The sequence below is a fragment of the Macaca fascicularis genome, chromosome 4 (assembly GCF_037993035.2).
Source record: "Macaca fascicularis isolate 582-1 chromosome 4, T2T-MFA8v1.1".
NCBI lineage: Eukaryota > Metazoa > Chordata > Mammalia > Primates > Cercopithecidae > Macaca > Macaca fascicularis.
In genome coordinates, this window is record NC_088378.1 from 157918163 (window position 1) to 157990251 (window position 72089).

The 72089-nt window shown below is 45.3% G+C and overlaps 1 long non-coding RNA gene across 2 annotated transcripts; it reads left to right on the forward strand.

The window, feature by feature from the left end:
- Nucleotides 1–18975: 18975 nt before the first annotated feature.
- LOC123572895 (uncharacterized) lies at nucleotides 18976–49956 on the forward strand. Of its 2 annotated transcripts, XR_010586122.1 has the most exons (4): nucleotides 18976–19294; nucleotides 40549–40608; nucleotides 45649–45779; nucleotides 48568–49956. It is a non-coding gene; the product is annotated as an uncharacterized lncRNA (long non-coding RNA). The 2 variants fall into 2 exon arrangements; XR_010586121.1 differs by lacking the exon at nucleotides 45649–45779.
- The last annotated feature ends 22133 nt before the right edge of the window (nucleotides 49957–72089 follow it).

Here is a 72089-nt window from a genome sequence, read left to right on the forward strand (position 1 = left end):
GAGCCACCGTGTAACTTGAGTCAAACTTGACCATGCTCAAATGAGATGAAGGCCTTTGGTCACTGTCAGGCATCAGAGGGTACAGATTCCTCAGGCCTGACTTCCTTCTGGAAGCCTTTTTGAACATCTTGGCCCTTACTCTGTGATTTCCGTGAACTCTGCACACTTCCGGCAGAGGCAGGACAGCGTAGGGATGGAGAGTGTGGATTCTGGTGCCTGCATTTGAATTGTCGCCACTGACTGGCAGCCACTTCCTCAGCCTTGTCTGTAAAACGGGCATAATCGCGTACCCTCCTCATGGGGTTGTTATATAAATGAGGTGAGTTTGTGTGTGGAGAGATTAGAACCTTGCCTGAACCAGGTATGGCAGCGTGCACCTGTAGTCCCAGCTACTCCAGAGGCTGAGGCAGGAGGATCATTTGAGTCCAGGAGGTGGAGGCTGCACTGAGCTATGATCGTGCCATTGCACTCCAGCCTGGGCAATGCAGTGAGACCCTTTCTTTAAAAAAGAAAAAAGAGAAAAAAAGAATTTTGCCTGGCATAGAGGATATGCTATGTAATGTAAGAGTCAGTGACTGCTGGACCACATGAAAGTTTTGTTTTTGTAGGCAAAAATGATCTGATGCTGGCAGCTTCGCTTAGCTGAACCTGGTATTTACTGCACTGTGCTGCAACTCTTTGCTTCAGGAAGGCTCACCTCCCTGAGCTGGGGTTGCTGGGAGAGTCTGCTGGCTCTGTGGCAGTGTCTGTGTGTTTCTGCCTTACCCAAGTGACTTCTGTGATTTTGACTTTGGCCCGTTTGGCGATAGAGCAAGCAACGGTGTCATCACTATGTCATGCCCAGCATAATCTCATGCGCAGGGTGGTGGTAGGAGCAAGCAGGCCAGTTAAGGAGGCTCTGGCAGATTCTGCTGCTGTGGGGGAGAATGCCCTGGGTCATTTAGCCAACAGGGAGGTTGGCCCTGGCAGGAGGCCAGGTCACCACGCCAGGCTGTCACTCGAGTACATAATCCCCGCTCTGTGCTCCCTGTCAGCTGCCTGATGGTTGCTCACCGGGGGCAGACTCTTATCTGGGAGCAGTCATCCTGACCTTGCAGTTTGTCACCTCAAGCCTCATGACCAGAGTTGTGAAAATGTCACTCTGAGTCGGATATCCAGTACAGGCGTTCCTCTGGCTCATTGTGCTGCAGTCCAGGCCTATACCTCTTGGGCCAGGCAAACTGATGGACAGTCATTAAAAAAAAAAAAAAAGGAAAAAATAGAGTTTATTTTTATATTTATTTATCTTTATTTTTATTTTTTGAGATAGAGTCTCGTTCTGTTCCCTCGGCCAGAGTGTAGTGGCGCGATCTTGGCTCACTGCAACCTCTGACTCCCGCGTTCCAGCAATTCTACCACATTTTATTTATTTATTTATTTATTTATTTGAGACGGAGTTTCACTTTTGTTGCCCAGGCTGGAGTGCAATAGCGCTATCTCAGCTCACAGCAACCGCCACCTCCCGGGTTCAAGCGATTCTCCTGCCTCAGTCTCCCGAGTAGCTGGGATGACAGGCACATGCCACTGTGCCTGGCTAATTTGAATTTTTAGTAGAGACAGGGTTTCTCCATGTTGGTCAGGCTGATCTTGAACTCCCAACCTCAGGTGATCCGCCTGCCTTGGCCTCCCAAAGTGCTGGGACTACAGGCATGAGCCAACGTGCCTGGCCTCTACCACCATTTAAAGGATGATTTTTAATTTAATTTTTATTTTTAATTTTTGGAGACAGTGTCTCATTCTATTGCCCAGGCTGGAGTGCAGTGGCATGATCATGGCTCACTGCAGCCTCGACCTGCTGGGCTCGAGAGATCCTCTCACTTCAGCCTCCCGTGTAGCTGGGACCACAGGCATGCATCACTACACCTGGCTAAATTTTAGTTTTAAATTTTTTTGTAGAGATGGGTTCTTGCTGTGTTGCCCAGGCTGGTCTCGAACTCCTGGGCTCAAACGATCCACCCAACTTGGCCTCCCAAAATGTTGGGATTACAGGCGTGAGCCATCACGGCTGGCAAAATAGAGTTTAAATGAAAAACTTTTTGTTTTGCTCAAGAGAACACACACTGGATAGGCCTTTACTTACAGACACTGAGGAACTGCCAGTCATGACGTGAGCTTGTCAGGGCTAAGCAGAAGCCTGACACAGTAGTGCAGTGGGCTCTGCAACTCCCCTTGGCACCCACATATTCATCCCTAGAGAGCAAGAGCATCTTATTCATCTTTTGCATCTGCAGTGCCAAGTACTGTATTTGGTGTAAAATACGTAATTAATAAATATTTACTGACTGACCAAAGAGCAGGTACTCAGTAATTACTTGTTGGTTGTCACTTGTGACCTCTGGCATAATTACCTTCTCCCTTGACCTGGACCCTGGCAATTCTTGGGTGTGTGGCCATGGGAACCGAAGGGTAGCTGGGTTGTACTTTCTCTCAGTTCATGGGTCAACATTCTCCAAGCATGTGATGCTCAGAGACTTGACTTGGGGCTTCATGTCTCCTCTCCTGAGGCCACTATGGCAGCGGTACAGAGTTGAGATCCTTGGCTGTCAGGAAGGTAGGGGACTGGGAAAAATGAGAGAAGGGCCCGTCTCAGCCTGGCCTCCAGTCGCTGACGCCCTTCTCCTAACTTACTCCTTCCAATTCCATGTTTATAAGGAATGGAGCCATTCATTCTTCTAGCAGGTGTTTATTGAGCTGCTCATATGTGCCTGACTCTATATGGAGTTAAACAGAAATGCCCTGTGCTGGCTTGTGGCGGCCAAGCGTTCATAGCAACCTTGCTTTTTGATGCTTCAATGGTGGCTCTTCCTAGTTTAAAAAAAAAAAAGGAAAAAAAGAAAGAAATGCCCTCTGCTCTTAGAGCACTTATAGCCTAGAATGAATGAACTTTGGTTTTGAGAAGTTGAAAGAGCCCATATAGAGTAATGGGGATGGGTGTGGAGAGGTAGGGGAAGAAAGTGAATAAAAACTGTCCCCAACGACCCCCGACAAGGAGAATAGCAGCACATGCGTTAATCATTCTGTGCTTATCATCCTCAACTTCAACATTTCTAAACTTGTCTGTTTCTAGATTTTAGCTCTGGTAGATATTTGAAATAGTCAATATTTTTTGTTTGATTTAATAGTCAATATTTTTAGTTAAAAGCACTTTGTTTCTTTTCTTAAAAAAGTAGAGACGCACCAACATGGCACAAGTATACATATGTAACAAACCTGCACATTATGCACATGTACCCTAGAACTTAAAGTATAATAACAATAAAAAAAAAGAAAAAAAAATGGCAGAATAATAATTGGAGACATTTAAGAATGTATTCTTCTTCCCTGTAACAATGTATAATCCTGATGTGACAATGAGGCTACCTTTAAGCTAAACAATAATTAAAAAGAGGAATTATCAGAAAAAAAGAAAAAAAGTAGAGACGGTCTGGCGCAGTGGCTCACACCTATATTCCCAACATTTTATGGGGCCAAGGCGGGCGGATCACTTGAGGTCAGGAGTTCGAGACCAGCCTGGCCAACATGGTGAAACCCTGTCTCTCCTGAAAATACAAAAATTAGCTGGGCATGGTGGTGGGTGCCTGTAATCCCAGCTATTCAGGAGGCACGAGGCAAGAGAATCTCTCGAACCTAGGAGGCAGACATTGCAGTGAGCCGAGATTGTGCCACTGCACTCCAGCCTAGGTGACACAGTAAGACTCCATCTAAAAAATAAAAATAATAAAAGGAGAGACAGTGTTTCGCTATGTTTGCCTAGGCTGGTCTTGAACTCCTGAGCTCAAGCAATCCACCCACGTGGGCCTCCCAAAGTGCTGGGATTATAGACGTGAACCACTGCATTCAACCTGAAAGTGATATAGGGGTTAAGAAGTTAGTGAAGGTACAGAAGTCCTTGGTAAGGTTTCCCTTTTTAATGAAAAGCAGCCCCCAAATCATTTTCTAACAAACAGCAGCCTATAAAAATCGAGTTGCAGACACAGATGCTGGCAGTTGAGCCAATCATGCTCAAAATGATGGCGCCATCTTCCCTTCTGTCTCTGCCAGCCTTGTGCACAGTAAGGAGCAGATGAGATGGCGCTGGTCAAGTGGAAAGTTCATTTGCATAATAAGATTAGGGTGGGGCGGCCAGCCTTCCCTGTGCTATGTAAACGTCACACCTGATCGAACCAATCTGTGGGCCCTAAGGAAATCAGACACCGCCTCCTCAAGCCTGCCTATAAAATCTGGGGCATCTACCACTAGCTGGTCTTTCCCTTTCAGAAGCCCTTCTCTTTCACTAGAGAGAGAGCTGTTCTCCTTTCTCTTTATTTTGCCTATTAAACCTCCACTCCTAAACTCCTAAAGCATGTGCATGTCCTAAATTTTCTTGGTGCGAGATGACGAACCCTGGGTATTTACCCCAGAAAATGAAGCCACTTCAAAAGAACTTTGGGCCGGGTGCGGTGGGTCATACCTGTAATCCCAGCACTTCGTGGGGCTGAGGTGGGCAAAACACCTGAGGTCAAGAGTTCCAGACCAACCTGGCCAACATAGTGAAACCCCGTCTCTACTAAAAATACAAAAACTTAGCCGGGCATGGTGGCACATGCCTGTAGTCCCAGCTACTTGGGAGACTGAGGCTGAATCGCTTGAACCCAGGAGGTGGAGGTTGCAGTGAGCCAAGATCGTGCCACTGCACTTTGGAGCATATTTACCCCTCTACCAAAATTCATACATTGGAACTCTAGCTCTCAGTGTGACTGTGTTTGGAGATAGTGCCTTTAAGGAGGTAGTTAAAGTTAAATGAGATCACAAGGGTATGTTCTTAATCTGATAGGACTGATTGGTGTCCTTGTACGCTGGAAGAGAGGGGTATGCTGGCGTACGCCTGTAATCCCAGCACTTTAAAAGGCCAGGATGGGAAGGCTAGCTTGAGCTCAGGAGGTGGAGAACAGCCTGGGCAACATAGCAAGATCTCCATCTTTACAAAAAATTCGAAAGAAAAATTAGCCCAGTTAATTTTTCTCACAGCTACTTGCGAGACTGATTGAGGTGAGAGGATCGCTAGAGTTTCGGAGATTGAGGCAGCAGTGAGCTATGATTGTGCCATTGCACTCCAGCCTGTGTGACAGAGACCTTGTCTCCAAAACAAAAAGAAGAGGCAGGGATACCAGGAATTCCTGTGTGCACAGGAAGGGCCACGTGAAGACGTAGAGAGAAGGCCCCCATCTTGCAAGCCAGGAACAGGAGAGCTGGAAGAAAATACATTTCTGCTGTTTACACCATCCATGCTGTGGTGTGTTCTTATGGGAGCCAGAGCTGACTAATAAAAAATAGTTTTAATTTTTCCTTCAGTGAAGATCCAGAAATAAATAAATTCATAGGTGTCTTCTTCTGTACAAAATTCGTTGAGTTTCAAAAGGTATTTATTAATATCTTTTTTTTTTTTTTTTTTTTTTTTGAGACGGAGTCTCGCTCTGTCACCCAGGCTGGAGTGCAGTGGCCGGATCTCAGCTCACTGCAAGCTCCGCCTCCCGGGTTCACGCCATTCTCCTGCCTCAGCCTCCCGAGTAGCTGGGACTACAGGCGCCTGCCACCTCGCCCAGCTAAGTTTTTGTATTTTTAGTAGAGACGGGGTTTCACTGTGTTACCCAGGATGGTCTCGATCTCCTGACCTCGTGATCTGCCCGTCTCGGCCTCCCAAAGTGCTGGGATTACAGGCTTGAGCCACCGCGCCCGGCCCTTATTAATATCTTTAAGGCGACTCACTCAGCCTAAGTATTCAAGCAGCAGATGCAACTCGAAACCTTCCTAAGAAATGCTAACATTATCCCCTGGTTTCCCCAATCTCTGAGTCTTTCATAACAAATATGTTTGGAAGTAAAGATGCAATTCCTGCATCTTATATGTATTTGCAGTGGTAATTCATGCTGATCTAATGCATGAGCACAGATTTTATGTATCCACCGTGCTATGGGATTGGGGACGGACACAGGGGAGTTCTAGGTGAATAATGCCCCAGTACTCAGATAGCATCTGTTCCCCAAAGTCAGGCAGCCCAACCCTGCTGCAGGAATTGAGGGAGGCTCCCACACACTGCCTGGTTCTGACTAGCTTCTCTTAATTTAGTTCTCATAGGTATTGATACATATTTATATAATACTATGTATATTCAATCAGTATTTGTTGAATGGAATTATGTAAATGTGTGCTCACTCACAGTATAAAAATGATGCTGCCGCAAATGGCTCTGCAGTCACACTGTAGGTCTTATCTACACCCCTTCTAAGGAACAGGAAGCCATGAAGTATCTGTAGAATCACAGCTTTCATTTGTTGCTGGGGGAAAATATTTATAAGCAGAGATGTAGAATTTCATTTGTTTTGACATGTTGTGGGAGGTGTTCTCAGAAAGGTGTTTTGAAAAAGTGTAATGTCATCTCCCATGGATCTTATTTTGGGATCCCCAGAATGTGCAGGGAAAATGAACAGACTGTCTTTAACGACCTCTTTAACGGCTGGTGGAGCTTCCTTTGCTGCACAGAAAATGTTCAGTCATGTTCTTTCTCTCTCCCTTCTCACTTTTCCTTATCTTCTTTCTTTTCATCTCTACTTCCTCTTTCTTCTTATTCTCCTTTTCTTCTCTTCTGAACACTTTGACTTTTCTTTTGTAAAATAAAATAAAATAACCAAACTAGGTGAGTTGTTGGCCAAGTTCAAGGGCAAATGTGTAGTTGACATGAGAGAGTCACCTGTTTAATGATAACTGTTGGGAAAAACTGCCTCTCACTAGGTAAGCTACAAATTGGGAGAAACAATGACTGACAAATGGAAGCATGCATCTACACAACTTTCCCCTGAACTTTTTTTTTTTTTTTTTTTTGAGACAGAGTCTCGCTCTGTCCCGGAGGCTGGAGTGCAGTGGCGCGATCTCGGCTCACTGCAAGCTCCGCCTCCTAGGTTCATGCCATTCTCCTGCCTCAGCCTCCCAAGTAGCTGGGACTACAGGCACCCACCACCATGCCCGGCTAATTTTTCTATTTTTAGTAGAGATGGGGTTTCACCGTGTTAGTCAGGATGGTCTCAATCTCCTGATCTTGTGATCCTCCCAAAGTGCTGGGATTATAGGCGTGAGCTACCATGTGTCCAACCTTTCCCCTGAACTTTTAGGGGAAGATTTTGTTCCTTCTGCTGGCCTGGCTGGCCTATTCAGGCTGATGAGTAGAGCCTTGGCTGATTTAACCTAGCAAGGGGATAAACAACTTAAGCAGGAGAAAGGAGTAGCTCCAGGGACAAGTCCTGGGGCAGAGAACTGGGGGTGAAACCACCTCTGCAAAATTATGGCTGAGACAATGAAAGAGATCTAATTTAATCAATTCCATCTTGCCTCTAACCTCCAAGCTGTCCATGTTCATTCCTGGGTGTAGGCTGAACAAACTTTGGAAGAAACTTAGTTTATAGCTTATAGTGTTTTTTGTTTGTTTGAGACAGAGTCTCACTCTGTCGCCCAGGCTGGAGTGCAGTGGCGCGATCTCAGCTCACTGCAACCTCGGTCTCCCGGGTTCAAGCGATTCTCCTGCCTCAGCCTCTCGGGTAGCTGAGACTACAGGTGACTGCCACCATGCCCAGCTAACTTTTGTATTTTTAGTAGAGATGGGGTTTTACCATGTTGGCCAGGCTGGTCTCAAACTCCTTGACCTCAGGTGATCCACCCGCCTTGACCTCCCAAATTGTTGGGATTACAGGCGTGAGCCACCCCACCCAGCCTCTAGTTTATAGTTTTTTAAAACAAAGACAGGCCAGGCGCAGTGGCTCGCGCCTGTAATCCCAGCATTTGGGAGGCCAAGTCGGGCGTCACGAGGTCAGAAGATCAAGACCATCCTGCTAACAAGGTGAAACCCCGTCTCTAACCCGGCAAAAAACTAGCCGGGTGTGGTGGCAGGCGCCTGTGGTCCAAGCTACTCAGGAGGCTGAGGCAGGAGAATGGCGTGAACCTGGGAGACAGCTTGCGGTGAGCCGAGATCGTGCCACTGCACTCCAGCCGGGGTAACAGAGTGAGACTCCGTCTCAAACAAACAAACAAACAAACAAAGACAATAACAGCCCTTTCCCAAAGCAGACCTCCTTCTTGCCTGGGGACTAGATTGCCTTTGTAGGACTCACAGTAGCCACAAGATTAGAAATTATGGTTTAGGAGTCTTGCGGCTGGAGGCTACAAGATTCTGACCCTCCCTAAACTGCTCCTAAGATCAGTGCTTGAGATATTTTGGAGACCCTGCACTTGATGGATCAGCTGGCCCCACCCAGATCAATAAACTGGCTCATCTGATCTTGTGGCCTCCTCCCAGGAACCAACTCAGGGCAAGAGGACAGCTTCAATTCCCTCTGATTCCATCTCTGACCAATCAGCACTCTCGGCTCACTAACTTCCCCCAACCCACCAAGTTGTCCTTAAAATGCTCAGGGAGACTGTTTTGAGTAATAATAAAACTCCAGTCTCCCGCACAGCTGGCTCTGAATGAATTACTCTTTCTCTATTGCAGTTCCCCTGACTTGATAAGTTGGCTCTTCTAGGCAGTGGGGAAGGTGAACCCATTGAGCAGTTACAGGAGGGAAGGAGAAGGATTATTTTATTTTATTTTATTTCATTTCATTTCATTTCATTTCATTTCTTTCTTTTTTTTTTTTTTTTTTTGGGGGGGACGGAGTCTTGCTCTGTCGCCCAGGCTGGAGTGCAGTGGCCGGATCTCAGCTCACTGCAAGCTCCGCCTCCCGGGTTTACGCCATTCTCCTGCCTCAGCCTCCCGAGTAGCTGGGACTACAGGTGCCTGCCACCTCGCCCGGCTAGTTTTTGTGTGTGTGTGTGTGTTTTTTAGTAGAGACGGGGTTTCACTGTGTTAGCCAGGATGGTCTCGATCTCCTGACCTCGTGATCCGCCCGTCTCGGCCTCCCAAAATGCTGGGATTACAGGCTTGAGCCACCGCGCCCGGCCTCATTTCATTTTTTTGAGACAAGGTCTTGCTCTGTTGCCCTGGCTGGAGTGCAGTGGCACAATTATAGCTTCCTGTAGCCTCACCTCCCAGGCTCAAGTGATCCTCCCACCTCAGCCTCCTGAGTAGCTGGGACCACAGGCGTGTGCTGCCACACTCAGCTAATGTTTTAAATTTTTTGTAGGAACAGTTGTCTCACCATGTTGCCCAGGCTGGTCTCCAATGCCTGGGCTGCAGTGATCTGCCTGCTTTGACCTCCCAAAGTGCTGGGATGACAGGCGTGAGCCACCACGCATGGTGCAAATGAGGGTCTGGATGGTCTTTGCTCTATTTCTCTTCAATGTTTTCATTTCTTTTCTTTTTTAAGGAATTCGGGAGGTCAGACTGGAATTTCTTCTGATGAAGCTGTGTTTAGATACTCGGTGGAAATATGATAGGATTTTTTCCCCTCAATTCAGCTATGGTGCCTTACGCTATGCAAAATAAATGTAAATATACTTAATAGGGTGCCTTGGTCAATAAGGGCCTCAAGAGTTTTCAAGCCCCTGTGTTTACAGATGGATTCAGACTTCCATTGAAGTGGTGACAACAGTGTATTTTTGCTGCAGGGAGGCCCCATGGTCCCAACTCCCTCAATATCAGGATCTCACAGACCTGCAAATGTAAAGGTAAAGCAAAGAGATTTGGGCTATGTGGAAATTTGAGGTGTGTGGCTCAACTTTACACACAAATTGAACAGGACTCTCTTCTTGGTGGGCAGAGTTGCGTGTTTGAGATTAAGTTTCCATTTAAAGCAAAACAAAACAAATCAGGACACTTTTCTTTTTTTCTTCTCTGTGGGCCTCAAATGATATGAGGCCTGGACCCTTGATGGTTTCTTTTTTAGAGAGGCAGTCCCTGAAACAGGATGGTGAGCCAAGACCCTGAAACATGTTCAGAATTTTCTGGGCTGAGCTTCTTCGGTTATCCCCAAGCCTTCCGAAGGCCAAGTGATGAATGTGAAGGCCTGGCATCAGGCAGCACTGTGTGGGAAGGAGGGAGGCCTTGGCCCACTCTTGGGGCTGGTGGAGGTGGCCACGGTGGAGTAGGAGAAGCTGGTCTGAAGATGCCTATCATGGGTCTGAAGGGCAATGGGCTTGAGCCAGTTGCTGGTTTGTGGCAAGTGACAGCCAAGGCAGATTTATAGAGCTTCTCTGCACTCCCCGGGGTTCCTAGATGCTGGGAGAGGGGAACTTGGTAAATAATTGGACCTTGCATGGCCAAACAAGTTAGTTGGGTATGTGAAAGGAAGATAAAATCTTGGGACCCCAGACTCACTATGCCAAAGGGAAAGTTAAGCTTGGGAACTGAGTCATGCAAAAAATCACCTTCCTTTTTGTTCCCAAACAGTTATCTAGCTGCAATGATAGAAGGCCACCTATCCGCTCCCCATGAGGCCTTCCTCACAAATTGCTCAAAAGGAAATTCCTTGTGGACACCCAAATCTCTCAGAATGCATATTCCCCCAGTAAACTAACCCTGAAACAGAGTTCTGTTCTATTGAATCTCATCCTGACAATGTAAATAAATTAATAGCCTGTCTTCATGGGTATGGGACAAAAACAAGACTAGAAACCATCCCTCCACCTATCCTGAGACAAATGCATATTTGATTTCTCCCTCTGCTCTATGCTTACTTTGTTATTTATTATTTGTTTTGAAACAAGGTCTCACTCTGTTGCCCAGACTGGAGTACAGTGGTGTGATCATGGCTCACTGCAGCCTCAACTTCCTGGGCTCAAGTGATCCTCCCATCTCAGCCTCCCAAGAAGCTGGTCTATAGGTATGTGTACTACACCTGGCTAATTTTTTTTTTTTTTTTTTTTTGTAGAGTTGGGGTTTTGCCATGTTGCCCAGGCTGGTATGCTTACTTTATCTTATGTAAAATGAAGCATGACATGAATGCATAATTGACTCTCCTCACTCTTCTTTTTTTTCACATGTAAAATGTGGATTTTGAGAGCACCAATCAAAGCCTCACAAGATACAACCACCTCACCTCCTACCCTCCCCACTTTCTTTTTTCCCCTTTATTTTCCTCCTTCCCCTTCTGTCCACTCTTTCCCCTTTAAATACTGAAGTTTAAAAACTTTTTGGAAAAAGCACAGGCCTCACGTCCTACCATAACTTGCTTCTTTTCCCCAGGCACATCCTCAATGTTGGCAAAATAAACCTCTAAATGGATTGAGATCTGTCTCAGACACTTTTTGGTTTATAGGCAGTAGAGGGAAGTGGCATCCCAAAGGACTGAGAAATCTGAGACCTCCTGGTTATGAGAATGATCATCAGAGTAACAAGACTTCCCATCTAATGAATGCTTACTGTGTGTCTGGTACTTAATTGTGTCCAAATTAACTCATTTAATCCTTACAACCATGTTGTGAGGTATCATTTGCACTTTAGAGATGAGAACACTGAAGGTCAGAGAGATTGGGTAAATTGCTCAAAGTCATGCAGGTAGGAAACGCTGGAGCCAGAATGTGGACTCCATTGGTTTGATTCTGGAGCCCACAATCTTGGCCATACCATCATGACTGCCAGCCCAGGGGGTACAGGAGCCCCAGGAAACCAGCACTCACTGAGGGCAGGAATCCCATCTGCTGGCATCTTGCCTTTGATTCTTGCACAGTTCCAAGCACACAGGAGGAGCTTAATACATGTTTGTCGACTCTATCCCTTTGCTTGGGGGGGTTTATATTCTTGTTAGAGGGAAAATACTATCACGCCTGAGAGAGAAAACAATTTAGAACAAAACACCCAATGCCAAAAACCATGGGGGGGTGATAAGGGAGGAAAACACAATCATGTAGCAGACTGGATACTGTTAGCGCCTTCTCTTCCAGCAAGGAAACCATCAAAAATCAAATTAAGATCAGAAGGTTGCTTGATGAGTTTAGGACTCTGGGCAACGGAAATTGGATTTCCTAGAGGGTATATTTTTATCACATGGTGGCTGTCCCCGTGAAACATCCTCCTTCAGTGAGGAGTATGTTTGCCCAGTGGACTGGATGTTTACATTGGCCAGCCGTATTCTGCTCTGGTCAGTGCTGGAAAACACCCAGTGCTTTGCCCTCCAGCTTTCCAGACTCCATGGAAACTCCCCGCTCTCTGTTTGTGCTTGTCATTACAACATCCCTGGGTTCCACACTCTCCTCACATTACAATTTCCATGTCTCCAGTTTATTTTACATGGGTTAGAGTGCCTGCTCCTCAGGGCCGTGGGGCCACTTGTCACCTGATCACATTTTAGGGTTGCCTCTTCCAGTGAATGGGTACATGGTAGCCTTAAGGGTAGCCCATCTGTGCCTGCATTTTTGTCTTTTCCTAGAGCTCATATTAGGGCCTTTCTTTGAAACTTTGGCTGTCTGAATAGCTTAAAGTGCCTTCCTCCTATTTACCTGTTTATCTATCTTTCTCTTTTATTTATTTATTTATTTATTTTTGAGACAAGGTCTCACTCTGTCACCCAGGCTGGAATACAGTGGTATGACCATAATTCACTGCAGCCACAAATTTCTGGGCTCAAGTGATCCTCCTGCCTCAGCCTCCCAAGTAACTGGGACTACAGGCATGCGCCCCCACACTCAGCTAATTTTTAATTTTTTGCAGAGATGGAGTCTCACTATATTGCCCAGGCTGATCTGGAACTCCTGGGCTCCAGCAATCCTCCTGCCTTGGCCACCCAAAGTTCTGGGATTACAGGTATAAGCCACCACACCCGGCCTTATCTTTCTATCTAAAAATATATATATAAAATTAAACTTTTTATTTTGAGATCATTATAGATTCACATGGAGTTGTAAGAAATAAGACAGAGAAATCTCCTATACCTTTTGCCTAGTTTCCCTTAATAGTACACCCTGCAAAACTATACTAAAATATGATAACCATGATATCAACATTACCACAGTCAAGAAAGAAAACATTTATATCTCCAGAAGATCCTTCCTGTTGCCTTTGTGTAGCCACGCCTGCTTCTCTCTTGCCCTTATGTCTTCTTTAACCCCTGGCAACCACTAATCTGTTCTCCATCTCTATAATTTTGTCATTTCAAGAAGGTTATGTCAATGAAATCATACAGTATGTAATCTTTTGGGATTGACTTTTGTCACCCAGATTCTCTGGAGATCCATCCAGGGTGTTGGCTGTAGTGATAGTTCATTATTTCTATTGCTGAGTGACGTTGCATAATGTGGATCTAACAAAGCTGTTTTATAATCACTTACTTATCTTTTTTTTTTTTTTTTTTTTTTGAGACAGAGTCTCGCTTAGTCGCCCAGGCTGGAGTGCAATGGCGCTATCTCGGCTCACTGCAAGCTCCGCCTCCCGGGTTCACGCCATTCTCCTGCCTCAGCCTCCCGAGTAGCTGGGACTACAGGCGCCCGCCGCCTCGCCCGGCTAATTTTTTGCATTTTTAGTAGAGACGGGGTTTCACCGTGTTAGCCAGGATGGTCTCGATCTCCTGACCTCGTGATCCGCCCGCCTCGGCCTCCCAAAGTGCTGGGATTACAGGCGTGAGCCACCGCGCCCGGCCAATCACTTACTTATCAAAGGACATCGGGTTGTTTCCAGTTTTTGGCTACTACAAAGAAAGCTGCTATTGCCGGGCACAGTGGTTCACACCTGTAATCCCAGCTCTTTGGGAGAACGAGGTGAGATCATGCCACTGCACTCCAGCCTGGGCAACAGAGCAAGATTCTATCTCAAAAAAAAAAACCATGGCCTGGCATGGTGACTCATGTCTGTAATCCCAGCACTTTGGGAGGCCGAGGTAGGTGGATCATTTGAGGTCAGGAGTTTGAGACCAGTCTGGCCAATATGGTGAAACCCTGTCTCTACTAACAATACAAAAAATTAGCCAGGTATGGTGGCACATGCCTGTAGTTCCAGCTACTTGGGAGCCTGAGGCAGGAGAATAGCTTGAACCTGGGAGGCGGAGGTTGCAGTGAGCCGAGATCATACCATTGCACTCCAGCCTGGGTGACAGAGTGAGACTCTATCTCAAAACAAACAAACAAACAATAGAAAAATGTACTTAGTACACCAATAACATGATTAATTATTTGGATTTTTTTTTAATTTTTATTTTTTTGGGGGGCAGAATTTTGCTCTTGTTACCCAGGCTGGAGTGCAATGGCTCATTCTCGGCCCTCTGCCTCCCAAGTTCAAGCAATTTTCCTGCCTCAGCCTCCCAAGTAGCTGGGACTACAGGTGCCTGCCACCACCACACCCGGCTAATTTTTTGTATTTTCAGTAGAGATGGGGTTTCACCGTGTTAGCCAGGATGGTCTTGATCTGCTGACCTTGTGATCCGCCTGCCTCGGCCTCCCAAAGTCCTGGGATTACATGTGTGAGCCACCGCGCCCAGCCTGGGGGCCCCATAATTCTTTGTAGCGGGTTGTGGGGGGGCTATCCTGTTCATTGCAGAATGTTTAGAGGCATGCGTGGCCTCCATTTCCCACCTGTAGTGCTGCCTTCTACCCCCAGCTGTGACAATCAAAAATATCTCCAGACATTGCCAAATGTCCCCTGGGGGTAAAAATTGCCCCACTGGCCTCCAGTTATGTAAACTTTTCACATTTCTTTGAAATTAATACATGCTTGTGGGGAAAGTTTGGAAAATCGTTGTAATAGAGGTAAAAATACTATTTTAAACCACGACAGCTGCTTCCCCTCAGGGAGTGGCAGAATTCCTCTCTGGAGTAAGTAGCCTTTTGTTGGGTAAAATACCTTGACTGGCTGCTTCTTTGGTGAAATGCAAAGGGGAGGCTCTTCCCCAGGCCTGGTGGATGGAGGCCCTGAAACACTCTGCATTACAAATGAATAGGAATTTGTGGGTGGTGATGGAGGAAGGAGGGGAGAAGTGAGGTAAAGGAGGGGTTTGAGGGAATGGGAGGGGGCTGGCTGCAGGGTGACAGGTGGCAGCCTGGGGCTGTGCAGATGTGGGTGGGTGAGAAGGGTACTAGGGCGGGGGTGGCTGGAGGAATTTTAAGTGCTGTGATGAAATGGGCACCCTTCTCTGCCCTTCATCAAGTGCCACTCCTCCGCGAAGCCTGTGACACACAAAGTCCTGTGTCAATGGTTCATAAGAAATCGGGAAAGTGCAGGGAAAAGAACAGCTGAGGGAGACGAGTTGTCCGTGGGACTGAGGGTGGAGCGGGGGACAGGAAATGAGAGCCTCAGATGGAGAAGCCCAAGCCTCGAAGGGGGAGGATCCAAGACTTCATTCTGGAGGTGGGAGAGGGGGTCCGAGTGAAATTTATGTAACTCTCAAAGGAGGCAATGATTTAGGCTATTAATTCTGTATAGGAAAATTTGCAGTATTTCCTTCCATTATTTTTTTCCATGCATGTTTTTAATGCAGTTAATCTTGCTGTATATGGCCATTTTTTTTTGTCCGCTGCATCAGTCCCCTGAGGGGCGGGAGATATTTTCGGTCACTGCCAATGTCACCATTTTGTGCAGTGCCAGGTGGAGACAAAGTCGCTGGAATTACAGCCGGCTGGTACCTCTGGAGCAGCTGGGTCCCTGGAGGGCAAAGCTGTCTTGAACTGCTTGCAAAGGAGTGAGGGAAAATGTGTGTGTGTTGTGTGTTTGTGTGACAGGCACATGGGAGTGGGTGGGAAGTGGATAGTGTAACTTCTCCTACCTTTATTATTTCTTTTTTTTTCTTTTTTTTTTTTTTTTGAGACGGAGTCTCGCTCTGTCGCCCAGGCTGGAGTGCAGTGGCCGGATCTCGGCTCACTGCAAACTCCGCCTCCTGGGTTCACGCCATTCTCCTGCCTCAGCCTCCGGAGTAGCTGGGACTACAAGCGCCCGCCACCTCGCCCGGCTAGTTTTTTGTATTTTTTAGTAGAGATGGGGTTTCACCGTGTTAGCCAGGATGGTCTCGATCTCCTGACCTCGTGATCCACCCGTCTCGGCCTCCTAAAGTGCTGGGATTACAGGCTTGAGCCACCACGCCCGGCCAACCTTTATTATTTCATTATTTTTATTTTTATTTTTTTGAGACGGAGTTTTGCTCTTGTTGCCCAGGCTGGAGTACAATGGCACGATCTTGGCTCACTGGAACCTCCGCCTCCCAGGTTCAAGCGATTCTTCTGCCTCAGCCTCCCGAGTAGCTGGGACCATGCCCGGCTAATTTTTTAAAAATATATTTTTAAGGCCGGGTGCGGTGGCTCATGCCTGTAATCCCAGCACTTTGGGAGGCCAAAGCGGGTGGATCACCTGAGGTCAGGAGTTCGAGACCAGCCTGACCAACATGGAGAAACCCCGTCTCTACTAAAAATACAAAATTAGCTGGGCCTGGTGGCACATGCCTATAATCCCAGCTACTAGGGAGGCTGAGGCAGGAGAATTGCTTGGACCTGGGAGGCAGAGTTTGCGGTGAGCCGAGATCGTACCATTGCACTCCAGCCTGGGCAACAAGAGTGAAACTCCGCCACAAAAAAAAAAAAAAAAAAAATGTTTTTAGTAGAGACCGGGTTTCACCATGTTGGCCAGGCTGGTTTTGAACTCCTGACTTCTGATTCATCTGCCTTGGCATCTCAAAGTGCTGGCATTACAGGCGTGAGCCACCGCGCCCGGCCATTCTCCTTCCTTTATGATACTCTCTTCCGCAAACAGGGCTCTCAAAGGTCCCTCAGAGATTTAGTAAACAGGCCTTTTGGTTTTTCACTTTGCCTTTTTTGCTTGTAACTTAGACTAGAGTCCTTGCAAATTAGGTCCAAGGTTTATCTGCAAGTAGGGCACCATGAGGTTTTGTCCTAAGATGAAGTTCTGTTTTAGGATTAGTTCTCTCCCAGGGGCCTCTGCCAACTCTCCTGCAACTCACTTGCGGGGCTGCCTCCCAGCCCCTCCGGATGGACTGAAGCCTAGGAAGTACCCAGGTGAAATGCAGGGTTACGTTCAAGCCACAATGTTACCGGAAAGTTGTCCTCATTCAGACCCCAAGAGAGGGTTTTTGGATCTCACACAAGAAAGAACTCGGGGAATATCCATAGAGTAACGTGAAAGCAAGCTTATTAGGAACGTAAAGGAATAAAAGAATGGCTACTCCAGTGGCAGAGCAGTGGCATGGGCTGCTCAACTGAGTACACTTCTAGTTATTTCTTAATTATATGCTAAACAAGGGATGGATTATTCATGAAGTATCCAGGAAAGGGGTGGGCAATTCCCGGAACTTAGGGTTCCTCCCCTTTTTAGACCATATAGGATAATTTCCTGATGTTACCATGGCATTTGTAAACTGTCATGGTGCTGGTGGGAGTGTCTTTTAGCGTGCTAATACCTTATAATTAGCATATAATGAGCAGTGAGGATGACCAGAGGTCACTTTCGTCACCATCTTGGTTTGGGTGGGTTGTGGCCAGCTTCTTTACCGTCACCTGTTTTATCAGCAAGGTCTTTATGACCTATATCTTGTGTCGACCTCCTATCTCATCCTGTGACTAAGAATGCCTAACTTCGGCTGGACGCAGTGGCTCACGCCTGTAATCCCAGCACTTTGGGAGGCTGAGGCGGGCAGATCACCTGAGGGCAGGAGTTGGAGACCAGCCTGGCTAACATGGTGAAACCCCGTCCCTACTAAAAATACAAAAATTAGTCAGGTGTGGTGGCGGGCACCTATAATCCCAGCTACTCGGGAGGCTGAGGCAGGAGAATTGCTTGAACCTGGGAGGTGGAGGTTGCAGTGAGCCCAGATCACGTCATTGCACTCCAGCCTGGGCAACAAGAGTGAGACTGTCTCAAAAAAAAAAAAAAAGAAAGAAAGAAAAAAAAGAATGCCTAATCTCCCGGGAATGAAGCCCAGTAGGTCTCAGCCCCTATTCAACATGGAGTCACTCTGGTTCGAGCGCCTGTCACAATGACAACCCTTTGTCAACCTTCTACACCACCCCCTAACTCACACAGGTCAACACAAATACCGTTAGCCAGTGGAAAAGACAGTCCTTTTAAGATGAAACCGGAGAGCTAATAAGCCTGGAGGTAGTGGTGCCTCCAGGTAAAACTATGAGGGAGGATGCCACCATCTGGTTCACACAGTAGTTCATCACCCACCTTCTCCTTTCTTTCCTATTCTCTCTTCATGGACACAGCTCTGCCCATAGCTTGCCACATTTGTTTTTCAAAGGTGTGTGTGTATAAGGGGTTTGGTTAACTGAGGACACTTGAATACTACGATAAACAGAATTCTGTCCTATTCTCCCCCTCCCCTAGCCCCCATTCATAGGTTGAAGATTATAGGGGAGAAAAAATTTTCTCTGCCCTCTTATGTTCAGGATCTCTGGGCCTGCAAATTAAACTGACAGAAGACATATTAACAGCAGAGAAAAGGTATATGCTCACAAAAGAAGTAGATGGTTCTTTAAATGGTTAAAGTTAGAGGCTTATACATCTAACTTAGCAGGGGAAAGGGAGGAAGAGCAAAAGCTTTTATGTGAGGAACAAATAGGTTTCTTTAGGAAAGACAAATGGGTTTTTAGGAGAGCAAATGAGAGATAAAGTTTGTGATAATGATTGTTTATACAGGTATGAGCGATCTTTCCGTCTCCTTCAGGACCATAAAACCCCTGAAGAAGGGATTGGGGGTAGCTTTTATTCGTGTTCTCCCTTCTGGGAGTAGATATGACCTGAAGAGGGGATTTACAGCAGCTTTATTTCCTAGAAGTTGCTGTTTTTAGTTCGGTAAGGGAAGTTCTGAGAAAGCTTGTTTCTGCATCTGTGGATTCTCAGTTGCCATATGCCAATGTGGCATATTATGGGGTAGCATATTCTGATCTCCTTCAATCTCTAACCCCCACTGTGATTGTATTTGGAGCCGGGGCCTATAAGGAGGTAATTAAGGTTAAACGAAGTCACGAGGGCGGGGCTGTAATCTAATAGGAGTTGTATCCTTCTTTTTTCTTTTTTTTTTTCTGAAACATCGTCTTGCTCTGTCACTCAGGCTGGAGTGTAGTGGCGCGATCTCAGGTCACTGCAACCTCTACCTCCCGGGTTCAAGTGATTCTGCTGCCTCAGCCTCCCCAGTAGCTGGGATTACAGGCTCCCGCCATCATGCCCGGCTAACTTTTGTATTTTTTGTAGAGACGGGGTTTCACCATGTTGGCCTGGAACTTCTGACCTCAAGCGATCCTCCCGCCTTGGACTCCCAAAGTGGTGAGATTACAGTGTGAGCCACTGCACCCAGCCCACATTATAAAAAGGCCAACCCTGGTGAGGTACCGCAATTTCTGTGCTGAGTCAAAAAAGGTAAGAGAATTTTGCAAATCACCTATTTGCTGCTAAAAGATAAGAATTGCATCACGTGAAGTCTTACCCTCTGCTATCCTTTCTGCTAGAAACCAGCACGACGTTGTTCAGGGTAGAGTGTTACCTGCCAGTGAGTCTGAATCTGGGACTCTAGCCTTGGAACCTCCTGTTCCCCCTTCCAGCGGGCCCTGATAGAAGAGAGGGGCTCCAGGGACCCTAATCAGATGCATGCGATCATCTGGAAATGTTTAAAGTCCTAAGAACAGATAGAAACCATGTTGCTGATTGGTTCCTTATTTTGAGTTGGGCCTGCTTCATTGTTTAAGATTCCACTCTCATTTGTTGGGATTTTCTCTTCAGCATGGTAAAAAGCAAACTTATTCTGCCATATGAGAACAGGACCTTCTAAACTGGGCTTTGAAGTTTGCAGCTTTGTAACGAGTCAGCCATCTGAAAGCCTCTGCTTTCCAGCCGGCTCCAACCAACCCACAGCTACTGATTAGCATATCAAAGAGTGGGCATGTCCTGATGGGCTCCGGTAGTGGCACTAGCTCACTGGTTTTTGGTGGCCCATGTTTCGGACAGAAGGAGATCTAGTGCCTGATGCTGGGTGGTTACCATTTCACCTCTCATTCCATTTCCTCTCCTCTTCCGGCTGTGTGCTTAAAAACACATACCACACACATACATCCAAAACCCAGCCCTCGTTTTGAATGATAAAAAGGAATCAGAAATGAGGAACAAGGAAAGGAAACGAACGGGAGGCTTTTAAAGAGGGATAAAGCCCTATCTTCCTCTCTCATCCCTCTCTAAAATCCAAACAACTCCCACAGATAAATACACTAAGTATTCTAAAGTTATTTTAGTGTCTTGGTTTTGACTAATTGCTGGGTTAGAAAAGAACCTTCAAAAAGGTTGGCGGAAGCAATTTAGAGTAAATTTTACCATTGCCCTGGGGTGCTGATCCCAAATAATCGCAACCCTTAATAGCCAAGCTGAGCTGGAGACTGCCTGGTTATTTTTATCCTAACGAGAGACTCTGGCACTGCCAAGGAAATTGTCTCTCCGGGAGAGTACTGCCTCTGTGACTTGACCAGCAGCAGTAATAAGTTTGTGGGGCCCCCAAACGGGTGTGTAGAAACAGGTGACCTTGAATACAGATGAGGGGAAAGGAGAGAAAATGGACAGAAACCAAAGACTCCCAAGATAACACATCTTGGAAATAAACAAAAGTCTACAGAAATTAAATGAGGGATAAAAGACAGAAAGACTCCTCTAATGAACTGATTTTGAAAGAAAATCATTTGAATTCTTTTCATGTTAAAAGTATAAACAAGGTAGACCTGTCTTCTTGAAAACTGAATTATATGACTTTTATTTTTAAATCCCTAGTATATGTAAGGGAGAGGATAGCAATACATTAATTTCTCCCCAAAGTTTCAGCTGTTTATTGAGTTTAAAAAAAATCAGAGCCGGGTGTGGTGGCTCATGCCTATAATTCCAGCACTTTGGGAGGCCAAAGTGGGCGGATCACCTGAGGTCAAGAGTTCAAGACCAGCCTGGCCAACAAGGAGAAACCCCATCTCTACTAAAAATAAAAAATTAGCTGGGTGTGGTGGCGCATGCCTGTAATCCCAGCTACTTGAGAGGCTGAGGCAGGAGAATCTCTTGAACCCGGGAGGTGAAGGTTGTGGTGAGCCAAGATCGCACCACTGCACTCTGGCCTGGGTAACAAGAGCAAGACTCAAAAAAAAAAAAAAAAAAAAAAAAATTAGAAAGGAATTGCATCAACATAGTTAGATTTTTTTCCCCTCTGTTTTTCTTTTTAGAGACGGGGAGTCTTGCTATGTTGCCCAGGCTGGACTCATACTCCTGGGCTTAAGCTATCCTCCTGCCTCAGCCTCCATAGTAGCTGGGACTACAGGCTAGAGCCACGACGCCTGGCTTAATTAGTCAACATAGTAACAGTAGAAATATTTGGGTAGATTATGGATTATTTTATCTTGTTTTTTATACTTTTTTGGGTGTTTTTCAAATTTTTTTGTACAATAGGGATGTATCCATTTTATATAAAAAAGTAGCCTGCTATTAATAAAGATCATGGATTACATTTGGAACTGGATGGGGGGATGGCTGCCTTCCGCTGTTACATAAATTATGGACACCATAGAATTTAAGGTAGAAAGAACTTTGGCTGATTATTTCCCTCTCTCAATTCAAAGGTGAGAGAACTGAGGAACCACTGAGGAACCTTGGTTAAATCCAGGGTCACATCACTAGCTGTCAAAGGATCAGGGTCTAGTGCTCAGTAGCCACCAGACACACATGGCTATGGAGCATTTGAAACGCGCCTGCTCCTAACTGACGTGTGATGCAAGTGTAAAATATAAGTTGCATTTTGAAGAATCTTTTGCTCCATGTATGAGAAAATGTAAAATATCTCAGTAATTTCCACATTGATTACATGTTGAAATGATAGTATTTTGATATGCTGTTGCTCTTCATTCATTTTAGCGTGGTTATTAGAATATTTAAAATGACATATAGGGGCTGGGCACCGTGGCTCACGTCTGTAATCCCAGCACTTTGGGAGGCTGAGGCAGGAGGATCACCTGAGGTCAGGAGTTCAAGATAAGCTTGGCCAACATGGTGAAACCCCGTTTCTACTAAAAATACAAAAATTAGCCAGGCATGGTGGCACGGGTCTGTGATCCCAGCTACCCAGGAGGCTGAGGCAGAAAATCGCTTGAACCTGGGAAGTGGAGGTTGCACTGAGCTGAGATTGCACCATTGCACTCCAGCCTGGGCAACAAGAGTAAAACTTTGTCTCAAAAACAAAATGAAACAATTAAACAGGCTGGGCGAGGTGGCTCACTCTTGTAATCCCAGCACTTTGGGAGGCCCAGGTGGGTGGATCACCTGAGGTCAGGAGTTCGAGACCAGCCTGGCCAACATGATGAAACCCCGTCTCTACTAAAAATATATAAAAACTACCCAGGCGTGGTGGCAGACACCTGTAATCCCAGCTACTTGGGAGGCTGAGGCAGGAGAATTGCTTGAACCCAGGAGACAGAGGTTGCGGTGAGCCGACATGGTGCCACTGCACTCCAGCCTCAGCAACAGAGTGAGACTCCGTCTCAAAAAAAAAAAAAAAAAAAAAAAAAAAAAGAAAACATACGGGGCTCTCATTCTATAAGTCTGGTGCTTAAGTGTTTTTGCACCATTACATTTCAAGGTAAAATCACAATTACTTTTGCACCAAACTAGTATTTCTTTTGGACAACACTGGTGTAGAATACGGATCTGGATTCTCTGTCCAGTATTCTCTTCATACACTGCTTTGAAATATAGAATGTCAAAAGGTAAGGAAAAATTTCCTTCCCCTTTTCTAGAGTTAGGTAGTTAACCACAGTTCATATTATTATTGATTTGATAGTTTCTTGTTCTGTTGAAGATGTGTAGTTTGTATCTGCTACAGCTAATAGAGATTTGTTTATTGCATAATCACACATAGATTTTCGTGTCTAAGGTGTTTCCTTGCAGTTATTTTTGGCTGTTAGGCATCATTACCACTAGTGATCAAGCAGTTTTCCTTGTCTCCCCCTCAAAAAGACTCAGAACAATGACAAAACCCATGGACTCTAAAATCAAATTTTGGGAAGTGCCAGAAATTACTTTTTTTTTTTTTTTTTTTTTGAGACAGAGTCTCGCTCTGTCGCCCAGGCTGGAGTGCAGTGGCCGGATCTCAGCTCACTGCAAGCTCCGCCTCCCGGGTTTACGCCATTCTCCTGCCTCAGCCTCCCCAGTAGCTGGGACTACAGGTGCCCGCCACCTCGCCCGGCTAGTTTTTTTTGTATTTTTTAGTAGAGACGGGGTTTCACTGCATTAGCTAGGATGGTCTCGATCTCCTGACCTCGTGATCCGCCCGTCTCAGCCTCCCAAAGTGCTGGGATTACAGGCTTGAGCCACCGCGCCCGGCCACTTTTTTTTTTTTTTGAGATGGAGTCTCGCTCTGTCATCCAGGCTGGAGTGCAGTGGCACGATCTTGGCTCACTGCAAGCTCTGCCTCCCAGGCTCACGCCATTCTCCTGCCTCGGCCTCCCGAGTAGCTGGGACTACAGGTGCCCGCCACCACACCCGGCTAATTTTTCTGTACTTTTAGTAGAGATGGGGTTTCACTGTGTTAGCCAAGATGGTCTCGATCTCCTGACCTTGTGATCTGCCCGCCTCGGCCTCCCAAAGCGCTGGATTACAGGTGTGAGTCACTGCGCTTGGCCTTTTTTTTTTTTTGAAGACGGAGTCTCGCTCTGTTGCCCAGGCTGGAGTGCAGTGGCGCGATCTTGGCTCACTGCAACCTTTGCCTCCTGGGTTCAAGCATTTCTACTGTCTCAGCCTCCCAAGTAGCTGGGACTACAGGCGCCCGCCGCCAAGCCTGACTAATTTTTTTTTTGTGTGTGTATTTTTAGTAGAGATGGGGTTTCACCATGTTGGTCAGGCTTGTCTTGAACTCCTGACCTCAGGTGATCCGCCCACCTCGGCCTTCCAAAGTGCTGGGATTACAGGTGTGAGCCACCATGCCTGGCCTGTCTCTCTTATTTTTTGCCATACTCCATGTGCCTAGAGCAGTGCCTGGTTCATCAGTGGTATCTGCTATCGGTTTTGTAAATGCATGGATATGCTGTTACCTTTTAACACATACAGGAAGCACACAGAAAGAATTGTCTCAGGGCTGTTCTTTTTGGAGCAAAGGGAGACTGGGTGGGCTGCTGGGGTCCCAACAATCAGCTCTGGGACATTAGGTGATAGATGCCAAGTACTTCCCAAGTTGGTGGCACACTGTATCCAGAGTTGTTAGCCTGAGCTTTGAGTTGGTTTGGTGTCTTAGTCCCTTTATGCTACTATATCAAAATACTAAGGCCAGGTACTTTGTAAACAATAGAAATGTATTTCTTTCAGTTCTAGAGGTTGGGAAGTCCAAGATTGAGGCACCAACACTTGGTGTCTGGTGAGGGCTGGTCTCTGCCTTCAGGGTGGCCCCTTGTTGCTGCATCCTCCAAAGGGAACGGACGCTGTTCCCATCAGCCCTTTCAGAGAGTCACTAATCCCATTCATGAAGGCAGAGAGGGAATATTCCATACAGTATTCCATCGTATGGAATCACCTCCTAAAGGCTCCACCTCTTAATATTGTGCATTGCAGATTTAAGTTTCAACAGAAATTTTGGAGGGGACACAAACATTCAAACCATAGTGGGTGGTGATCTGGCCTGATTCACAGGGTTGAAAAGGGAGGAGAGAGGCAAAGCAAATGAATTGAGATCGTATCCTCCCTTTCTACCCATATCAATACGCTTTGGATGCTAGAAGTCTCTTTAATGTTTGTGATAATTCCCAAGCCATTCAGAAGAAGAGGGAAAAGAACATTACATTTACCAAGCATCTATTGTGTGTCAGGCATTTGCACTCACTATCATTTAATTCTCACAGAGATTAAATAAGGTAGCCATTTAAAAAATTGTAGTAAGAAGCAACATGAAATTTACCATCTTAACCATTTCTTTTTCTTTTTTTTCGAGACAGAGTCTCATTCTGTCACCCAGGCTGGAGTGCAGTGGAACCGTGTTGGCTCACTGCAACGTGCATCTCCTGGGTTCAAGCAATTCTCCGGCCTCAGCCTCCTGAGTAGCTGGGATTACAGACACCCACTACCACGCCGGCTAATTTTAAAAATAGTTTTAGTAGAGACAGGGTTTCACCATGTTGGCCAGGCTGGTCTTGAACTCCTGATCTCAGGTGATCCACCCACTTCGGCCTCCCAAAGTGCTGGTTTTACAGGCATGAGCCACCATGCCCGGCCTACTCATCTTAACCATTTTTCACTGTACAGTTCAGTAGTATTAAGTATATTCACATTATAGTGAAAAAGATCTACGGGACTTTTTCATCTTCCCAAAATGAAACTCGTTTTGTTTTTTTTAACTTGTATTTTAGGTTCGGGGGTACATGGGCAGTTTGTTATATAGGGAAACTCACGTCATGGGTGTTTGTTGTACAGATTATTTCATCATCCGGGTACTAGTCCTCATAGTTTTGTTTTAAATTTTTTTTCTGCTCCTCTGCCTCCTCCCACTCACCACCCTCAAGGAGACTCTAGTTTCTGTTGTGCCCTTCTTTGCATTCATGAGTTTTCTTCATTTAGCTCCCACTTACAAATGAGAATGTGTAATATTTGGTTTTCTGTTCCTATATTAGTTTGCAAAGAATAATAGCCTCCAACTTTACCTGTGTTCCCGCAAAAGACACTATCTTGTACTTTTCTTCTTTTTTTTTTTTAGACGGATTCTCACTGTGTCTCCCAGACTGGAGTGCGGTGGCACGATCTCGGCTCACTGCAAGCTCTGTCTCCCAGGTTCACGACATTCTCCTGCCTCAGCCTCCCGAGTAGCTGGGACTATAGGCGCCCGCCACCACGCCCGGCTAATTTTTTTTTGTATTTTTAGTAGAGACGGAGTTTCACTGTGTTAGCCAGGATGGTCTCGATCTCCTGACCTCGTGATCCACCCGCCTTGGACTCCCCAAGTGCTGGGATTACAGGTGTGAGCCACCACGCCCAGCCTATCTTGTACTTTTCTATGGCCGCACTCTTCCATTGAATAACTCTCCATTGGCTCCTCCCCTGGTTCCTGACAGCCACCATTCTACTTTCTCTCCCTATAAATTGAACTACCCTAGGGACCTCATGTAAGTGAAATCATACCGTATTTGTCCTCAGAGTTGATTCATGTTGGAGCGTGCGACAGGATTTCCTTCCTTTTTTAAGGCAGAATAATATTCGATGGTATGGATATAGTGCATTTTGTTATCTATTCAGTCACCGGTGAACACAGGAGTTGTTTCCATCTTTTGGCTGTTGTTAATGCTGCTGTTATGAACATAAATGGGTATGTAAGGACCTCTTTGAGACCCTACTTTCAATTCTTCTTCTTTTTTTCTTTTTGATACAGAGTCTCGCTCTCTCGCCCAGGCTGGAGTGCAGTGGCGCGATCTCAGCTCACTGCAACCTCCGCTTCTCAGGTTCAAGTAATTCTCCTGCCTCAGCCTCCTAAGTAGCTGGGATTATAGGTGCCCAGCACCATGCCTGGTGAATTTTTGTATTTTTAGTAGAGACAGGGTTTCACCATGTTGGCCAGGCCAGTCTTGAACTCCTGACCTTGTGATTTGCCCGCCTCGGCCTCCCAAAGTGCTGGGATTACAGGTGTGAGCTGCCACACCCGGCCTCAATTCCTTTTTTTTTTGAGACGGAGTCTCACTCTGTGGTCCAGGCTGGAGTGTGGTGGTGCGATCTTGGCTTACTGACAGCTCTGCCTCCTGGGTTCACACCATTTTTCTGCCTCAGCCTCCTGAGTAGCGGGGACTACAGGCACCCGCCACCACACCCGGCTAATTTTTTTTGTATTTTTAGTAGAGACGGGGTTTCACCATGTTAGCCAGGATGGTCTTGATCTCCTGACCTCGTGATCCTCCCGCCCCAGCCTCCCAAAGTGCTGGGATTATAAGCGTGAGCCACCACGCCCAGCCAATTCTTTTGGATATATAACCAGAAGTGGAATTGGTGGAGTAGGTAGGCATTTCTATTTCCACTTCATGAATGAAGAAACAGTGGTCTAGGGAACTCCTGTAATATGCCCATAGTCTGCAGAAAGCTGCAGAGTGAAAGCTCACCCTTGACTCTTGTCTTTGCCCATTTCCACCCCATTCTGAGGTCACAGCCTTCGCTGCATCCTTTAAGGGTAGACCTAGGTTTAACTTGGAAAGTTGGGGATTACATTTATGCATACTTGTGGCAGCAGCTGATTTTGCGGTTTACATAATTGGAAATGGGAGAAGGTTTAGAATTCTGTTTTGTCCCAGGCTCAAGTTGCATTAAGTGGTTGACAACCGTAAATTGGCTGAATTCTTTTCTGGACCCCAGATTCCAACACTGTTCTGCATTTTGTTTTAGTTTTGTGTTAATTAAGTGTTAACAGAAGTCTGGGGTGTATTGTTTTGGAATTAGCTGACCAAGGACCCATTTATAGTTTTTTAACCTTGGGCACCTCAATATTCAAAAGTAATTTTATTTTCTTTCAAAAGCAATTTTAACCTGAACTGTTCAACTGTTCTGTTTAACTATGAAGTTCTAATTTATGCCAATTATCATATTGCCAAATAGTTTTATATTCATATTAAAATTTCAAGTAGAATTTGGTGAGGAGTCTAATTTTTGTAGTGGCTCTGAGATTAAGATGTGTGAGGAGAAAAAAAGTGATTTTATTTGTTTTGTTTCTAACCCTAAGTGTTCTGTACTGTCCCTGAGTTGCCATTGGGATGTGTGGTGTTCATGGGGGAGGAAGCTGTGTGTGAAAGGAGAAGTCATGAGGAAGAGAAAGGAGGAAGGGTAGGGAAGGTAAAGGTCTGTAGAATGATTTTACATTCGATGAGATTGTCGAGATGATTTCAGACCTTTGTTTTGTTTTAATTTTTTTTCTTTACTTTTTTTTTTTTTTGAGACGGAGTCTCGCTCTGTCACCCAGGCTGGAGTGCAGTGGCTGGATCTCAGCTCACTGCAAGCTCCGCCTCCCGGGTTTACGCCATTCTCCTGCCTCAGCCTCCCGAGTAGCTAGGACTACAGGCGCCTGCCACCTCGCCCGGCTAGTTTTTGTATTTTTTAGTAGAGACGGAGTTTCACCGTGTTAGCCAGGATGATCTCGATCTCCTGACCTCGTGATCCGCCCGTCTCGGCCTCCCAAAGTGCTGGGATTACAGGCTTGAGCCACTGCGCCCGGCCTTTTCTTTTTATTTTAAACACTCTGTTGCCCAAGCTGGAGTGCAGTGGCGCGATCTTGGCTCACAGCAACCTCCGCCTCCTGGGTTCAAGCGATTCTCCTGCATCAGCCTCCCGATTTAGCTGGGGTTACAGGTGTGCACCACTATGCCCAGCTAATTCTTTGTATTTTTAGTAGAGATGGGGTTTCACTATGATGGCCAATCTGGTTTCAAACTCCTGACCTCAAGTGATCCGTCTGCCTCAGCCTCCCAATGTGCTAGGATTATAGGCGTGAGCTACTGCACCCAGCCTAATTTTTGTGTTTTTATTAGAGACGGGGTTTCACCATGTTGGCCAGGCTGGTCTAGAACTCCTGATCTCAAGTGATCCACCCACCTCGGCCTCCCAAAGTGCTGGGATTACCTGCATGAGCCACTGCACCTGGCCTCAGTCCTTCGTTTTATCCAATAGAAGGTCAAGAGCAGATAAACTGGGTATCTCATCCTGCCACACAGACGAGTGTGGTGGAATGCTGCTGGAATCCCTGAAGGTTCACTCACCCTCAGTCCAGAGGTCTCTCAATTTCCATATATGTGTTTGCATCTGCTCAGAAGTCATGTTAGGGCTCTGACAGGAAATGAAGGGCATATTCCAACTGGGTCATTTGAGGAGAGTTTATTAAGTTGGGGCAGGGCAGGGTGTTGGAAGTCCTGTGGAGAGCCAGGGTAGATCGTGGTGGGCAGTGTTACCACTGTGAGGGTGGATGGAGTGAGGAAGGGGAGAGACACTGGAGCCTGGAGAGAGCTAGACAGCTCTAGAGGGAGGAATGCCTGACAGGAGCCATGGACCCCATTTGAGAGGCTCAGCCAGCTCACAATGACTCAGTAGAACCCACACTCTGACCTGACTCTCCTCTCTCCCTCCATCATCTGCTGGGGCTCCCTGTTTGCCAAACCCTACCAGAACCCAGGGACAGCAGAGCTGTTTGATGTCATCCTTATAGATCAGCCTTTTGTGTAGAGAAGGGTGATCTAGGAGGACAAAACGGATGCCCAGCACAAAGGTTTAGAAATGCAGTTCAGGCTGGGCATGGTGGCTCGCACCTGTAATCCCAGCACCTTGGGAGGCTCCGGTGGGCAGATTACTTGAGGTCAGGAGTTCAAGACCATCCTGGCCAACATGGTGAAACACTGTCTCTACTAAAAATGCAAAAATTAGCTGGGGGTGGTGTGGGCATCTGTATTCCCAGATACTTGGGAGGAGGAGGTGGGATGATCCTTTGAACCCAGGAGGCAGAGGTTGCGGTGAGCCAAGATCATGCCACTGCACTCCAGCCTGGGTGACAGAGCAAGACCCCATCTCAAAAAAAAAAAAAAAAAAAAAAAAAGGCAATTCAAACCTCCTAAAGAAAAAAAATGTAGCTGTGTAGCTTCCATGATTCCCCAGACCCTGACTGAGTTTCTGTGGTATTTGGTTAGTGATTACTCTGTTTTTGTAGGAGCAGGCCCCTGAGTTTTGGTCTTTCTGCACTGAGCTGTGAACTTGTCATTGTCTCTTTCAGTGATTCCATGATCTGGTTGACTCTGGTGATTAGGTGGTGGCCTATGCCAATTATCACTGTGTATGTCTGGGAGGACAGAATAGCCCATATTGCAATCTGGCCATTTTCTCCATGCAATTACAGGCCTTGATTTTAATGAAACTGTTTGGGGTTTATTCTAATCAGCAAAATGAAATGTGGTGGTTACTGTAGAATTTCCTTTTGGTTGGGCACTGAAAGCATACATGAGCCTTTGGCTGCTCCTGGCTTTCATCTAAAGTCATGGGAGAATGTGGTTTCACATGGAACACGGTGGTTCCCTGCTATTCTGTTGTGAATGGAATATAGCTCTTACACGCATGACCATTATTTAATCGCAGGTGCAGAATATCTTGAGCATATCACAGCTGACTTATGTCTTCCTTTCCCCATCAGTCACACCATCCAGGAAATTGAGAATTATCCTGTTGTGAAGAAGGCTTGGACTGGCAACATGGCTTCATCCATAGAGCCATGCATATCCTTGGAGGGGGATACAGGGACTTAGTTTTGTGGTCTGAGGACATTCTTGGCCTGCTGATAAGTCATTTCTGAAATTTGTTGTGCAAGAGGAGTGGACTTTTAGCATTGAATAATAGTCTTTACATCAATTTCATGAACTTAAATAACGGGTAAATGATATACTTAGTCAGTAATCCATAGACCCAGTACCTTGGATTTTAAGACAGTCTACCTTACTTTACCTTCAACCACTTCTGTGATTTTTATAGCATTGTACTGGGGCTAAATGGAAGTGAATGGACAAATACTGTGAATTTCTTTCTTAATTAGTAAACTATTGTATATGTGGGCCCTGAGAAATAGGAGTTTCTGTAGTCAGATTGCCTGGGTTGAATCCAGGCTCTCCACTGGCTATTGGACCTCAGACAAGCTACTAAATTCTCAATTCTCTTATATGTAAGTCTCAACACTGTCTCTTTTTTGAGACAGGGTCTCACTCTGTTGCCCAGGCTGGAATGCAGAGAAAGGATCACAGCTCACTGTAGCCTCAGACTCCTGGGCTCAAACAACGCTCCTGTCTCAGCCTCCTGGGTAGCTGAGACCACAGGCAGACATCGCCACACTTGGCCAATCTTTTTTTGATTGTTTGTTTTTGTTTTTAGTAGAGACGAGGTCTCGCTATGTTGCCCAGCCTGGTCTCAAACACCTGGCCTCAAGTGATCCTCCCACCATGGCCCCCCAGAGTGTTGGGATTACAGGCATAAGCCACCATGCCTGGCCTCTATGTAAGATGAAGGAAGGTGTCTCGGTTATAATTAGGTTAAACAACATAGAACAAAACATCCCAAAGAATAGTGGTTTAGTCACATAAGTTAATTTTTCTCTTGTATGAAATAATTCTGGTGGTAGACAGCCAGGGGCTAGGTTGGCAGCTCCTTGATCATACCAGAGACCCAGGTTTCTTTTACCTCTGCTACCTTTAGTTTGTAATCTCCATCCACAAATTACAAGATGACAGTTGGAGCTCAAACCATCTCATCCATACTCCAGGCAGCAGAAAAATGGGAAAGGGCAAAGAGGGTATGCATGTCATCAATCTGTGTCTCTTCTCTTCTGGAGGTGTCACTCAACAACTTCTGTTTCCATCCTATTGGCCACTGCTAATCACCAGGTGAGCTGGTCAATTAGTGCTTTAGGGCTGGGCTCAGTGACTCACACCTGTAATCCCAGCACTTTGGGAGGCTAAGGTGGGTGGATCACCTGAGGTCAGGAGTTCGAGGCCAGCCTGACCAACATGATGAAACCCCATCTCGGCCGGGCGCGGTGGCTCAAGCCTGTAATCCCAGCACTTTGGGAGGCCGAGGCGGGTGGATCACGAGGTCAGGAGATCGAGACTATCCTGGCTAACATGGTGAAACCCCGTCTCTACTAAAAATACAAAAAACTAGCCGGGCGTGGTGGCGGGCGCCTGTAGTCTCAGCTACTTGGGAGGCTGAGGCGGGAGAATGGCGTGAACCCGGGAGGCGGAGCTTGCAGTGAGCCGAGATCACGCCACTGCACTCCAGCCTGGGAGACACAGCGAGACTCCGTCTCAAAAAAAAAAAAAAAAACAAACAAACAAACAAACAAAACAAAAAAAAAAAAAAAAAAAAAAAAAAAAGAAACCCCATCTCTATTAAAAATACAAAAATTAGCCAGGTGTGGTGGTGTGTATGTGGGATGTATCCCAGCTACTCGGGAGGCTGAAGCAGGAGAATCACTTGAGCCCGGGAGGCAGAGGTTGCGGTGAGCTGAGATTGCACCATTGCACTCCAGCCTGGGCAACAAGAGCGAAACTCCATCTCAAAATAAACAAATAGATAAATAAAAGATAAATAGTTAAATTAGTGCTTCAGTTGGGCGCCTTGAAGTTTCACATAAAATAGGGACTCTCTTCTAAGGAATAAGGAAAGAATGGATCTCCGGCAGACAACTTTCAGATTCTGCACAGGGGATGGAGACAGACTTTTGTGAGGTTGAGATGATAAATTCCCACCAAAGTGTCTAGCAAAATGGCTGGCACTAGGAAAGCACTCATTTCACACAATACACAATTATTATCTATTTATAAAGCAGTGAGACTTTTAAAAACATAGCTAAATTAAAGAGAACAACATTTATACATTTTGCCTTCAAAAGTAATCATCTTGAAAGGCAACATATCATTTCCTTTGCACGTATCCTAGCCAAAATGCCGAGAAGCGATATATCATTTTTTAAAATTTAACATGACTACATTCAGGAATACTTTCTTTTTTTTTTTTTTTTTTTTTTTTTTTTGAGACGGAGTCTCCCTCTGTCACCCAGGCTGGAGTGCAGTGGCCGGATCTCAGCTCACTGCAAGCTCCGCCTCCCGGGTTCACGCCATTCTCCTGCCTCAGCCTCCCGAGTAGCTGGGACTATAGGCGCCCGCCACCTCGCCCGGCTAGTTTTTTGTATTTTTTAGTAGAGACGGGGTTTCACCGTGTTAGCCAGGATGGTCTCGATCTCCTGACCTCGTGATCCGCCCGTCTCGGCCTCCCAAAGTGCTGGGATTACAGGCGTGAGCCACCGCGCCCGGCCCAGGAATACTTTCAGAACCAGTTTATTATTTACATAAGAACAACAGCTGGCTGGGTGCGGTGGCTCACCCCTGTAATCCCAGCACTTTGGGAGGCCGAGGCGGGCGGATCACAAGGTCAAGAGATCGAGACCATCCTGGCCAACATGGTGAAACCCCGTCTCTACTAAAAATACAAAAATTAGCCAGGCGTGGTGGCGTGCGTCTGTAGTCCCAGCCACTAGGGAGGCTGAGGCAGAATTGCTTGAATCCAGGAGGTAGAGGTTGCAGTGAGCCGAGATCGTGCCACTGAACTCCAGCCTGCCAATAGAGCGAGACTCCATCTCAACAACAACAACAAAAAAGAACAACAGCTTTATTGGTTTGTTTCCACTATCAGCTTCATCATCTGATGTATTCAATAAAAGTAGCCTTGAATGACACTCAAGGATGATGAGACTCGACCCTTGGGAATATGTTTTAAAATGTTCATAGGCTCTTAGGGAATTCGGGTTCAGTTATCTCCTATTTCTAGAAGTCAGACCTCCATACTTCCCATGCTGATGAGAGATATTTGCATAATCATAGCAGGGGAAAGTGTGTGTAAAACGTATTTGTAGCCAGGCACAGCATCTCAGGCCTGTAATCCCTTCACTCCGGGAGGCTGAGGTGGGAGGATCACTTGGGCCCAGGAATTCGAGACCAGCTGGGCAACATAGTGAGAATGCATCTTTACAAAATAAATAAATAAATAAATAAATAACTATCCAGACTTGGTGGTGCACACCTGTGATCCCAGCTACTTGGGAAGCTGAAGTGGGAGGATTGCTTGAGCATATGAGGTTGAGGCTGCAGTGAGCTATGATCTCACCACTGCACTCCAGCCTGGGTGACCGGGCAAGACTCTGTGTTAAAACAAAAGTATTAAAAAAATATTTGCCCTAACCATGAAGATTAGTGCATTTGAAAGTACTTAATATCCTTATTAACCTTTGGTCAGATATTCATGGTAATATAGGCTTATAGATAAGATTGAATAGCGATTCACTAGAATTGTACAGATACAGGTTGAGCATCTCTAATCTGAAAATCCAAAATCTGAGATGGTCCAAAATCTAAAACTTTTGTATGCCAACATGATGCCACAGGTGGAAAATTCCACATATTAATTGCTTAATATAAATTTTGTTTTATGCACAAAATTATTAAAAATATTGTGTAAAATTACCTTTAGGTTATGTGTACAAGGTGTATATGAAACATAAATAAATTTTGTGTTTAGACTTGGGTTACATTCCCAAGATATCTCATTATGTATATATAAATACCCCAAAATCTGAAAAAAATAAAAATCCAAAATCCTTCTGGTCCCAAGCATTTTGGGTAAGAGATACTCAACCTGTATTCCCATTTCTTATTGAAAGTGGTTGAACGTTTGTATAAGAAAACTTCAGCTTTTGTTGTTTTTTTTTTTTTTTTTTTGAGACGGAGTCTGGCTCTGTCGCCCAGGCTGGAGTGCAGTGGCGCGATCTCGGCTCACTGCAAGCTCCGCCTCCCAGGTTCACGCCATTCTCCTGCCTCAGCCTCCCGAGTAGCTGGGACTACAGGCGCCCACAACCGCGCCCGGCTAATTTTTTGTATTTTTAGTAGAGACGGGGTTTCACCGTGGTCTCGATCTCCTGACCTTGTGATCCGCCCGCCTCGGCCTCCCAAAGTGCTGGGATTACAGGCGTGAGCCACCGCGCCCGGCTTTTGTTTGTTTTTAACTTGTGGGTAGGACTGGTAAATATTTCTGTATGACAAAAGCTTTAGAAACACACAAGACTTATCTACATACTAAATCATGCAATTATTTTCTTTTTTATAAACTTTTTTTTTTTTTTTTTTTTTTTTTTTTGGAGATGGAGTCTTGCTCTGTAGCCCAGGCTGGAGTGCAGTGGCCGGATCTCAGCTCACTGCAAGCTCCGCCTCCCGGGTTTACGCCATTCTCCTGCCTCAGCCTGCCGAGTAGCTGGGACTACCGGCGCCCGCCACCTCGCCCGGCTAGTTTTTTGTATTTTTTAGTAAAGACCGGGTTTCACCGTGTTAGCCAGGATGGTCTTGATCTCCTGACCTCGTGATCCGCCCGTCTCGGCCTCCCAAAGTGCTGGGATTACAGGCTTGAGCCACCGCGCCCGGCCCATGCAATTATTTTCACAAGATAGATCCATTATATACATTCCATTTAAGACTAAAAACAGGTGATATGAGTTCTGGTTATTTATTGGTTAACTTGAGGGGATATGGTATGTTTCAAAGTCAACCCTGTTATACTGTTGACCCTGACATCATTACATGTAAGATGTAGAGGTAATCTCATCTATCAAGTTGTTTATTTTACAGATGAGGAAACTGAGATGCTGCATTTCAATGACTTGTCTGAGATCTCACAGCTAACATCTGACAGAGCAGGTATCATCAGGCAGCCCACCTGGGTCCTAATATCATGCCTGTTTGACACCCAGTTCCCTCCTATTCTCTCAGGGTTGGCATTGCTCTGTCAAGTTTTCCCCATTGGAGCAGGGAAGGTGAACACCGAATCTGAGGATTGGAAATCTTTGCCTCTTACGTGTAGTGAGACAATGACTACTCTTTGTTGGTCAATATCCACTCTTTCCTTCCTTATACAACTCCTAAATTTTTGCCAGGTATTTGGCTATACAACCAGACTACATTTTTGGTCTTGTTTGGGGCCAAGTGCCTGTTCTGACCAATGGGATGTGAGTGAAGGTGGGTGGATACAACTTCTGAGTCACACGTGAAGGATGGTAGAGCTGCCCCGCCAGCTTTGGTCAGTGCGCCTCTGGACTATTATATGTGACAGTATTTAAGTATTTAAGTCCCTGTGCTTCGGGGACTTAAATACTTCCCCTTATTAATAAGTTCCCCTTATTATAACAATTGTGACTGTACCCTAATACACTTGGTATCAATCAATTAGTTCTGTATCATAGCAGGAAGTAGACTTTCTCCTGTTAAGGCCTAAGGTGCAATTCATGAAGATGGATTTTGCTCAGGCTCAGATTTTAAACTTTGATATTTTTAAAATAAAAAAAAAATTTGGCCGGGTGCGGTGGCTCACGCCTGTAACCCCAGCACTTTGGGAGGCTGAGGCGGGCAGATTGCCTGAGGTCAGGAGTTCAAGACCAGCCTGGCCAACATGGTGAAACCCCTCTCTACTAAAAATACAAAAATTAGCCAGGCGTGGTGGCACATGCCTGTAATCTCAGATACTTGGGAGGCTGAGGCAGGAGAATGAGTTGAACCCGGGAGGCAGAGGTTGCGGTGAGCTGAGATCGTACCATTGCACTCCAGCCTGGACAACAAGAGCAAAGCTCTGTCACCAAAAAAAAAAAAAAAGAAAAGAAAAGAAAAAAATATAAAATTATATATATAACATATATATTTATATATATATATTTTAGAGATGGGATCTTGCTATGTTGCCCAGGCTGGACTTAAACTTCTAGATTCAAGCAATCCTCCTTCCTCAGTCTCCTGAGTTGCTGGGACAACAGGTACACACCACTGCACCTAGATTTTAAATGTATACCCTTGTTTTAAGTCAATGTAAGGACATGCTTATATGAGGCAAAGTAGTTTACTAGAAAGAATGTTGCCAGGCATGGTGACACACGTCTGTAATCCCAACACTTTGGGAGACAGAGGTGGGAGAATTGCCTGAGCCCAGGGGTTCAAGACCAACCTGGGCAACATAGTGAGACCTTGTTTCTACAAAAAATTTAAAAAGTAGTGGGGCATGGTGGTGCATGGCTATGGTCCCAGCTATTTGAGAGGCTGAGGTGGGAGGATTGCTTGAGTGTGGGAGGTTGGTTGAGGTTGCAGTGAGCTATGATAACACCACTGCCCTCCAGCCTGGGTGACAGAGCAAAAACAAAAACAAAAACAAAAAATGTTGACCCAGGGAGTTTGGTCAAGGGATTCTAGCATTAGTTTGCTACTAACTCCCAGAGCACCTCCACTGGGTGTTTGCTTCCTTAGTTATAAAATGGTAATTATATTGTTCATTTATCTCCCAGGGTATTATGTGTAATACTTCATAAAAAATGGTTGTAAAGCATTTGGCAAATGCAAGCTTTCTGCCTATTATGCTGAACTAATCCAGTAGCTTTCTTGGCACCCACAATCTCTAATGATTTATAGATGGGCCATTTTACTGAAGGGGGCTTGACTTTGGCATGATCTGCCTGAGCTGCTGGACTCTCCGTTGATTGTTAGAACTCAGTGGATATGTTACCCATTCCCTGGAACCCTCCCTAACAGCACCACAATGAAGAAGGCATCTCAGCGACGGAGGGGAGGGCTGGAGGCCCCTATTGACAATTCTCTTCTCCAGAACCGGTGTTTGCATCAATGTATTGGTGATTTCTTGAGCCTAGAAATGTTGAATAAACGAGTCTTGCTTCTGAAACCCTTCTCACATGATCAACATGTTTGCAAAAAACGAGTTAGAATCATGCTTTATGCATTGAAAAAAAAAAGCAACCTCGTGACTGGTATAATTCTCATGTTACATGGGTGTCACATACATATAATAGCTCATTGTGGCGGCTGAACAGGACTCCTGATATTTTGCCTTGGAGACCATTACTTAAGCAGGTGACTCTTGAGCCTTCTATTTCAGCACTTTGAGAAGTTTGCCAGAAGGTGCTAGCTTGTGCCAGGCAGCCCTTAACATTTCCCCCGGGGCAGCCTCCGCATTTCAGTTACATTACTTTTGACCACTAATCTTTCTTTTATCCTGAGCATCTCTGTAAGAGACAGATTTGGAACACTTTCATGACTAGACCCATTCTTCTAAGGAGCATAAATCTGTTAGAGTGTAGTAACTATGTGAGAACGCAGTCCAAGTACATTTTTCAAGAAAAGTATAAAAAATGGTATCAGGACAACGAGAGAACAGGATTATCATGCTAATAGTTCCATCTGGAAATGATTGGTTAGTATCAAAACCCCATTTACCAGAGTTCTTGTAATGTTGGCATTCAAGTGGAATGGGTTTGGGTGCAATTATAAGGTAGTTATCTTCCAATGTAATACACAGTTGAACCTTGAACAACACAGGTTTGAAATGCACAGGTCTGCTTATACATGGATTTGTTTTCAATAAAAGTTACCCTGCCTCTCCTACCTCCCCTCCCACCTCCTCTATCTCTTTTGCCTCTGCCACCCTGAGACATCAAGACCCTTCCTCTTCTCCTACTCAACATGAAGATGATGAGGAAGAAGACCTTCATGATGATCCAATTCCACTTAATGAACAGTAAATACATTTTCTCTTCCTTGTGATTTTCTTAATAACATTTTCTTTTCTCTAACTTACTTTATTGTACGAATACAGTGTATAATGCATACAACATGCAAAAATATATGTTAATTGGCTGTTTATGTTATTGGTAGGTAAGGCTTCCAGTCAACAGTAGGCTCTTAGTAGTTCAGTTTTTTGGAGAGTCAAAAGTTATGCATGGGCCGGGCGTGGTAGTTCACACCTGTAATCCCAGCACTTTGGGAGGCTGAGGTGGGTGGATCATGAGGTCAGGCGTTTGAGACCAGCCTGACCATTATGGTGAAACCCTGTCTCTACTAAAAATACAAATGTTAGCCGGATACAGTAGCGGGGGCCTGTAATCCCAGCTACTGGGGAGACTGAGGCAGGAGAATCGCTTGAACCCGGGAGGCGGAGGTTGCAGTGAGATGAGATCTCGTCACTGCACTCCAGTCTAGGGGACAAGAGCGAGACTCCGTCAAAAAAAAAAAAAAAAAAAAGTTATGCATGGGGCTGGGTGTCATGGCTTACACCTAGAATCTCAGCACACTGGGAGGCTGAGGTGGGCAGATGACTTGAGCTTAGGAGTTCGAGACCAGCCTGGAGAACATGGTTAAACTCCATCTCTACAAAAACATGCAAAAATTAGCGGGGCATTGTGGCGTGCGCATGTGGTCTCAGTTACTCGAGAGGCTGAGGTGGAAGGATGGTTTGAGCTCAGAAGACATAGGTTGCAGTGAGCCAAGATCATGCCACTGTACTCCAGCCTGGGCAATAGAGCCAGATCCTATCTCAAAGAAAAAAAGCCTTCCAAAACAAAGTTAGACATGGGTTTTTGAATGTGTGTGGGGTCAGTGCCCCTAACCTCTGTGTTGTTTTAGGGTCAGCTTTACTGTAGTCATTTCTGCATCACCAGTTTTAGCTGTTCTTTGAAATGGAGGAAGGAAGGAAGATAGGGTGGGAGGGAGAAAGAAAGGGAGTTAATGATGTGGAATAGAAGATGGGAAAGGGGGAAGGACCTGGAGCCCACACCTGCCATATGCTATGAATGTGGTATCATTGAATTCCCGTGAATCCTATGTCGTTTCATCCCCCAACATCCCTGTGTGGTTGGTGTTTTCCCAAATGTACAGAGGAGGAAGTCATGAGTTAGAGAGGCTGAGTAACATTCAGTTAGGAAAAGCTGGAGAGAAATTCTGAATCCACATTTACCGGACTCCAAAGTCCTTACTCCTGTCATGAGGCCATCTCGTCTTTTTGGTGAATAGGAAATGTACCAGAGAAAGGAAAAGGGTTCAGATATGTAGCCTAGGCTGGTCTCAAACTCCTGGGCTCAAGTGAGCCTCCCGCCTTGGCCTCCCAAAGTGCTGGGATTCCAGGCGTGAGCCACCATGCCTGACCCTCAGCCAGTGCAAACAGATTCCCCCGGAGTGTTGCTTGGAACATAATCAACTTACACAGGTAAAGAAGACAGAATGAGGAGCTACCTTGCAACATCCACATGGCTAGGAACTGCAGACAGTCACTAGGAGTTGAGAGCCATTCCTGCCAACGGCTTGAAGGAAAAAGGGGCCCTCAGTCCTACACTCACAAGGAAATGAATTCTGCCAACCTCAGCTTGGAAGAGTATCCAAGTCCCAGCTAAGAACGCGGCCCCAGTTGACACCTTGGTTTCAGCCCGTGAGACCCTGAACGCAGAATCTAGTCACTCTATGCCCGGATTTCTGACCTATGGAAACAATAAGATCATAAATGGGTATTGTTTTAGCCGGTGGCTCACACTTATAATCCCAGCACTTTGGGAGGCCAAGGCGGGCAGATTGTTTGAGCTCAGGAGTTCGAGACAAGGCTGGGCAACATGGCGAAATCCTATCGCTGCAAAAATTAGCCTGGCGTGGTGGCACATGCCTGTAGTCTCAGCTACTTGGGATGCTGAGGTGGGAGGATTGTTTGAGCCCAAGAGGCAGAGGTTGTAGTGAGCCAAGATCATGCCACTGCACTTTAGTTTGGGCAACAGAGCGAGACCCTGTCTCAAATAAATAAATAAAAATAAATAAATAAATAGCTATTGTTTTAAGCCACAGAGTGTGTGGTGATTTGTTACACAGAAATAGAAAACTAATACCCAGATATCCCATTTCCCTGGTTCCCTCCACAAGCCTATGAAGAAGGTAAGGCAAGTATTGTTTAGTCTTCATTGGATTTGGAGGAAATTGATACACAAAGAGAATATACATCTAGCTCAAGTTTATTTAGCTAATCAATCTTCGAGCTGGGAGGAGTTTGGTTCCTTTGACACTTCCAGAAATGCTTGTACATCCCAATGGTGTGCTCATGCTGTTTTGTTAGCAGATCAATGTCTGAGCATGTTTTGATCCAGTGGAAGAGTTGGTGATAAGGGGAGAATGTCACGGTGGGGGAGAACTCAGGAGAAGGGAAGGTGATGGGGGCTCCATCTACCTTTACATTTTTCTTAGCTAATACCCCTCTGCATCCCCCTTTAGGTCTGTACCTGCAGAGAGAGCCTGCTCCAGCCTCTTTGCTACAGCTTTGAGTCTTCTGCTGTAAGTTTTCATTCTTTATCTTTTTGTTTTAATGAAAAACTTATGGTTAATTGTTGTATTGCATTTGGGTTTGTGTGTGCATGCATACGATGTATATCCTGTTCTCCAGGGGGTTCCTGGAAAACCCTTTATGTCTCTGTCTATCTCAGACAGGACAAGAGGAAGAGGAGGGCTCGTACGCTGTGGCAGAGAGGGTTGGTTTGCTCCCAATGTATGTTTCCCTTGCTTCCATGTCATACAAGTGTTTATCTGTGCTCCTGGCTGCCCTGAATAAGAACTATATTTCCGGCTTTCTGGAAGCCAGGTGTTGTTATGTGACTAAGTTGTAGCCAGTAGCCTGTGGGGAGTAGTGAAGTGTACAACAACTGGGCAGAGCTATTAAAGGGAAATGCTGTGTTTTCCCCTCTGTGTTCCCCCTTCCTTGGCTGGAATTGCCATGTGGCAGTGCTCTACTTTTCTTTTTTCTTTTCTTTTTGGTTTTTGTCTCACTCTGTTGCCCAGGCTGGAGTGCAGTGGTGCAATCTCAGTTCACTGCAACCTCTGCCTCCTGGGCTCAAGCAATCTTTCCACCTCAGCCTCCAGAGTGGCTGGAACTACAGCTGCATGCCACCATGCCAAGCTAATTATTTATTTAAATTTTAAAATTTTTATTTATTTATTTATTTATTTTGAGATGGAGTCTCATTCTGTTGCCCAGGCTGGAGTGTAGTGGCATGATCTCGGCTCACTGCAACCTCTGCCTCCCGGGTTCAAGTGATTCTTCTGCCTCAGCCTCCTGAGTAGCTGAGATTACAGGTATGTACTGCCATACCCGGATAATTTTTGTATTTTTAATAGCAACGGGGTTTCACCATGTTGGCCAGGCTGGTCTCGAACTCCTGACCTCAGGTGATCTGCTCGCCTCGGCCTCCCAAAGTGTTGGAATTACAGGTGTGAGCCACTGTGCCCTGCCAGTCCTCTTTTTTTTTTTTTTTTTTTTTTTTTTGAGACAGAGTCTTGCTTTGTCACCCAGGCTGGAATCCCTGCTCTGTCACCCAATCTCAGCTCACTGCAACATCCGCCTCCCGGATTCACGCCATTCTCCTGCCTCAGCCTCCCAAGTAGCTCCGACTACAGGCGAATGCTGCCACACCTGGCTAATTTTTTGTATTTTTAGTAGAGACAGGGTTTCACCGTGTTAGCCAGGATGGTCTTGATATCCTGACCTGGTGATCTGCCTGCCTCTGCCTCCCAAAGTGCTGGGATTACAGGCGTGAGCCACCACGCCCAGCCTCCTCTCCTCTCCTCTCCTTTCCTTTTCTCCCCTCCCCTCCCCTCCCCTTCCCTTCCCTTCTCTTTTCTTTTTGTAGAGATAGGGTCTCGCTATGTTGCCCAGGCTGGTCTTGAACTCCTGGCCATAAGCAATCCTCCTGCCTTGGCCTCCCAAAGTGCTGGGATTTACTCTTTCTTCTGAATCCAGTTTCAGCGTTATCAAGTTTGGTTCCTCTGGTCATGTAGCATCCTCTTATGTGCAGCCTTGGGATCCCTTGCGCTGCCTCTGCAGATTCTGAGGACACTGTGTTGAGGTTTCTCCTGTCATGACACTTATCACTAGATTGAAATAGCCTGTTCCCTTGGTGCCTTCCCCACAGGGTTGTAAACTGGCTCAGGGCAGGGTCTGTTTCCCATCCTACCAGAGAGCCTGTTACATATTAAGTCCACAATACATATTTGTGCGACCGTCATACATATGAATGAAAGAGGGAGTGGAGGAATGCATAAAAATCACTGTAGACTGGAGAGTTGGATGTCAGCATATGTGGGACTCTGCAATGTGGGTGTCTGATATAAAATAAGGTTTTATTTGGGAGGAATTCACTAGACGTGTGAAATCAAACTCTTTATTCTTTGTACAAAGTACGCTTTCAAACTCATTGATGGGCATCTAACTTTCCATCCTGTTTTTCTCTTGTCCTCCTTGTCCATTTCCTTCTACCCTCATGAAAGCCCCCTCTCTCTATCCCTTTATTTTCAAGAAGCGATCATGGAGTAAATCCCATCCCACTGAGTCAAATTTAGGTCATCTTTTATTTGGTCAAAATATAGTCTTACTGGCAAGTGGTATCACTATTATTCAGGAACACACATATTGTTTTACTTACAGCTGTGTAGTATTTTATGTTCTCATATAAATGTTATGCCTGGATTATAGTGGAAGCAAACTGGACTCCATTTATTTGAAAACAATAATGGGAAATGGAGTTCATTCTATCCACCATCCTGACAGTTTCCCATTTCTCAAAGGAGTCCTTGCATGGGCTGTGCAGTGTTGCTTGGTAAACAGGCCCTCCGCTGACTTCTCTGAGACGGTTTTCCTAGCAGTCTGCAGGAAGCCCTCGGTTGGAGGAGTGAGGCAAAAATCTTCTGCCACATGACAGGGAGGGATGGAGAGCTGCTTGTTTGAGCTCCTTGCAGGGACAGAGGCCAACAAAGCTGTCAAGTTCTCTTGGGTAAAGATCTTGGAAGGTAGTTAGAAAAATGTGTACACTTCTGTGGGCAAGACACTCAGAACGGGCGAATCCAGCACTGCTGGTGGATTTGTGCGTCATTATCCTCGTCTGTCATCATTATCATTATCCTATTCTCAGGAAGGGTCCGCTTTGTTTAGGGGGTGTGTGCGTGTGTGTGTGTGTGTGTGTGTGTTATCACTCTGCTCAGTCTCCCCCTCACTAGCAAATAGAAAACAGAAGTCTGGCTCTAAAATCCAGGCTCTCTCTGCTCTACTTCTCAGCTCCTTTAAACATGTGATTGCTGACCCCACTTCCTACGTCTTTATGTATGTCACCTTGTACTTATACATGTATGTACACATGTATATAGATGGCTACTTTTATGGAGGTGTGTGCAGGAACATAGTTCTTGAAGTCTTTTCACAGAATCACACAGACAGGAATGGCCTTCCAGAACCTCCTTTTGGCTGAGTGCAGCGGCTCACTCCTGTAATCCAAGCACTTTGGGAGGCAGTGGTGGGTAGATCGCTTGAGCCCAGGAGTTCGAGACCAACCTGGGCAACATGGCAAAACCCCATCTCTACTAAAAACACAAAAATTAGACAGGCATGGTGGTGCCTGCCTATAGTCTCAGCTACTTGGGAAGTTGACATGGGAGGATCACTTGAGCCTGGGGAGGTTGAAGCTACAGTGAGTCATGATTGTACAACTGCACTCCAGCCTGGGTGACAGAGTAAGACCTTGTCTCAAAAAACAAAACACACACGCGCGCTCGCACACACACGCACTCACACACACACACACACCACGAATAGTACCTGAAACAGAGTCATAGGCCGGGCGCAGTGGCTCACGCCTGTAATCCCAGCACTTTGGGAGGCCAAGGCAGGTGGATCACGAGGTCAGGAGATCAAGACCATCCTGGCTAACACGGTGAAACCCCGTCTCTACTAAAAATACAAAAAATTAGCCAGGTGTAGTGGCGGGCACCTGTAGTCCCAGCTACTCGGGAGGCTGAGGCAGGAGAATGGCATGAACCCGGAAGGTGGAGCTTGCAGTGAACCGAGATCGCGCCACTGCACTCCAGCCTGGGCGACAGAGCAAGACACTGTCTCAGAAAAAAAAAAAAAAAAAAGAAACAGAGTCAGTTTTCAATGAATATTAGCTAATATTGTTATGAAAACAGGATCAGAATGTTCAATTTCTTACAGGTTATATATCTGTTTTTTTTTTTTTTTTTTTTTTTTTTGAGACGGGGTCTGGCTCTGTCGCCCAGGCTGGAGTGCAGTGGCCAGATCTCAGCTCATTGCAAGCTCCGCCTCCCAGGTTCACGCCATTCTCCTGCCTCAGCCTCCCGAGTAGCTGGGACTACAGGCGCCTGCCACCTCACCTGGCTAGTTTTTCGTATTTTTTAGTAGAGACGGGGTTTCACCGTGTTAGCCAGGATGGTCTCGATCTCCTGACCTTGTGATCCGCCCGTCTCGGCCTCCCAAAGGGCTGGGATTACAGGCTTGAGCCACCGCGCCCGGCTAGGTTATATATCTTTTTAATCACTTACTGAAAGAAGAATTGACTGTTCACAGTATAAATAAATACAAATACATATACATTTAAAATATATAAACTATTTTATTTATCAATAGACATTAAATGTTATAATTTATTAAAATCCTGATTTGGTTAAGTTAAAAAGGTTAAATAGCAAACCTCTAATAATTTTCCTTTTTTTTTTTTTTTTTTTTTTTCTGAGACCGAGTCTCACTCTATCACCCAGGCTGGAGTGCAGTAGTGCGATCTTGGCTCACCACAACCTCTGCCTCCCGGGTTCAAGCAAGTCTTGTGCTTCAGCCTCCTGAGTAGCTGGGATTACAGATGTGTGCCACCATGCCCAGCTAATTTTTGTATTTTTAGTAGAGATGGGGTTTCACCATGTTGGCCAGGCTGGTCTCGAATTCCTGACCTCAAGTGATCTGCCCGCCTTGGTCTCCCTCCCAAAGTGCTGCCACCACATCTGGCATAATTTTTATTACATTGTTATATGCAATAGTATTGTAAAGGAATCATGCTGGAATAATAGAACATAAATATATGCATTTATATACATATTTTATGAGATATGTTCATTTATATATCTACACATATATTCGAAGTTGTAAAAAAACACCCAATATAAAATTTACCCTCTTCAGCCAGGTGCGGTGGCTCACACCTATAATCCCAGCACTTTGGGAGGCTGAGGTGGGTGGATCACCTGAGGTCGGGAGTTGAAGACCCGTCTGACCAGCATGGAGAAACCCCATCTCTACTAAAAATACAAAATTAGCTGGGTGTGGTGGCGCATGACTATAGTTCCAGCTACTCGGGAGGCTGAGGCAGGAGAATCGCTTGAACTCAGGATGCGGAGGTTGTGGAGAGCCAAGATCGTGCCATTGCACTCTAGCCTGGGCTATAAGAGTGAAACTCCGTCTCAAAAAAAAAAAAAAAAAAATTTACCCTCTTCACCATTTTTAAGTTCACTAGTGCTAATTATATTCACATTCTCTTGTAATAGGTCTGTAGAACTTTTTTATCCTGCAAAATTGGAACTCTATATCCATTGAACAACTCTCCATTCCCTCTCCCACTACCCTGACCACCATCCTACTTTCTGTTTCCATGGTTTGACTACTCCAGGGACCTCATGTAAGTGGAATCATGCAATATTTGTCTTTTTGTTCTGAATTATTTCACCTAGGATAATGTCCTCAATGTTCATCCATGTTGTAGCCTAGGACAGGATTTCCTTCTTTTTAAGGCCGAATAATATTCCATTGTATGTATAGACCACATCTGCTTTATCTGTTCATCCATAGATGGACGTTTGGGCTACTTCTACCTCTTGGCTATTGTGAACAGTGCTGTTGTGAACATGGGTGTGCAAATATCTCTTCAAGATCCTGCTTCAATTGCTGGATTATATGATGATTCTATTTATTTATTTAGAGACAGGGGCTTGCTAATGTTGCCCAGGCTGGTCTTGAACCCTTGGCCTCAAGCTGTCCTTCCATTTCTGCCTCTGAAGTAGCTAGGACTATACGTATGTGCCATCATGCTTGGTTAATTTATAATTTTTTTTTTTTTTTTTTTTTTTTTGAGATAGGGTCTTAATCTGTCACCCAGGCTGGAGTACAGTGGTGCAATCATGGTTCACTATACTCTTGACCTCTTTTCTTGGTAAATTACCCAGTCTAAATAGTTCTTTGTAGCAACATGAGAATGGGCTAATAAAGGGGCACAGAATTCAACCTTAACAGTACATGTCAGGCACTACACTAGAAGTTAGACATCTTCACTCATTTACTCCTGACAGTGACCTTATGAGATCAGTAGTTATTATCCCAATTACATAGATGAAGACTTGGAGCTTTAGAAGAACTCAGTGACTTGCTAGGGTTTCCGACCGGGGATATCACCCTCCAGCCACTTGCCTTTGCAAATAACCAGGCACTCTGACACTTAGGGAAGAAGCTTTGCTTCTGGGGCAGGCTTGCATATTAGTGGTTTTTGTTGTTTTTTTTTTTTTTTTTTTTTAAGATGGAGTCTCGCTTTGTTGCCTAGGCTGGAGTGCGGTGGCGCGATCTCGGCTCACTGCAAGCTCTGCCTCCTGGGTTCACATCATTCTCCTGCCTCAGCCTCCGAATAGCTGGGACTACAGGCACGCACAACCACACCCGGCTAATTTTTTGTATTTTTAGTAGAGACCACCGTGTTAGCCAGGATGGTCTCGATCTCCTGACCTCGTGATCCACCCGCCTTGGCCTCCCAAAGTGCTGGGATTACAGGCGTGAGTCACTGCGCCCGGCGCATATTAGTGTTTTAAGAATGGTTTTTATTATGCTTCTGTTTGATCCAAAGATTTTCCAGATGGTCAGTTTACCTGGCCACAAAAGGAAGTTTCCCTTAGACTGAAGCAGGCCTGTCTGGTCAGATTTTGTTCCATTCTTCCTGGACATGAATACAATGTCTGGGAAGACATTTCCGAAGAAATTCTAGGTCTTTCTGTACTGCTGCTCCTAAGCCCAAAGCTTCTTTTAAAGAGTACAGAAAGATCTAGAATCCAGGACTTAGAGGAAAACCAGAGAAGACTGCAAATGTACATGGGTAGTGATTTCCTGGTTGCACAGATGTTATACATAGCCATACACAAGACCTGAGATGAATACATGGGTTATTGTCCTTCGTGGAGCAGAGTCTGTTTCTATCTCTGACCTTTCCTAATTCTTGCTTTCTTCAGACTGATCATTTTGGGGAAATGGAGGCAATTCCATGTTATTCTCCACCTTTGCCCTAAAATTGCTCTCAAGAAAACAAATGCCAGTGAAACCCAAGTATACATGTCTAACTCTTCTCAGGAATCTTTATCTCTTAGTAGAAGACAAAGACAAAGGAATTGAACTGGATCAATTCTTATTCCTTTTGTGGGGTCCCTGGAGCTCCTTTTTGCTCCTGGGGCAGCCTTCGAGGTCCCCTCTGCAGAATCCTTAGGGCTTTGGGCAGCCCAGTTACAAACCACTGGCCCGGGTCACCTTTCAATTTTCTTGAGGGAAGAAAGATCTCTAAGACACATGAAGAGAATAAAGTGAGGGACAGAATAGCACATGTGGTCTGGATTTCATTTCTCCATTATTTATGCATACACAAAAGAGAAAGAACTAGAGCAACCCACAAGGCCTGTGACGAGCATCTAGAAAGGCAGAAGGATTAGAGCGGGGAAATCAAGAGGACTTTCAAGACTGAGTTTTTCGAAATATTTTTGCCAAGCTGGGTGCTGTGGCTCACACCTGTTATCTTAGCACTTTGGGAGACTGAGGTGGGAAGATCACATGAGCCCAGAAGTTTGAGGTTGCAGTAACTGAGGATTTTTAAGAAAAAGAAAAAAAAGAATTGTGTGTTTGTGTGAGTGTGTGTGTGTGTGTTCATGCATTTAGATGTTACTTAATTAGAAAGAAATTTAGGGCTGGGCATGGTGGCTCATACCTGTAATCTCAGTCCTTGAGCCCAGGAGTTCGAGACCAGCCTGGTCAACATGGTGAAATCCCGTCTTTACTAAAAATACAAAAATTAGCCAGGTGTGGTGGTGCACGCCTGTAATTCTAGCTACTCGGTTGGCTGAGGCACAAGAATCGCTTGAACCCAGGAGGTGGAGGTTGCAGTGAGCCAAGATCACACCACTGCACTCCAGCCTGGGCAACAGAGTAAGACTGTCTCAAAAAAAAAAAAAAGGAAATGAAAAGAATGAATTAAAACCCCTATATAGGGCTATATGTCTGTAATGAATTTCAGTTGTCAGCTCACAACATATTAGCAGGGTATTTTTGTTTGGATCAAAAAATAATTTTTTTTTCTTTTTTATACACAGTCACACTCAGGTGTGGTATACCTTTAGTAGCTTTGAGATATTTGATCCATATTATTTGTGATTTATTTATAGGTAATGACATGGTGCGATTCTTCAAAGGATAAACTGATACAAGACTCAAGATGCCTTTGACAAAAAGCCCCCGTGCCTCTTCCTCCCTCTTCACCTAATCAATAAAAAGTCACTTTGGACCAAAGGCAGACCCTGACCCAAGGATGTTTGAGGAGCCTTTCCAATAGAAGGCATTCTTCTCACATTGAGAGAAGGTATTTTATTTTTTCTCTTGCCTAGCTGGGCAGCCTCCCAGAGCAAGGGTTTCCCTTAAGCCCAAAAGGAAACCAAGTAGACTTTTTTTTGTTTGTTTTAAAAAGAAGGGTTTAGAGCTGCCATAGCTTTCACCACCAGCTGCCTAACACAAGGTTTCTGTTTTGAAGAAGGGATGGAGGTGTGCAGGGCAAATAATTACACTCACTCTTGGTTCCCTGCCTCTTGATATAATGTATTAACAGTTAAGACCTGAAGTGATTAAGATTTGTTGTGATTCCAATAGTATCATGCCTCTGCCAAACTAGGACTGATTTTCCAAGTTGTGGTCCTCTTTCTCTGTGCCTTTTTTAAACTGCATACACACACACACACACACACACAAATATATATATATATGTTTGCAGCAAAACCGTGACAAGACACAGAATCATACCTGCAAACTAACAGAGATAGGGCAGGGAAGGAGGACTGCCTTGAGGACTCAAGAAAGTGTTCATTCATCCATTCACCTAGTAGTTCACTGAGTTTCTTTTTCCTTTCTTTCTTTCTTTTTTTTTTTTTTTTTGAGACGGGTCTTGCTCTGTTGCCCAGGCTGGAGTGCAGTGGTGTGATCTCATTTTACTGCAACCTCTGCCTCCCAGGTTCACGTGATTCTCCTACTTCAGCCTCCCAAGTAGTTGGGATTACAGGCGTCTGTCACCACACCTGGCTAATTTTTGTATTTTTAATAGAGATGGGGTTTCACCATGTTGGCCAGGCTGGTCTGAAACTCCTGACCTCAGGTGATCCGTCCACCTTGGCCTCCCAAAGTGCTGGGATTACAGGTGTGAGTCACCATGGCTGGCTCCATTGAGTTTCTATGTGCCAGCTATAGTAATAATTACTGGGGATGAAGAAGTGATTGAGACACGATTCATAGCTTAACCTAAACAGAGTCCACATTCTCAATAGGTGGATATTTTTGAAGAATCACAGACCACAGATTTTAGAGTCAAAAGAAAATGTAAAAATACTTCCCATTCACGTCTTAGTAACTGGGCTTGTTTCAGTTACAAAACTGAACACACCTACCTAGACAGTAGGAATATGTTCATCTATATCTGTTAGAAATTGACATATCAGCATGTATAGCTTGATAAATTATAAATTACCATTTTAAAAATTCTTGTGTCTTTTTTTCTTTCTTTCTTTTTTTTTTTTGGAGAGAGAGAGTCTTGCTCTTGTTGCCCAGGTTGGAGTGCAATGGCACGATCTCAGCTCACTGCAACCTCCACCTCCTGGGCTCAACCGATTCTCCTACCTTAGTCACCAGAGTAGGTGGGAATACAGGTGCATGCCACCACATCCAGCTAATTTTTGTATTTTTAGTAGAGATGGGGTTTCACCACGTTGGTCAGGCTGGTCTCGAACTCCTGACCTCAGGTGATCCACCTGTCTCAGCCTCCCAAAGTGCTGGGATTACAGGCATGAGCCACCGTGCCCAGCCTTTTTTTTCTGTTTTTAATGGCATGTTAATTTGCCTTTTCTCATCCAGTTAATTGTTGACAAGGGAACCTTCATTTATTTGAGTATGTAGAAAACAGCAAGAAAAAATGTGTGGGACTTTGGGACTGTCCTCTCGCCTAAAAGGCCCTGGGCCAGCTCTAAAGATCGTTCTTGGGACACTTGGGGAACCTTAAATATGGGCTGTGTAGCAGTGCTGTGTGGGTGCTAAGCTTCCCAACATGGTCACTGTGCTGTGGTCATGCAGGAGGACCTCCTTGTTCCTGGAAGGGCTCATGTTTTTGGGAGTGAAGTGTCATGTTGTAAGTTAGAAACTCTTCAATGACTCAGCTGAAAATAAACATTTAAAATAAACAGAAATAATTAAAATTATATGTATACATAGTCATGTGCTGCATAACAACGTTTTGATCAACTAGAGACCCCATATACAATGGTGGTCCCATAGGATTATAATGGAGCTGAAAAATTCCTCTTATCTAATGATGTGGTAGCTCTGGTAATGTCCTGGTGTAATGCATTGTCTTTCCATGTTTAGATACGCAAATACCTACCATTGTGTTCCAGTTGCCTACAGTATTCTGTACAGGAATGTGCTGTGCAGGTGTGTGGCCTGGGAGTAATAGGCTGCACCATCTCGCCTAGGTGTGCAGTAGGCTATGTCATCTACATTTGTGTAAGTACACCGAGATGTTCACCCAAGGACAAAATTGTCTAATGACACATTTCTCAGAATGTATTCCCATTTTAAAATCACACATGACTATACACAGACACACACACACACACACGTACACACAAACATATATATATACACACATACACGCACAATGTATCACGATTTGAATCTCCCCCACTGTCTACTTTTTGGGAAAGTCTGTAATTGTTCTTATGATTTATATTGCTTCTCTCTGGGGGAAAGATTATACTTCCCCTGTCCCACAACTGTCAAGCTTTGGTCCCCTGACTTCCTTTGCACAGTGAAATTTGCATGCAGTGGCACTCGCAGGTAGAAGCTGAATAGCCAGGCGTTGTTTTGGCCCCTCACTACAGAGTCCCAGTACCGCGCAGCACATGTCGGCACCACTACCCTGGGGTTTACATCTTGGGCCGGGTCTGGGATCCCCACCGTGTTACTAACCTCCAAATAATAATTTGGGCAAGAGTAATTGGATATTTTATCCAATTTTTAAAAAGACATACACACATTAGTCTGTTCTTTTGGCCTTTTCCCTTTGCCCCTGTCTTGCTCTGCTGCTCCTCTGGAGTCCTCTTTACCCCATTGAGTCATCTGACAATAAACTCTCTTGCTTCTGGCTGGGACATGCCAGTGTTTCTGCAGAACAATTAAGCATCATTTCAGGGTGAGCTAATTTCATGACAGCTTTCTGTGGTTGAGAACCATCCCCTGTAGGGGATCAGAGCCCAGGGGCTGCTTGGCTGAGGCATGGAAGCCGTCCCTGACAAGCATTCCTTTTGTTTCCATGCCCTTCTGTCTAGATATTTCTGTGTCTTCTGCTTTCCCTGTGATTGGGCATTTACATGCCTTTCCTCTCCTCCACATCTACTTCTTCCTTGTGCTGGTGCTTCACTGACTGGCTCCTATTTCAGACTCTTCTCCTCCAAATATCAGTTTGCTTATCTGTAAAACTGATATAGGAATGTTGCAGTAGGTAGTTAGGCAGACATGAGCAGGGCAGGAGAGGGCTCCCCCAAACAGGAACACTGGGAGACCATCAGGTGATGGTCAGGCGTTTGTTAAACTGTCTCTTTAAAATAATAATGGGGCTGGACGTGGTGGCTCACGCCTGTAATCCCAGAACTTTGGGAGGCTGAGGTGGACAGATCACAAGGTCAATAGATCAAGATCCTGGCCAACATGGCGAAACCCCAACTCTACTAAAAATACAAAAATTAGCTGGGTGTGGTGGTGCACGCCTGTAATCCCAGCTACTCAGGAGGGTGAGGCATGAGAATCACCTGGGAGGTGGAGGTTGCCGTTAGCCAAGGTTGCACCATCACACTCCAGCCTGGGCAACATGAGCAAAACTCTATCTCAAAATAACAATAATAATAATAATAATAATAATGATGGGTCACAGCCAGTGCCAAGGAAAGGCAGTCTCCCAATAGATAGGGAACACCTGAAACTTATTGGGAACAGCTTCCCAATAAGATCTCAGGAGATGGGTGAGTGGGCTCAAGCGTATGTACTAAGAGGCCAAGTAGCAGAGTTTAACTTACCATTTGAGCATCCCTAGTCGACTTCTGCAGTTGACAGCCCTCCCCCCGATAAGGTATATGACCTCCCTCTAGGAACGCTCGACTGGTAAGGGAAAGACACCTCAAGTGAACATGCGCACAATTCAATAAACACACTGCACATATGGCCCCTCCCAAGGGCTGGCAGGCCACTGTGCATCTGCACAGCCCACCCCAAGGGAAGAATCAGGGGAGAAGTAATGCCAACCCTGGAAGCATGCCAACATACAAAACCCCAAATCAGCCGGGCGCGGTGGCTCACGCCTGTAATCCCAGCACTTTGGGAGGCTGAGGCAGGTGGATCATGAGGTCAGGAGATCGAGACCATCCTGGCTAACACAGTGAAACCCCATCTCTACTAAAAATACAAAAAATTAGCCAGGCATGGTGGCGGGTGCCTGTAGTCCCAGCTACTGGGGAGGCTGAGGCAGGAGAACGGCATGAACCTGGGAGGCGGGGCTTGCAGCAAGCCGAGATTGCACCACTGACTGCACTCCAGCCCGGGCAACAAAGCAAGACTCCATCTCAAAAAAAAAAAAACCCAAGTCAAAGGGCAAACCATGCACTTGAATCTCTCAAGTCACCTGATTGGCCCTTTTCCAAGTGTACTTTACTTCCTTTTGTTCCTGCTCTAAAACTTTTTAATAAAGTTTCCCTCCTGCTCTAAAATTTGCCTCTGTCTTTCCCTCTGCCTTATGCCCCTTGGTCTAATTCTTTCTTCTGAGAAGGCAAGAATTGAGGTTGCTGGCTGGGTGCAGTGGCTCTCGCCTGTAATCCCAGCAGTTTGGGAGGCCGAGGCTGGTGGATCACCTGAGGTCAGGAGTTCAAGACCAGCCTGGTCAACACGGTGAAACTAAAAACACAAAAATTAGCCAGGCGTGGTGGTGCATGCCTGTAATCCAACTACTTGGGAGGCTGAGACAGGAGAATCGCTTTAACCTGGGGGACAGAGGTTGCAGTGAGCCAAGATCGCACCACTGCACTCTAGCCTGGGCAACAGAGCAAGACTCCATCTAAAAACAAACAAACAAACAGTTGAGGTTGCTGCATACTCATATGGATTCGAGGCTGTTAGAGGCTTTAACAGCAATTCCTATGTAGCAAGGCTGCCAGAAGTTTCAACCATAGGATAGAGGTAAAGCCCTCAGCACAGGGTCTGGCACAGAGCATTCTTAGCCTGATAGTGTTGCTGCTTCTTCCACCATTAGCTCGGCTGATAGGGATGGTGGCGAATGGGGATGGGGGGGTTTCTATAGTTGTGTCTTTGCTTGTTATAGATATACTTCTCTATTTGTTGTGGTGTCTAAAATTGCTTCTTCTTCTGGTTTTTTTTTTTTTTTTTTTTTTTTGGTTACCGTAGCAGGTGTTACATTTTAGCCCTGCCAGTTGGGATTCATTTCGCTCTTCTGTTCCTCTCCCAAGCCACTCAGCACCAACCTCCCCCATCTTTGGTTTTGTCTGTCCTCTAGGTTTTCATTGTCCTCCCCAAGGGCCGTGAACTCCTCTGCCATCTGCCCTCACCTGGCCCAGCTGCTTTTTAGGTCACCTAATCCTTTTACATTATCCCCTTTCCAGGTAATCAACAAATGGCTGTATTTTCCCACAGATGCAGCCTCCATTTCTTTAAAAATACTTGGCATCGATGTTTCAATACAACTTCAGCTCCTGAAGATGCCTCCTCCGAACTTCTCACACCCACTCCCTTTCAAGGGGGAAAGGGGATCTCTCTCACCAGCTCCTTGAGGGGCACACTCTCCTGAAGATGCCCCCACCGCAGTCCTGTGCAAGGATAGAATCTCCAAAGTTTGAATCTATCCATGCTTTGAATACAGAGGCAAGAAGCCCTCAGAAGTCCCAGGGGCAGCCTGAAGGACACTTCTGACCTGTTCTGAATTTTATCTGTAGTTTCCAAATGAGCTGGGGATATGTTCCTTTCTATCCACCTGATCGGAGGAACTCATCCGTAACCTGCTAACATTTCAAACTGACTTCAGGAACATTTTGTTCCCCTTTTCGAATACACTCCCCGTAGGATTTGAAATAAAGGATGACATTATAGAGCACGAAATAGTTATCTGTTCACCCTAGACCCCCTCCCCTAAAGTCTAGTCAAGAGACTTTCAAGGAAACAAACAAAAATCTCAGAAGGAAATATGGAAATAAAGAACACTGACTCTTTTGCTTTTTTGGCAGGAGTTCACACCAAGTGCTCAAATAACGCAATGTATGCTGCATTGGTGTTTTGAGGTGACCAGAGTGGACTAGTCAGGAATGAGGGTCAGCGATGAAGGCTTTTTCATTGTCACAGAAAGGCAGCTGAGCCGAGCCAGACCTTCCGTTTCTGCCTCTGCCCTTAACTAGTTGTTTGATGTTGGGCAAGTTACTAAACTGGTCTACGTTTTAGATTCCTGGGGATCATGAAACTTCTGTTACTGGGCTGTCCCACTGGAATGATGTCACACACAAGGAGCACTTGGGACCACGTGGGTACCTAGGGAGTGACCGCGATTGCTGCAGGAGTGAGAGTAGGCAAACTCTGAAGGTCAGGCAGAGCTCTATTTGGAGTTGTCTGGGCTTTTCTGGCTACGGATGGACTGTGTTCATATGATCAGTCCAGAACTGGGATAACCTGCTAATTTCAGGCAAGGTTATATGATTCTGCAGGGCAAAGCCCACATTAGTGCCTGTTTTATAGCCTGTGACTTTTAATGGCTCCTGCAGCTGACAGTCCTTCTCCCTGAAGCCAAAGTGAACTTGTTATCCTGCACTTTATTTTGTATTTAAATAATGCTTTGCATTTCCAAGGTGCTTAACAAGCATTAATTCATTCTTCTTCCTGCTAGGTCCTATTCTTTTCTACTGTTTATTTATTTACTGACTTATTTTGCAGACTGGGGAGTTTACTTGGGGGATTTGCCCAAAGTCATGCAGACCTAGTCAGGGTGTTGCAATTCTATTCATGTTCACACCTCCGTTCTGGGCTAAGTTCCCTTCTCACTGTCCAGGGGTCATCAGGTGAAATCAAAGGACTTTTGGGTCTTTGGCAAAGGATTCCCAAAGTTAAGTGTCTTTTAGGACTACTCTTTTTATTTTGGTCAAATTTTGGCGGGGGAGAGTATTTATGTATAGGCCTTCAAACTTTTACGATTTTGGAGCACCACATGATTCTAGGGGAGATATATCAACTAGCTGGCGGCCTCTGTCTCAGGTTACTGTGAGTCAGTTTGGCTCCAGTTCAAATGTTGATCCAGTCATTTGGGTAAAACAGCTGGATCAGATTTTTCTGTTGTCTTTTATAAAAAACTTGCGTTATAAGAAATCACTCTAATTTGTCCCTCTGAAACCAGAAATGATCTACTCACTGCTCCCCAAATGCTCACACCTCCTTTTTCCTTCTTCCAGGTCTGCAGCCACTCCTCAGACACTTGCTCAAGTTCAGAAAGTGTTAGGTATTTGGCTTATTTTTTATTTTTATTTTTATTTTTTGGAGGCAGAGTCTTACTCTGTTACCCAGGCTGGAAGGCAGTGGTGTGATCATAGCTCATTGCAGCCTTGAACTCCCAGGCTCAAGCAATCCTCCCACCTCAGCCTCCTGAGTAACTGAGACTACAGGCATGTACCATCACACCTGGCTAATCTTTGAACTTTTTTTTTTTTTTTATAGGGACAGGATCTTGCTGTGTTGCTCAGGCTGGTCTTGAACTCCTGGGCTCAAGTGATCCTCCTGCTTCAGCCTCCCAAAATGCTGGGATTACAGAAGTGAGCTACTGTGCCTGGACTTTGGTTTCTACTTGACAAAACATTCAATATTCATATCACAATTAAGTCACTTACCAGGAACATTTAATTCAGAGGTAACATACATATGCTATTACCACCAAAACCATTTTAAGTTTCTGCTATTCAGTTTTGTGAAGTAGTGAAAGTTTTCCATTTTTTTGAGACAAGGTCTTGCTCTGTCAATCAGGCTGCAGTGCCCTGGCACAATCAGAGCTCATGGCGGCCTCCATCTCCCAGGCTTCAAAGGATCCTCCTGCTGCAGCCTCCATAAGTGTGCACCCACCATAACCAGTTTTTTGTTTTGTTTTGTTTTGTTTTGTTTTTTTAAGAGATAGGGTCTCACAGCCGGGCATGGTGGCTCACCCCTGTAATCCCAGCACTTTGGGAGGCTGAGGCGGTTGGATCACCTGAGGTCAGGAGTTCCAGACCAGCCTGACCAACATGGTAAAACCCTGTCTCTACTAAATACAAAAAATAGCCAGGCGTGGTGGCATACACTTGTAATCCCAGCTACCCGGGAGGCTGAGGCAGGAGAATCGCTTGAACCTGGGAGGCGGAGGTTGCGGTGAGCCGGGATTGTGTCATTGCACTCCAGCCTGGGGAACGAGGGAAATTCCATCTCAGAAAAAAGAGATGGGGTCTCACTTTGTTGTCCAGGCTGGTCTCAAACTCCTGGGCTCCTGCCAAAGTGCTGAGATTAAAGGTCTGAGTCGCCAGGAAATATGAAAATTTTTTGACCGATTTTTTCCTTTTGTTGTGTCTTCCTACTTCATTTTAATGTAGTCATTCTTGGATGCCTTGAAAAATCTTGATTCTAGAGAAAACTCAGGTGGCTGAAATTGCAAGTGCAGAAAAGCAAAAGAGAAGGATGTAGCAAAAGCGGCGTAGCTGTGGAAAAGCGTTAAAATAAAACCCTAGACAAACAAACTGAAGAGTTTAATTGAGCAAAGAACGATTTGTGAATCAGGCAGCTCCCAGAATCAGAATAGGTTCAGAGAGACTCTGGGCTGCCACATGGTCGGACAGCATTTATGGACAGAAAAACCGAAGTGCCCTACAGAAAACAGAAGCGAGGTACAGAAACAGCCAGATTGGTTGGTTACAGCCCTGCTTTTGCCTTATGTGAATACAGTATGAACAGCTGGCTGCCTGTGATTGGCCAACACTCGGCTGCTGTGATTGGCTGAGACTCAGTTGCTGCGATTGGCTGACTCCATTACTTCTTATTAGAGTAGGTTACAGTTTGTTTATAGGAGCAGTAGGTAACAGCTCACTGTGTATAGAGAAAACTTTCGGCTGAACCGAACTATGTAAGGAGGCTAAACGTAATTTAAGAAGTATTCAGGCTTCAGGCTAAACTTAAGAAGTATTTATCCTCCCAGCACTTTGGGAGGCCGAGGTGGGTGAATCACGAGATCAAGAAATCGAGACCATCCTGGCCAACATGGTGAAACCCTGTCTCTACTAAAAATACAAAAATTAACTGGATGCAGTTGCACGTGCCAGTAGTCCCAGCTACTTGGGAGGCAGAGGCAGGAGAATCGCTTGAACCCAGGAGGCAGAGGTTGCAGTGAGCCGAGATTGCGCCACTGCACTCCAGCCTGGCGACTGAGCGAGACTGCGTCTCAAACAAGCAAACAAACAAACGAAGAAGTATTTATCCAAACAAAGTACCAGTCACTCTTTTCAATCATTCTTGCTCTCTCTCTCTCACCAAAGCAGCTCAGTTCAGGGCCTGGGCGCGGAGGCTCACGCCTGTTATCCCAACACTTTGGGAGGTGGAGGCAGGCAGAACACCTATTGTCTTCCGTAACTCTCAGTTGAAACATTTTATTTTCGCTAAAACACCATTGTTCTTGCCAGGCGCGGTGGCTCACACTTGTAATCCCAGCACTTTGGGAGGCTGAGGCGGGCGGATCACGAGGTCAGGAGATCGAGACCATCCTGGCTAACACGGTGAAACCCCGTCTCTACTAAAACTACAAAAAAAATTAGCCGGGCGTGGTGGCGGGCGCCTGTAGTCCCAGCTACTGGGGAAGCTGAGCAGGAGAATGGCGTGAACCCGGGAGGCGGAGCTTGCAGTGAGCTGAGATCAGGCCACTGCACTCCAGCCTGGGCGACAGAGCAAGACTCCATCTCAAAAAAAAAAAAAAAAAAAAAAAAAAAAAAGTTCAGTTCAGGGACGTACTACTTACATTCTAGTAGTGAGTCTTTAGTGAGTACTACACCTTTTTACACCTGTGACAACCTGCTGTTGTTTGGGGATGGGGACACAATTCACTCTAAACCAGTCCTTGACCACTTGGCAAACCTATCAGCATAAATATCCGAAATGCCCAATGAAGGCTCTGGCTACTCCTCAGTGCAGAAGTGTTCCTTCACCTTCCCTGTGCACCTGCCATGGCTCCACGGTGCCTTTCTAAGGTACCAGTGTCTATTTTCCTATTGATATTTCCATTTTCTTATTTCCATTTTCTGGAGATTACCCAGCTATGGTTAGCAGAGTTGATCAATATACTTTACTGAGAATGTCAGGGTCTTTGAATTGCTGTTTTGGTCTTATAATTTATTTTTCTTTCTTAAGAGTGGTTTCCTTTAATCTACTTGAGAGCACACTTCAAGGACAAAGGTGGGCTTTCGGACAATAACATGTGAATGGTTGGGTAGGAGGATAGGTTCCAGAGATAAAGGTAATCTTTGCTTTTTGGAAAAGCACAGGGACACATTCCACATCATTCCTGAAAAGAGAATTCAACGTGAGGTCACTACTGTTAAAATACCTAGTATTTCTATGAGATTTGAAAATATTTGAGAATGCAAAAATATTGGCTTATAAATTTGTGAGTTCCCTGAGCTGAGATGAAAGATAACTTCCAGGTAGATGAAATGAGCTCAAGAAAGGATAGGGGGCGGCCAGGCATTGGAAAGAACAATTTATAAACTGATAAACATTTGTTACGCAGCCACTGTGAGTTCAGCCTAGAAATAACTGAGATGAGCCAGGCACTATGGCTCATGCCTGTAATCCCAGCACTGTGGGAGGCCGAAAAGGGCGGATCACGAGGACAGGAGTTTGAGACCAGCCCGGCCAACATAGTGAAACCCCATCTCCACTAAAAAAGCAAAAATCAGCTGGGCATGGTGGTGCGCACCTGTAGTCCCACTTGCTCGGGAGGCTGAGGCTGGACAATCGCTTGAACCCGGGAGGCAGAGGTTGCTGTGAGCCAAGATTGCACCACCGCACTTGAGCCTGGGCAACAGAGCAAGACTCTGTCTCAAAAAAAAAAAGAAATACTGATATGAGTAAAACAAAACTCCTGACCTAAAGTTCTCAAGTAAGTTATAATAGAACGTGATGAAAATTAAAATAGAAATATGGAGAGTAACCTTATCCAGAAAGGGAGGACTGCGTAGTTAAAGTTCCAAGGCCCATGGTAATTCTGAGCTCAGTCATGAAGAATAAATAGGTCATGAGTTGGGTAAAGGAGAATGTTATAAGAATGGGAATTGTGGGCCAGGCGTTGTGGCTCACGCCTGTAATCCCAGCACTTTGGGAGGCTGAGGCAGGCGGATCACCTGAGGTTGGGAGTTCGAGACCAGCCTGACCAACATGGAGAAACCTCATCTCTACTAAAAATACAAAATTATCTGGGTGTGGTGGCATGCACCTGTAATCTCAGCTACTTGGGAGGCTGAGGCAGGAGAATTGCTTGAACCTGGGAGGCGGAGGTTGTGGTGAGCTGAGATCGTGCCATTGCACTCCAGCCTGGGCAACAAGAGCGAAACTCCACCATCATATTTGGAAATAGGGTCTTTGTAGAGGCAATTAGTTAAATTAAAATGAAATCATACTCTATAATAATTTAATTATTTTATATTTATTTATTTTTAGAGACAGGGTCTCACTCTGTCTCCCAGGCTGGGGTACAGTGGCACGATCATAGCTCACAGCAGACTTGAACTCCTAGACTCAAGTGATGCTCCTGCCTCAGCCTCCCAAGTAGCTAAGGGCACAGGCAAGGGCCACCATCATATTTCTGTGTGTGTGGACATGGGGTCTCACTATGTTGCCCAAGCTGGTCTCGAACCACTGACTTCAAGAGATCCTTCTGCCTCAGCCTCCCAAAGTGCTGGGATTACAGGTATGAGGCACCACACTCAGCCCTATTTCTTCTTGTTAAATTATTATAGAGTATGGGTCAGGCATGGTGGCTCATGCTTATAATCCCAGCACATTGGGCGGCCAAGGTGGAAGGATTGCTTGAAGCCAGAGGTTTGAGACCAGCCTGTGCAACATAAGGGACCCTATCTTTACAAAAAAATGTAAACAAACAAAAAAAATTAAAAACCAGAAAACAAGCATTGGCAAGGGTGTAGAGAAACTGGAAAGCTTGTGTTGCTGGTGGGAATGTAAAATGGTGCAGCTGCTGTGGAAAACAGTATGGTGGTTCCTAAAGAGTTCAACATAAAATTACCGTGTGATTCAACGATTCCAGTCCTAGGGGGTATGCCCCAAAGAACTGAAAGTAAGGATTCACACAGATATTTGTACACCAGTGTTCATAACAGTGATATTCACAGTAGCCAAAAGGTAGAAGCAACCCAAGTGTCCACCAGCAGATGAATGGACAAACAAAATGTCTATATCCAGGCTGCAGAATGCTATTCTGCAACGAAAAGGAATGTGATTCTGATACATGCCCAAACATGGATGAGCCTGGAAAACATTATGCTATTTGAAATAAGCGGGTGGGCACCATGGCTCATGCCTCTAATGCCAGCACTTTGGGAGGCCGAGGCAGGCGGATCACCTGAGGTTAGGAGTTTAAGACCAGCCTGGCCAACCTGGTGAAATCCCATCTCTACTAAAAACACAAAAATTAGCTGGGCATGGTGGCAGGCGCCTGTAATCCCAGCTATTTGGGAGGCTGAGGCATGAGAATCTCCTGAACTCAGGAGGTGAAGGTTGCAGTGAGCCGCCACTGCACTCCAGCCTGGGCGACAACAGCAAAACTTAAAAAAAAAAAGAAAGAAAGAAGCTGGACTCCAAAAGACAAGTATTATATGACTCCAGTTCTATGAGGTTCCCAGGATGGGCAAATTCATAGAGAAAGAAAGTAGAATAGAGGTTACCAGGGGCTAGGGAATCAGGGCAATAGGATGTTATTGCTTAATGTGTACAGTGTTTCTATTTGGGGTGATGAAAAGGTTTTGGAGACAGTGGTGATAGTTGCACAACTTTGGGAATGTAATCAGTGCCACTGTTGTCTACATTTAAAAATGGTCGGGCCGGGCGCAGTGGCTCACACCTGTAATCCCAGCACTTTGGGAGGCTGAGGCGGGCGGATCACAAGGTCAGGAGACTGAGACCACCGTGAAACCCCGTCTCTACTAAAAATACAAAAAATTAGCTGGGAGTGGTGGCAGGCGCCTGTAGTCCCAGCTACTCAGGAGGCTGAGGCAGGAGAATGGCGTGAACGCGGGAGGCAGAGCTTGCAGTCAGCCAAGATCGCGCCACTGCACTCCAGTCTGGGGGACAGAGCGAGACTCCGTCTCAAAAAAAAAAAAAAAAAAGGTCAAAATGGCAAACTTGGGCCGGGCGCGGTGGCTCAAGCCTGTAATCACAGCACTTTGGGAGGCCGAGACGGGCGGATCATGAGGTCAGGAGATCGAGACCATCCTGGCTAATACGGTGAAACCCCGTCTCTACTAAAAAAAAAAAAATACAAAAAACTAGCCGGGCGAAGTGGCGGGTGCCTGTAGTCCCAGCTACTTGGGAGGCTGAGGCAGGAGAATGGCGTGAACCCGAGAGGAGGAGCTTGCAGTGAGCTGAGATCCGGCCACTGCACTCCAGCCTGGGTGACAGAGCAAGACTCCGTCTCAAAAAAAAAAAAAAAAAAAAAAATGGCAAACTTTTAAATACATATTTTACCACTATAAGAATAATGAGGTTGGCTGGGTGTGGTGGCTTACCCCTGTAATCTCAGCATTTGTGGGAGGCCAAAGTGAGAAGACCGCTTGGTGTCAGTAGTCCAAAGGCAACATAGCAAACCTCATCTCTACTAAAAAAACAAAAACAAAAACAAAATTAGCCACATGTGGTGGTTCACACCTATAGTCCTAGCTACTCGGGAGGCTGAGGTGGGAGGATGGCTTGAGCCTGGGAAGTTAAGGCTGCAGTGAGCTATGATCTTGCCACGACATTCCAGCATGAGTGACAGAACAATACCCTGTCTCAAAAAAATAAATATAAATAAAAAAGAAAAGTCTAAAAAGAAAATAAAGGCCAGGCATGATGGCTCATACCTGTAATCCCAGCACTTTTGGAAGCCAAGGTGGGCAGATCACCTGAGGTCGGGAGTTGGAGTTCAGCCTGATCAACATGGAGAAACCCCATCTCTTAGTAGCCAGGCGTGGTGGCACATGCCTGTAATCCCAGCTACTAGGGAGGCTGAGGCAGGAGAATCGCTTGAACCCAGAGGTGGAGGTTGTGGTGAGCCAAGATCGCACCATTGCACTGCAGCCTGGGCAACAAGAGCGTAACTGCATCTCAAATAAATAAATAAATAAATAATAAAAAACAATGAGGTCATATTGACTTAGAATGGGCCGTAAATTCAATCACTTGTGTCCTTAGAAGAAAAGACACAGAGGCAAAGAGAAACACATAGAGAGGAGAATACCTCGTGAAAATGGAGACCGAGATTGGTGCAATGTGTCTACAAGCCAGGGAATGCCAACGTGGCCAGCAACCACCAGAAGCTGGGAGAGAGGCATGGAACAGAGTCCTCAGAGCCTCCAGAAGGAACCAACCCTGTTGATACCTTGACCGAAAACATCCAGCCTCCAGAACTGTGACAGAATTAATTTCTGTTATTTAAAGCCATTCAGTTTGTGGTAATTTGTTACATCAGCCCTGAACAGCGAATATAGATGACCCAGGTTTAAATCCTAGTTCTGCCACTTATGAGCATGGGTATATAACTACTGTCTAGAGCCCCAGTTTCCTCATCCGTAAAATAACTTCATACAGTTATTAAGAAGATCAAATGAGATACAAATATAAATTCTTAACAGTGTTGGTATGTTAATCGTTCAATAAATATGAGTTATTTACAACAATTTCGATAGTGATGAGTAACACAGAGAAATGAGAATTGACTTAGCAGAGAATGGCTTGGCAAACCTGTATGCCAACAAAATTTGCTTGGAAATCAAAAGTATTTACTTCAGACTGGGCGCAGTGACTCACACCTGTAATCCCTGCACTTTGGGTAGATCACTTGAAGTCAGGAGTTTGAAACCAGCCTGGCCAACATGGTGAAACCCCATCTTTACTAAGGGAGGGGACCACCCCTCATATTGCCTTATGCCCAATTTCTGCCTCCAAAGAAAGAAGTAAAAACTAAAAGGCAGAAATGAAATCCACAGTCAGACAGCCCACCGCCACACCCTGGGCCTGGTAGTTAAAGATCGACCCCTGACCTAATTGGTTATGTTATCTATAGATCACAGGCATTGTATAGAAAAGCACTGTGAAAATCCCTGTCCTGTTCTGTTCCGTTCTAATTACCGGTGCATGCAGCCCCCAGTCACGTACCCACTGCTTGCTCAATCAATCATGACCCTCTCACGCAGACCCCCTTAGAGTTGTGAGCCCTTAAAAGGGACAGGAATTGCTCACTCGGGGAGCTCGGTTTTTGGAGACTTGAGTCTTGCCGAAGCTCCCGGCTGAATAAAGCCCTTCCTTCTTTAACTCGGTGTGAGGGGTTTTGTCTGCAGCTTGTCCTGCTACACTACTAAAAACACACAAAAAATTAGCTGGGTATGGTGGTGTGCACCTGTAATCCCAACTACTCAGGAGGCTGAGGCAGGAGAATTGCTTGAACCCGGGAGGCTGAGGTTGCAGTGAGCCCAGATCTTGCCACTGCACTCCAGCCTGGGTAACAGAGTGAGACCCCATCTCAAACGAAAAAAAAAAAAAAAAAAAGAAAGAAAAAAAGAATTTACTTCAAGGAAAATTTACTTTCCCATTCTCATTATGGAAAAAAGTGTGGGGGAAATATGTTATTTGAGCTAGCATCACTGAAATGGATATGAAAGTTGGATGATTTCTCAGGCTCTGAGAAGTTTAGAGAAATTGACAAGCTCATCAACCTCCCCCTTTCTCTTGATAAAAGAAAAACTTCAGCTGAATTAAATTTAAAGGAGTTTAATTGAGCAATGAACGATTTGTCAATCAGGCAGCCTTCCCAGCCAGAGCAGGCTCAGAGACTCCAGTGCAGCCACGTGGTGGAAGATGATTTATGGACAGGAAAAGGAAAGTGACGTACAGAAAATGGAAGCGAGGTACAGAAACTGCTGGATTGCATTATTTGAGCATGGTTCGAACAGTTGGTTACATTTGATTGGCCAAAATTTGATGTTTGTCACAAGTGTAGGCTACGGTCTGTTTACACCTCCACTTGTTATGGTTCACTATGTACAGAAAAACCTTTAGGTCGAACTTAAAAATGGGGTTTTATCATGTTGGCCAGGCTGGTCTTGAACTCCTGACCTCAAGTGATCCACCCGCCTCGGCCTCCCAAAGTGCTGGGATCACAGGCATGAGCCACCAAGCCCAGCCTAATTATTTTTAAAGGTATAGTTCAGTAGTGTTAAGTACATTCACATTGTTATGCAACCAATCTCCACAACTCTTTACATCTTGGAAAACTGAAACTCTATACCATTAAACAACAAATCTCCATTCACCCTCTCCCCAGCCCCTGGCAATCACCATTCTACTTTCTGGAACTTGACTATTCTAATTACCTGTTATAAGTAGAATCATACCATAGTTGTCTTTTTGTGGCTGGATTATTTTACTTAGCATAATGTCCGGAAGATTCACCCATGTTGTAGCATGTAGCAGAATTTCCTTCCTTTTTAAGGTGGAATAATATTCTGTTGTACGTATAGATCACATTTTGTTTATCCACTGTCATCTGTCAGTGGACACTTGTGTTGCTCCCACCTTTTGGCTGTTGTGATTAATGCTGTTAGAACATGAGTGTACAGCTGGGTGCGGTGGCTCACGCCTGTAATCTCAGCACTTTGGGAGGTCGAGGCAGGCAGATTACCTGAGGTCAGGAGTTCAAGACCAGCCGGGCCAACATGGCAAAACCCTGTCTCTACTAAAAATACAAAAATTAGCGGGGCATAGTGGTATGTGCTACTCGGGGGGCTGAGGCAGGAGAATCACTTGAACCCAGGAGGCAGGGGTTGCAGCAAGCCGAGATTGCACCACTGTACTTTTTGAGACCCTGTCTCCAAAAAAAAAAAAAAAAAAAAAAAGAACATGGGTGTACAAATATCTCTTTGAGACACTGCTTTTAATTCTTTTGGGTATAAGAGGTGAGCCCTTTGGGAGGTGGTTACGCTATGAGGACTTTGCTGTCAAGGACAGGTTTAGTACCTTTATAAAAGGGCTTAAGGGAGCAAGTTCATCCCTTTTGTTCTTCCGTCTTTTCTGCCATATGGGGACACAGCATTTGTTCCATTTCCCCTTCTGCTATGTGAGGATGCAGCAGTAAGGTGCCATCTTGGAAGCAGAGCATGAGCCTTCATCAAATCTGCTGGTGTGGTTGTTACAGAGGGTCCTGCTCCCAGAGCTCGCAAGATGGTGGCGGGCCCCTTCCACAATGGCGGCGGGCCACTTCCAAGATAGCGCAAGCTTGGTGTTCTCTGACCTGGGGTTCTTGGCCTCATGGATTCCAAGGAATGGAATCTTGGGCCAGCGGTGAGTGTTATAGCTCTATTAGAAGCCCTGGGTCACGGAAGAGAACCTTGGAACCAGCCTGTAATCCCAGCACTTTGGGAGGCCGAGACGGGTGGATCACGAGGTCAGGAGATCGAGACCATCCTGGCTAACCCGGTGAAACCCCGTCTCTACTAAAAAATACAAAAAACTAGCCGGGCGAGGTGGCGGGCGCCTGTAGTCCCAGCTACTCGGGAGGCTGAGGCAGGAGAATGGCGTGAACCCGGGAGGCGGAGCTTGCAGTGAGCTGAGATCCGGCCACTGCACTCCAGCCTGGGTGACAGAGCGAGACCCCGTCTCAAAAAAAAAAAAAAAAAAAAGAACGGTGGAACCCAGTGACTAGTGTTCAGCTCCTTTAGGACAAACCCAGGCACTTAGCCATGCAAGAAAAATAGCAAGCCTTTAGCCCGATGGGGAGTGGCAATGGGTGCCTCTCTGGATCAGGAGCACAGCGACCCCCTGCGGGATCCGGAGGGGTGGAAGTCAGAGGCCGGTCCGTGACAGCGGCAAACAACAGTGGTGGATGGGGAGCGAAAGCTCAGCTCGAGCTGTAACAAACACGGACCAGAAGAATGCAGTTGCAAGATTTAATAGAGTGAAATAGAGTGAAAACAGAGCTCCTGTACAAAGGGGGAGGACCCAGAGAGAGAGGGTAGCCCTTGCCAGCTGGAATGCCTGCGTTTATATCCCGATCCTTGTCCCTCCCGCTGTGCTCTCAGGCAATAGATGATTGGCTATTTCTTTACCTCCTGTTTTTGCCTAATTAGCATTTTAGTGAACTCTCTGATTGGCCGGGTGTGAGCTAAGTTGCAAGCCTGGTGTTTAAAGGTGGATGCGGTCACCTTCCCAGCTAGGCTTAGGGATTCTTAGTCAGCCTAGGAAATCCAGCTAGTCCTGTCTCTCACAGTGATCTTGAACCTCCCAGCCTCCAGAACTGTGAGAAATACATTTCTGTTGTTTATAAATTACCCAGTCTAGGTATTTTGTTATAGCACCAGGAACAGATTAAGATAGAGGATATTTTGTTGCAGTTAAGTCCAAGGCACAGATAGCTTTTTTCTTTTTTCTTTTACTTTTTTTTTTTTTTTTTTTTTCTCAAGACAGAGTCTTGCTCTGTCGCCCAGGCTGGAGTGCAATGGCTCCATCTCAGCTCACTGCAACTTCTGCCTCCTGGGTTCAAGCGATTCTCCTGCCTCAGACTCCTGAGTAGCTGGGATTACAGGCACGCACCAGCACGCCCAGCTAATTTTTTTTTTTCTTTTTTTTTTTTTTTTTTTTGAGACGGAGTTTCGCTCTTGTTGCCCAGGCTGGAGTGCAATGCCGCGATCTCGGCTGTCGGAATCTTGGCTCTCCACAACCTCCACCTCCCGAGTTCAAGCGATTCGCCTGCCTCAGCCACCCAAGTAGCTGGGATTACAGGCATGTGACACCACACCCGGCCAATTTTGTATTTTTAGTAGAGAAGGGGTTTCTCCTTGTTGGTCAGGCTGGTCTCAAACTCTGACCTGAGGTGATCCACCCACCTCGGCCTCCCAAAGTGCTGGGATTAGAGGCATGAGCCACTGCACCTGGCCTAATTTTTTGTATTTTTAGTAGACACCGGGTTTCACCATGTTGGCCAGGCTGGTCTCGAACTCCTGACCTCGTGATCCGCCCACCTCGACCTTCCAAAGTGCTGGGATTACAGGCGTGAGCCACTGCGCCCTGCTCACAGATAGCATTTTAATCAGCAATGTACACTTAGTCAACGTTAGCCTCCCGGACCGCGTATCCAAAAAAAAAAAAAAAAAAAAAACAATTTTTTGTTTTTGTTTTTGTTTTTTTTTTTGAGACAGAGTTTCACTCTCTAGCCAGGCTGGAGTGCAGTGGCGTGATCTCAGCTAACCACAACTCTGCCTCCTGGGTTCAAGCGATTCTCCCGCCTCAGCCTCCTGAGTAGCTGGGACCACAGGTATGTGCCACCATGCCCAGCCAATTTTTTGTGTTTTAGTAGAGACAGGGTTTCACCATGTTGGCCAGAATGGTCTGGATCTCCTGACCTCGTGATCCACCCACCCCAGCCTCCCAAAGTGTTGGAATTACAGGCGTGAGCCACTGCGCCCGGCCAATGTATCTAAATATTTAGAAGTTGCAAACTGCTAAATAATTTTTTGCCCTCTACCTTGTCAAATATATTGTCATTAACAAATCTAAAAATCTGTGTAAATCTGTGGTTTTTATATGACTAAAAGTTGGCACTATATCAAAGCCAACTGAATTGAATTATTATTGCCATGAAAGAGTGTTCTTCTAATTGGTATGAGGTGTTTGGATCAGCAATTAAGATGTACATGGCCGGGGCCGGGCGCGGTGGCTCAAGCCTGTAATCCCAGCACTTTGGGAGACCGAGGCGGGTGGATCACGAGGTCAGGAGATCGAGACCATCCTGGCTAACATGGTAAAACCCCGTCTCTACTAAAAATACAAAAAAAAACTAGCCGGGCGTGGTCGCGGGCGCCTGTAGTCCCAGCTACTCAGGAGGCTGAGGCAGGAGAGTGGCGTGAACCCGGGAGGCGGAGCTTGCAGTGAGCCGAGATTGGGCCACTGCACTCCAGCCTGGGCGACAGAGTGAGACTCTGTCTCAAAAAAAAAAAAAAAAAAAAAAAAAGTACATAATTCATCAACCTTATTAAGATATAATTGACAAGTAAAAAATTGTATATATTTAGGGTCTACAATGTGATGTTTTGATCTATGTACACATTGTCAGATGATTAAATTAAGCATAACATATTGATCACTTGGTACTTAAACAATTTTTTTGGCGTGAGAACATTTAAGATCTCTCAGGAATTTTTAAGTATATAATGTGTTGTTATCAACCATAGTCACCATGTTGTACCATAATCTCGATAACTTATTCTTCCTGTCTAATTGAAACTTTGACCACCTTGACTAACATCTCTTAATTCCTCTCTTACCCCTCAATCTCCTAGCAATCTCCCTCAATCTCCTAGCAACCATGAGTTCAATATTTCATAACATTTATTTTTCTTATTTTTGTTTAATCAAAATCATTATTTTGTTATATTCACAATTTTTACATAATTGTGCTTTATGGATTTTAGTGATCTTTAACAATTTTTTTTAGAGATGGGGTCTCACTCTCTATGTTGCCCGGGCTGGCATTAGACTCCTGGGCTGGAGTGATCCTCCTACCTCAGCCTCCCTAGCAGCTGGGACTACGGGTGTATGCCGTCACACTCAGTTGATTTTTAACAAATTGAGTGTACTTTAATTACAAAATCTAATGAAAGTACAGTTGACCCTTGAATCACATGGGTTTGAACTGCATAGATCCACTCATATGTGGGATTTTCTCGCACCCTCTGCCACCCATGAGAAAGCAAGACCAACCCTTCCTTTTCTTCCTCCTCCCCCTCCTCAGCCTACTCAATGTGAAGATGATGATGAAGACCTTTATGATAATCCACTTCCACTAATAAGCAGTAGATATATTTTCTCTTCCTGTGATTTTCTTGATAACATTTTCTTTTCTCTAGCTTACTGTATTATAAGAATACAGTATATAATACATATACAAAATATGTGTTAATTGACTGTTGATGTTATTGTTAAGGCTTCCAGTCAACCGCAAGCTATTAGGAGTTAAATTTGTGGGGAGTCAAAAGTTTTACATGGATTTTCAACTGCATGAGCAGTTGGCGCTCCTAAGTTCTGCATTGTTCAAGGCTCAGCTGTAAATGTTAAAAAGTGAAAAATCAAAATTATTTTTCACATGTTTTCAAATTGTTTTCTAAAAATTCAAAATTTGCAAAAGCAAAAGGTAAAATACGAATTATAATTAAAATGTGTAAAGATTTCAAAATAAAAATACTTGAGGCTGGGTGTGGTGGTTCACATTTGTAATCTCAGCACTTTGGGAGGCCGAGGAGGGTGGATCACCTGAGGTCAGGAGTTCAAGACCAGCCTGGCCAAATGGTGATACCCCGTTTCTTTTTTTTCTTCTTTTTTTTGAGATGGAGTCTCACTCTGTCGCCCAGGCTGGAGCGCAGTAGTGCGATCTTGGCTCACTGCAAGTTCCACCTCCCGGGTCCACGCCATTCTCCTGCCTCAGCCTCCCGAGTAGCTGGGACTACAGGCACCCGCCACCATTCCCGGCTAATTTTTTTGTAGTTTTTAGTAGAGACGGGGTTTCACCGTTTTAGCCAGGATGGTCTCGATCTCTTGACCTCGTGATCCACCCGCCTCGGCCTCCCAAAGTGCTGGGATTACAGGCGTGAGCCACCACGCCCGGTGTGAAACCCCCTTTCTACTAAAAATACACAAATTAGCCAGGCATGGTGGTATGCACCTGTAGTCCCAACTACTCAGGAGGCTGAGGCATGAGAATCACCTGAACTAGGCAGGCAGAGGTTGCAGTGAGCCAAGATCGTGCCACTGCACTCCAGCCTGGGTGACAGATATTCTGTCTCAAAATAAATAAATAAAAATAAAAATAATTTAAATAGAGACAATATTTTTATTTTCTTTGTAAGTTTAATTACATCTTACTCAATGTTTTTATAAAAATAAAACTATTTGCAATTCTGGCATTCTATGTCCATCCAGTTGCCAATATTAAAGAATTAGTATCACTGAATTAGTATCATGGTATTTATACTCCTACAAATATATGTTTGTAAATTTAGAGTAATATGAGTTGTTTAATATTGTAGAATTGTTCTCGGCTGTCATGTGCAATATTTGGAAAACTGTGCTAACTTATGAGTAGCTTTGGAATCACTAATTGGAACAGAGAGAAGCAAGAAATGATGCTTTGTTATGCAAGAATCTATGGCATTTATGCAGCCTGAGAGGGAGTTTTTGACAAATAATTTGGAAATTTACCTTCACTTAAAGCTTCTGCTTTTCAAGTCTTCTCAGCACTTTGAAGGAGGGTCTGTTGCAGATGTTGGCAGTGGCAAAATTCACAGATGTTAATGGTGCTGGGATGCAGTTGTCCTGTGAGGGAATTAGGCAGGATGATGGGGAAACACATCCCTGGGGCTTGAGTGAGGTCAATCTGAATGCTGTGTGAGGCCCTTTAATACGTGGGCTAGGCAGAACCCTCTAGCTGGGACTTCCAGCCCACACTTCTGAGTCTGCTTCTCCAAGGCTCTGATATGAGTTTATGCCGATGGCAATTTCTTTTCTAATTAGCATAGTGAATGTTGGAGATGGTGTTCTATTGCTGAAATCAGTGGCTTGTTGTTAGGTTGATGGATTCTAGAAATGGGCTCCTGGTGAAATTGTAGGTACTCAGCATTTGTGAGTTGGTTGGAATATTTTAAAGACCTCCTACCTTACATGAACAGAGAGTAAGAATGTAATGAGTTTATAGCCTATACACATGGGAGGGGTTCCTGAGGCTTGATTCTGAAGGGGCCCAAAATATGCCACAGCAACATATGCTACTTTGGTATATTGATGATCTTGAGCTGAAGACAAGTGAGAAACAGCAGACACAGGAAGAGCTCTCTGCCCTCCCCATATCTGCCTAAGAGCAGGGCATAACTTTCTCAAGAGAAAGTGCTTTCCTTGCACCAGGAAAAGGAGCACAACTCTCATCATCAGCAATGGAGAGTCGACAACAAGACGAATCTACATAAACATACCTTACTAAAATAATCTTAATCTTCTATTAGTTTCCTCTATATATTTCCTAGTCACTTTCCCACAACTTATCATCTCTAGTAGTCCAAACCCCTTTTCCTTTGTCTAGTCAGTTCCCACAGTTTGTCACTCTTTGCTAGAATGGTATATATGACCCTGTGTGTAAATGCTTCTTTGGATTTCTACTTCTTTTTTGTGAAACCTCTGTGCATGTAACCATAACATCAATAAAAATTATGTCTTGTCTTCTGTTAATCTGTCTTTTGTCAGTTTGACTCACAGGCGCCAGTCACTGAACCAAAGAGGATAGAGGGAAATTCTGTTTCTC